Source organism: Triturus cristatus, chromosome 7 (assembly GCF_964204655.1).
Source record: "Triturus cristatus chromosome 7, aTriCri1.1, whole genome shotgun sequence".
In the NCBI taxonomy this organism is placed as follows: domain Eukaryota; kingdom Metazoa; phylum Chordata; class Amphibia; order Caudata; family Salamandridae; genus Triturus; species Triturus cristatus.
This window is the reverse complement of record NC_140590.1, coordinates 631,629,893-631,701,981: the sequence shown is the minus strand read 5'-3', so window position 1 is coordinate 631,701,981 and position 72,089 is coordinate 631,629,893. Positions and strand designations below refer to the sequence as shown.

The 72,089-nt window shown below is 49.8% G+C and overlaps 1 long non-coding RNA gene across 2 annotated transcripts; it reads right to left on the bottom strand.

Annotated features, from left to right (window-relative positions):
• Positions 1-25,163: 25,163 nt before the first annotated feature.
• LOC146810261 (uncharacterized) lies at positions 25,164-68,990 on the bottom strand. Of its 2 annotated transcripts, none has more exons than XR_014965652.1 (3): positions 68,887-68,990; positions 30,086-30,145; positions 25,164-25,776 (listed from the first exon to the last, which is right to left on the bottom strand). It is a non-coding gene; the product is annotated as an uncharacterized LOC146810261 (long non-coding RNA). The 2 variants fall into 2 exon arrangements; XR_014965653.1 differs by lacking the exon at positions 68,887-68,990 and adding an exon at positions 68,498-68,564.
• Positions 68,991-72,089: the final 3,099 nt, after the last annotated feature.

Below are 72,089 nucleotides of genomic sequence, written 5' to 3'. Positions count from 1 at the left end.
CAATGGATCATATGGACCCTGCTATTGATTGTCTGTCAGTAAGGTGCTCATTCTTGCTAATAAAGTGCTGGCACTCTAGCAGCCCAGTTTAACTCACCACTTGATTGCTTCCAATCTGATTTATGGGGGATTGCTGCCAATAAAGTGCTTATGCTCTAGCAGCACAGTCTGGTTTGCCACCCAGCTATTAATGGCAGTCGTACTTGCTTAAAACTACTCCTGTCATCTGGCTTATAATAAATGGCTAATAAAGTACTAGGGCTCTTACAGCCTGGCCATTCTTCACACTGAATTTAAAATTGCAGTGCGAGTTATCTCTAATATTCCCCTATTTCAATACAATGCTAAATGTACATTCCCCCAAGTAGGCAAACGCTGACTGTTAGGGCATTTTATTTCTTTTGTAGCTTCTTCATGTTCCTTGCTTAAAGCCCTTTTTTCAAACCCATGGAGAAATTTCACCATTGCACAATACAATCTGGAATCCGATGGATCAAATCAGGCTACCACCACTTCCCTGCAAGTCTTTTTGCCTCTCTCCTTCAGATTCCTGTGCAAAAGTGCACGGTGATCATCCAGAACAGATGTGCATCGGCACAGAACCTGGAGAATGTCTTCAAACTCTTGGCCACAAAGCCGACAACTTCCTTGGTCTACAGTTCATTGCCATGCGGGGTAGTGTTTTAGGACAGGTAATACCCCCAGCCCATATTTCGGGAACTTTTCCTTGCTATAAAGTTCTCCCAATTAGCTTTGCGGTTTAAGCTTGGTGTAACCGTGGTGTGCCATCCAACCATGGCCATGTTTGGCCAGACTGGCTTGATCCTCTAAGATTGACAATACTTGTGTGATAGATTTTGTCAGTTTCTTTTAGTTCTTTTCGACTTAGAGATAAAGCCCAAATGGCAGAAAGACCAAGGTTGTTTAGGGCCAGATGTAAATAAACTCTTGAAGGAGAGCGGATCCTCTCTTGTATTTCAGACCACTGGTGATGCCCCAAGGATCCCTCCGGAGCATGTTTTTAGCCCATGACATCAGTTCATGTGCCTGTTTTCGAGCCAGGATTTGCTTTGCTAAGCCAAGCTTCAGTGTAATTTGAGCCGGTGCTGTATATGCTAGCAGTTGGAAGATGATACTCAGTGAAAATTATATTAACAGTGTGTGGTAACAGTACAACAGAGATTATTCTTCATCTTTGAGGATTAGTGCTCTATGGCACTGCATCCATCTGCCACCCTTCCATAACCCCAATAAAGGTTTTACTAAAGTTCCTAATCAGCAACATAGTAATGTGGGACCACAAAAAGCTGTGATCCACATTATGCACTATACAAAAGAAAAATAACAAAAATAATATTCCCTGAATAGATGTGATCTTCGACACCCATCACCACCAAAAATGTAATTAGTAAATAAAAAAAAAATGCTCTCGGTTTGCTTTTCAAAGCCAACTTGACAGCAATGGGCTCCTGAAAAGAACAAATATCCTTTACCAAAAAGATGACTAAATAAGCTCCCCAAACAGCTAGAGAGGCAACAGTGACCACCATCATCTGATGAGGCGACTGCTCCAAAGGGAACTCTTTCCTGATATCTCCCAAATCTATCCACCGTGACTGGAATTGCAGTACATGTAGGTTCTGCCCTCTCAATGATCCATTGCACCCGATCATACTTCAGGAGAGGCACATGTGCAAACAGTTTGAAAATGAACACTCATCAATGAGGAACGAGGATGACTTCTCCTGGTTGATGGCAAATCTCTAGTGAGTACAAAAACCAAATCATTGTCAGAGGAGCATGACGGCTTCAACATTAGCCAGTCATCCAGAAAGGGCAGACCTCACTGTGAGAAGTTGGCCTGATGTATGATGTCACTAGTTCTAGTGTACACCCTATATCAGTCCAGACAACCCTTATGGTGATTGGTTGTAAAGTCAACCTTATAGACCAGCTATCCTAGTGATAGCATGGACAAGAGCAGTCTTAGGCTAAACTCTGAATGGCATGTGAAGCCAGCTGTGATACCATATATAATCCCTTGAATACCAAATGAAAGGACACCACAACAGATATATATATATAAAATAAAGTGTATTTATTCTAGTCAAACCCTCAGCACTCTTTATGAGATTCGAGGTAAGTACAACACAGTCTTATTTAAGCATCCATTAAGTCACACAGGTAAGTAATACAGTTAGGCCCTAGGGCCCACGCAAACCATATACTAAAGAAGTGGTATAAGGACCACTGTCACGGAAATAGAATAGGCCTAGGCCTAGGGAATCGCTGGGGCTACACTACGCTACCAACAGTTAGGAAGTGGGAGGCCCACGGGATTCAGGTGCAGAGTGGAAACACTCACGCGTAATGCGTATAATCGATAGAAATAGTACAGTTCTGAAATAAGCAGTTTTAGGACACTTCTGGTATAGCTAGAAAGTCGAGACTCGGAAACTAGACCCTAGGATAGTCAATACCCTTGTGAGCATCGGAGTACCCAAGTTACCTAGCCCACGGGCTGCGGGTGCATAGGTATGAACTTGCGTCAGGTTTCGTCGTGGACTTCTATGGATGCCTGAAGGAAAGTTGCTGACAGGCAGTCAGTGAAGAGTGTCCGGTGGATCCCAAGGCCGGGATCAAGAAGGAAGGATACCTGCAAGCAGAAGGGACAGAGTCTGGGTCACTAGCCAGTGACCACGTGGAACCAGGAAGGAACCAGGCGATGTCGTGAAGATTGCAGGTGAAGAGGTGAAGCTTGTCGCAGCAGCCACGGGTACCAGGAGACGTCGAGGACGACCAGGACCAGGAGGCGAGCTGTCCCACGAAGGCTCTTGCTGTCGGCGGCGTCGAAGTCGAACTAGGACTCACCAAGTCTTGGCAAGCGGAACCCACGCAGAATGGAGGACTTGCTTCTGGTGCAGACCAGGAAGGTCTGGGGTGCTTCTCTTTTGCAGAGGAGCAGGAGCCAGTCTGGAGGAGCCAAACCAGCAGTGGAAGTTCAAAGGTGTGTCGTCGCAAAGGCCGCTAGCCAACGGGCAAGCAACCGGACAGACGCGGCAAGCAGGAAAATGCAGAAGGGCCCCATGCAGGACTCGTGGAGTGTGGGGGGCTGATCTTCGGTGCAGATGGTGATTGGGGTTGGGGCTTCTCAATCCCCGGTGCACAACTTCGAGGGTGCCTCAGAAGCTGCGCTGGAAGATACTCGCCACTTTTCCCAGGTAGCCGGTCCCACGTCTCTCGTCGCCTCCACGGATCTCGGATCGGCTGTGGATGTGGATCAGGGTCGGAGAAGTCTGGAAGTCAAGGCTCTGGTCGGGCTCTGCAGTCGGTCCCTCGTAGAACTTCAGCAAAGCAAAGGGTAAGTCTCTTGATGGTGCCTGTTGCACAGGGTAGCCACTCCTTGGCCACAAGGGAGATTCTTCAGTCTTCTTCTTTCGTCGAATGTCGAAGGTCCAGAGTTTCTGTTCAAGTTGCAGGTTCAGGATAATCTAATCTTGCAGGACCCAACTAGCTACTAATATACTGGGCTAGTGGGCTGGGCTACCTGCAAGGTCCCTCCTATGGGTGGGACCAGGAAGGGGAGTGGCTACACCCCCTTTCCTTTGTCCAGTTTCGCGCCAGAGCTGGGGCTGGAGTGCCCCAGCACCGGTTTGAACTGGACTATGCATGGAGCACCTAGTGTGCCCCAGGCATGTCTCATTCCTTTCAGCCCTCCCTGCCCCAATACACTAAAGTCTGGCTGGGGAGGTGCTAGCACCTCCCCAAGCAGGTAACCTATTGTCCAGGCCTCCCTGGGTGGGAGGGCTCCCAGCAGCAGGAGGTCAGACTCGTGTCTGTGGCAGCAGCATCCATTTTGTGATGCTGAGGCTTTGGTGAGAGTTAAACAGCAAAGTAGGATTTTAACATGTCTCTCCCTCTAGAAGGGAGGAATAATATCCTCATCACCAGAAATGGTATGGGGGTATTATTCCAAAGTGTTAGACACCTTACACAACATGTTTTGATAAAGCCAAACCATAGTTACCATAACCGTTTAAGATTATAAGGTACTTTAAGAGTATATGGTAGGCTATATCATAGAACAGCTATAAGGACATGGTTCCGAAAGCTGCAGACAGGCTCAGCTCATGCTAGAGCACCATCTCACATGTTACCAAGCACTCTGCCTCCAGGATTGTTAAGGCCTGCCATAGGAGTGGCTGATAGGTACACATGTGTCTATTTTAAGGGCAGATATAGGTATACTATATCTAAGCAAGGGGTGATTACACGACCTTGCCCCAGCTGAGTGATCAGCCAGTTGTGTCTGATTGGAAGGCCAGACCAGGGGTGGCATAATACATGCTGCAGCCCCTGGGAGGCCTAGGGTACACCTATGCCCTGGGTACCTAGGGTACACTGTACAGTGTCCAATAAGATGATCCTTACCAATTGGTTATGTACCTAGGGTACATGGAGTCCATTTTAAAGAGAGAGCAGACAGCCTGAGACCCTGAATGGCAGGATCTCAGGCCAACTAAGTCGAAAAACCAGCTAGACACTAGGCAAAAAGTTGGGGGTAACCATAGTCAGATATCCACCTTCCTACACAACCCCCCCCCCCCCAAACGAAGGGAGATAAGGCTGTCCTTGACCAGGTAAGCCTATATTGCCGAAGTGGCCATATAAGGAAGAACCAGCACTGGCATGGTTACCCCCTGTCTCATGGTCCACTAAGCAATCCCTCACCCTAAAGGTATCATAGGGTCTCCACCATAGGGAATCTCTACCTTTGGTGTGTCTTTGCAAAGTAAAAGGCTGGTGTTGAGATGGAGTACTGAAGTGAGTGTCCTTAAAGTGAGGCCTCAGCTTCCTCCAATCATCCTCCACCATGGATGCCTTTCTTTCTTTAACTGAGTTGCACTGTGCTCTCAGGATCAGCCTCTGGCTACCTAAAGCTGGAGGCTGGGTCCCTTTTGTGGGCTTACTGGAGGGACAGGTCAGGTTTGGGGCCCTAAGGTCCCATGTTTGCCTGTGCCCAACAGAATCCCTCTGGGGGAGGTCCTAAACTACCTGTAAAGGGGATCCCTCAGGAATGTTTTTAACCATCACCTGGCTAGGGCTGCTAGCCAGGCAATCCTCATTCTTTTGATGGGGGGGTTCTCGTGGACAGGGGCCCTCTTGGGGTCCACTGGCCTCCCTGACCTTTGCAGCCCTGGGCTGACTGAGGCAGGGTAGAGAGAGGCAGGCTACCTGCACCAGACTGGGTCCCACCTTGGAAGGGGCCACTGACATCAGAGGCTCTGCCAGACCAGGCCTGGCGACCTCTGGGGCAGTTCCTTCACAAGGGGTGAGGTCAGATCCCTGAGGAGGCTGATCTTTTCCTAATGTCTGGGGAGAGGGAGACTTTTCTTCCTCCCCACTACTCTCTGTTTGTGTGGAGTGATCCATAGTTTCAGGCTTCACTACACCTATGTCAGTCTGAGGATGGACTGGGACCATTACAGTCCTGCCAACCTTTTCAGGGAGGCACTCAGTTTGGGTTTGAGCTGTGACTGTCACAGCTCTGCCAATCTCTACAGGGAAGTCTGTCTCTGCCTGGGCTGTGGCTACCACTGCCCTTCCAACCTTTTCAGGGAGGAAATCTACTTGTACAGGGGTTGTGGCTGGCACAACCCCACTACCCTTTTGTGAAAGGCCTACCATTTTAGAATGGGTGTCTTGTTCAACTCCAGCCCAAGCTGAGAGTTCTAAGTCATGCCCCAGTAAACAGTCTACAGGCAAGGTTGGGGACACTGCCACCCTTTTAGGGCCAGTGACACCTCCCCAGCTGAGACATACCTCTGCCATGGGATGACTGTTCTGTTTGCCATCAATGTTAGGTACCTGGTATGAGAAACCAGGCAAAAGCTGCTCAGAGGGAACTAGCCTATGGGCCACCATAGTGATGCTCGGTCCAGTGTCTCTGTAGGCCTCAGCTTTTCTACCATTGATGTAGGGCTCCTGTCTGTACCTACCCAAAGTGTTGGGACAGGCAGTGAAGTTAGCAAACTCCATGCCACCATCACAGACAAGAGTAGCTGCTGTAGGGGAATTGGCTAAGCCAGGGCCCCCCTGTGTTCCCCAAGAAAACCCAACCAAATTTTTGGGGGCACTCCCACCACCTGGGGGATTACTGCTGACAGTAATAGGTGGTGTTACAGGAGTAATTGGAGGAACAGTTTTGTTTTTAGCCTTTGGGCAACTGCTGTCAGTTTTCCAATGCCCAGGAGTTTTACACTCATGGCAGTAAGGCTTTTTAACTGTGGTAGAGGAGGGAGCTTGGGACCCACCACCCTGTGTGGAGTTTTGGGGCCCTGGGGAAGATTTCTCTTTTGTTTTATCCCCACCCTTCTCTTGAGGCTTGGTGGTATCTTTCTTTTGGTCACCACCCTGATTTTTAGGCCTAATCCTGGTCCTGACCCATTTATCTGCCCTCTTTCCCAATTCTTGGGGAGAGGTCAAATCTGAGTCTACCAGGTGTTGATGGAGAAGCTGGTTTTGACAATTATTAAGGATCTGCTCCCTCATAATCAAGTTGTACAATCCTGTATAGTCCTGCACCTTGCTGCCAGTCAACCAACCTTCCAAAGCCTTAGTGGCACAATCCACAAAATCAGACCAGTCCTGTGTCTGTGTCTTCTGGGTGTCTCTGAACAACAACCTATATAGCTCAGTGGTTAAGCCAAACCCATCTATCAGAGCACTCTTCAGGACTTTGTAGTTGTAAGCATCCTCATCACTAACTGTGAGGAGCTTGTCTCTACCTTTGTCAGAAAAGGAGAGCCACAAGATAGCTGTCCACTGACTCTGGGGTACCTGCTGAACTTTGCAGGCCCTCTCCAAAGCAGTCATCCACTTGTGGATGTCATCCCCATTCTTGTATGGGGGGACTATCTTGCTTAGGTTTCTATGGTCATGAGACCTATCCCTATCTCTAGGAATGTTGCTGCCACAAGTGGGTTCTGACCCACACAATTTTTGCTCTCTGGCCAGAGCAAGCTTCTCTTTGGCAAGGGCAAGTTCTTCCCTTTCAATCCTCAGATTGGCTTCCCTCATTCTGGCCTGATACTCTCTCCTCTGGGGGGAAGTCATCCCCCTGTGGGATGAAGCATTGGAGCTTCTTGAGTGATAGGAGTGGAGAGAGTCCCCTGAGGGAGATCTACCTCTTCTATCTCTCTTTTTAAGATTACTTGGGGGCCTGTAAGGAAAGCTCTCATGCAAGCTTAAGTTAGCCTGACTAAGTCTTCTGACTGGGGTCTTGCTACCTCCCTCTTCCTCTGAGGTCTCTTCTAACTCATCTGTATCAGTTAAGTCAGGGGTCTCTTCTGTGAAGGGGAGGCCCTTATCTACAGCTATGGCACCATACTTGCAGCTCTTTCAGCATCATAGGCCTTAAGAAGCTCCACTAGCTGTCTAAGGGTAGGGTTGGAACCCTGTTTTAATCTCCTGGAGGTACACAGTTGTCTCATCTCCTGGAAAGTGAATGCATCATATCTAGAGGGAATCTGTCTAGGATTATCCTCTCCTGAGGGAGTATCAGTGTGATCTCCATTCAGGGACATGATTCTAGTGAGGGTGTGGTGTGTGCACCTACCTACACTAGTTGTATCTACTAAACCTCTCTAGTAGTTGTAGTCAGGGTGTGCTAGGCCCTTCAACCTACAACAACTAAGTCCAGTAGGACTTAAGTATTTATAATCTATGTTATATGTACCTAAACAATATCTTATGTGATCTTTCAATTTAGTATCTCAAGATTACAATGGTATTACAACTGCAAGCTCAGATCCCAACCGCTGCTCACCAATGTGAGAAGTTGGCCTGATGTATGATGTCACTAGTTCTAGTGTACACCCTATATCAGTCCAGACAACCCTTATGGTGATTGGTTGTAAAGTCAACCTTATAGACCAGCTATCCTAGTGGTAGCATGGCCAAGAGCAGTCTTAGGCTAAACTCTGAATGGCATGTAAAGCCAGCTGTGATACCATATATAATCCCTTGAATACCAAATGAAAGGACACCACAACAGATATATATATAAAATAAAGTGTATTTATTCTAAGCAACCCTCAGCACTCTTTATGAGATTAGAGGTAAGTACAACACAGTCTTATTTAAGCATACATTAAGTCACACAGGTAAGTAATACAGTTAGGCCCTAGGGGCCAGGAAAACCTTATACTAAAGAAGTGGTATAAGGACCACTGTCACGGAAATAGAATAGGCCTAGGAAATACAGGCTTTTCCTCCATGGCAAAGGCCTTTTTCCCTGCCATGTGACACTGTGCATTTAAACTGCAGCTTAGCCAGAGGTCAGTGGTGCTCCTGCCAAAAATGTATTTCTGTTATATATGTATGTCGTGTAAGTACACACCCGCATCCCACATATGACATTTAGCTTTCCATGTCATAGGTGCGCTTAATGTAAAATTTATAGTTGGCTTATAGGAAAGTTAAATAGGGAGTCCAAGGCACACTCTTTACAACTGTTTAGCATTGGTAAAGCTCACAGAGTTCTAATGTTAGCATATCAGGACATACAAAAATTGGGGGCACCGCAACCAAAATGAGATTGTTTCTTAGAAGAAGCAATTGTTCTGCAAGCAGTAGCCTCCTTGCTTCTGAAAAATCTGGTAGAAGAGGTTCCTCTTTCCAAGTGGGGAAGAGAGGTGTATTGCAAGTATTTCTTGGTATGCAAAAAAAGCAGAGAGGAGAAGAAGAGACACTTTCTGGTTTTACAGTAGCTCAACAAATTTCTATCCTGGGGAAAATAAAAAATGGAGACTCTACAGTCCATCGTTACTGATGTCATGGTGGTACAGTTGTATTTCCAGTTCAGGGTGCTTCTCTGGTGAGTGTAGGAAGGTGGATATCTGACTATGGTTACCCCCAACTTTTTGCCTAGTGTCTAGCTGGTTTTCTTAGTTGGCCTGAGATCCTGCCATTCAGGGTCTCAGGCTGTCTGCTCTCTCTTTAAAATGGACTCCATGTACCCCAGGTACATAACCAATTGGTAAGGATCGTCTTAATGGACCCTGTACAGTGTACCCTAGGTACCCAGGGCATAGGTGTACCCTAGGCCTCCCAGGGGCTGCAGCATGTATAATGCCATCCCTGGTCTGGCCTTCCAATCAGACACAACTGGCTGATCACTCAGCTGGGGCAAGGTTGTGTAATCACCCCTTGCTTAGATATAGTATACCTATATCTGCCCTTAAAATAGACACATGTGTACCTATCAGCCACTCCTATGGCAGGCCTTAACAATCCTGGAGGCAGAGTGCTTGGTAACATGTGAGATGGTGCTCTAGCATGAGCTGAGCCTGTCTGCAGCTTTCGGAACCATGTCCTTATAGCTGTTCTATGATATAGCCTACCATATACTCTTAAAGTACCTTATAATCTTAAACGGTTATGGTAACTATGGTTTGGCTTTATCAAAACATGTCGTGTAAGGTGTCTAACACTTTGGAATAATACCCCCAATACCATTTCTGGTGATGAGGATATTATTCCTCCCTTCTAGAGGGAGAGACATGTTAAAATCCTACTTTGCTGTTTAACTCTCACCAAAGCCTCAGCATCACAAAATGGATGCTGCTGCCACAGACACGAGTCTGACCTCCTGCTGCTGGGAGCCCTCCCAGCCAGGGAGGCCTGGACAATAGGTTTCCTGCTTGGGGAGGTGCTAGCACCTCCCCAGCCAGACTTTAGTGTATTGGGGCAGGGAGGGCTGAAAGGAATGAGACATGCCTGGGGCACACAAGGTGCTCCATGCATAGTCCAGTTCAAACCGGTGCTGGGGCACTCCAGCCCCAGCTCTGGCGCGAAACTGGACAAAGGAAAGGGGGGTGTAGCCACTCCCCTTCCTGGTCCCACCCATAGGAGGGACCTTGCAGGTAGCCCAGCCCACTAGCCCAGTATATTAGTAGCTAGTTGGGCCCTGCAAGATTAGATTATCCTGAACCTGCAACTTGAACAGAAACTCTGGACCTTCGACATTCGACGAAAGAAGAAGACTGAAGAATCTCCCTTGTGGCCAAGGAGTGGCTACCCTGTGCAAACAGGCACCATCAAGAGACTTACCCTTTGCTTTGCTGAAGTTCTACGAGGGACCGACTGCAGAGCCCGACCAGAGCCTTGACTTCCAGACTTCTCCGACCCTGATCCACATCCACAGCCGAGCTGAGATCCGTGGAGGCGACGAGAGACGTGGGACCGGCTACCTGGGAAAAGTGGCGAGTATCTTCCAGCGCAGCTTCTGAGGCACCCTCGAAGTTGTGCACCGGGGATTGAGAAGCCCCAACCCCAAGCACCATCTGCACTGAAGATCAGCCCCCCACACTCCACGAGTCCTGCGTGGGGCCCTTCTGCATTTTCCTGCTTGCCGCGTCTGTCCGGTTGCTTGCCCGTTGGCTAGCGGCCTTTGCGACGACACACCTTTGAACTTCTACTGCTGGTTTGGCTCCTCCAGACTGGCTCCTGCTCCTCTGCAAAAGAGAAGCACCCCAGACCTTCCTGGTCTGCACCAGAAGCAAGTCCTCCATTCTGCGTGGGTTCCGCTTGCCAAGGCTTGGTGAGTCCTAGTTCGACTTCGACGCCACCGACAGTAAGAGCCTTCGTGGGACAGCTCGCCTCCTGGTCCTGGTTGTCCTCGATGTATCCTGGTACCCGTGGCTGCTGTGACAAGCTTCACCTCTTCACCTGCAATCTTCACGACATCGCCTGGTTCCTTCCTGGTTCCACGTGGTCACTGGCTAGTGACCCAGACTCTGTCCCTTCTGCTTGCAGGTATCCTTCCTTCTTGATTCCGGCCTTGGGATCCACCGAACACTCTTCACTGACTGCCTGTCAACAACTTTCCTTCAGGCATCCAAAGAAGTCCACGACGAAACCCGACGCAAGTTCACACCTATGCACCCGCAGCCTGTGGGCTAGGTAACTTGGGTACTCCGGTGCTCACAAGGGTATTGACTATCCTAGGGTCTAGTTTCCGAGTCTCGACTTTCTAGCTATACCAGAAGTGACCTAAAACTGCTTATTTCAGAACTGTACTATTTCTATCGAGTATACGCATTACGCGTGAGTGTTTCCACTCTGCACCTGAATCCCGTGGGCCTCCCACTTCCTAACTGTTGGTAGCGTAGTGTAGCCCCAGCGATTCCCAAACACCACCAAGGTGTGGCTTGCAAATTCAAAGGGGAGTGTGATAATATATACATGCTTTGTATAATTTAGAATATAAAAATAGGTCACATTAAATATTGGGGTTAGTTTGGCCGCACAGTCAAATAAAACCCAAAAGCTTTTTCAAGATTTAGGCTGGGCTACACTTTTCCCTAATAGGCTTAGGCCAGATTAAAATATTTATTCAGCGCTTCCTCTTAGGAAAGTGCTAGAAAAATGCTTCAAAATTATTTCCTGCTTTCTTTTTAAAATTGGGTTCAATGGTTACATTTGATCTTTGCTCACTTGAGCAGAAAAAATAGCTTTGTAAATAAAATACTTTCCGATGCCCCAGCCATAACTCACCTAAAACCAGTTTTGGCACTCATCACACCTCTGGGTGAGACAGTGGCTTGCACCTGGACCCAGGAAAGGGCAACATGTGTTAACTGCTGACCATTTAGCAGGATTTAGATATCTGGGATTGGACAGGAACAGTTGGCAGAGCAAAGGGCAGCTTTAGCAGTATCTCTTTTGGCTTGAAGATACCAATGGGGACTTCTGCTATTCTTCCCCAAGAACCACCTAGAGAGGCTCCAGCCACAAAGGGCGGGGAAAAAAACAGTTCTGAACCAGTTCTGGTGGCCAAGAAGTTGAAGACAGGCTTGCCATCTTGAAACAGTGGCTCCTGGGTAATTCTAGAGTAAGGAAAAGAGGAAGTACCGCCAAAGGATGTGGTGGGCTGTAAGAAAAGTGTTAGGAATTGGTAGTCGAAATTTTGCTAGTGCGCAGGATAAATCTAGCACCTCCACCACCTTCTTGTCAGAACATTATTTCTGGACATGTGAAGACTCCATCTGAAGAAGGCTCTGCAGCAAGAAAAATCCTGACTTCTGACTCCTGCTGGCACACACACAAGGGAACAGCTCTCCAGAAGTCAAATGGTTGTCCTCCAGTTTACCTGCTTCAGGGACACAATAAGCAGAAGGATTCCAGACTACAAGAGGGCCCAGCTTACACAAGAGGACTAGATCCTGCAGGAGACCTGGTGAGCGAGATGCCTGGTGCTCAGAAGCCTGCCATAAGGAGCTACGGCCTGCAGGACTGACCAGAAGTAGCTTTCCGAGTAGTTGCACTCTGAAGGTTTACCTTTGACAACCCGCTTTGTGCATCTGACCTCTGCTCCACCGTGGATGAAATTGCGCCTAGACCCAGTCTACTGTGAAATGTTGTATTTCCATTGTGCTTGACCCTTTCCAGGCACCTTTCTCCCTTAAAACATTAATATATTTGGTTCCCCATCATCTATTTTGATGATCTTGGTATCGTTTGCTCATGAAATCGTTCTTGATTTTGATAATTGGTTTGAAAATGTCAGAATTTTATTGTGATGTGTCCTTTTTTTTAAATTGTTGGTACTGCTTGAACTGAGCATACGCTCCTCTAGGGATTTCCTGCTGCTTGTGCCATAGCACCAGGGGCTGAGCAAACATCCTATCAGAACTGAGCTTTGATCTAACCATCAGGTTTATTGAATAGCTACGGGTTCCATCCTCCCAAATTAATACTCCATTTCAGACACTACATCATTATTCTGAGTGATGGTCTCCCTTGGAAATGGGAGGGACTGAGGGGGCTTCCCTATACCTTTCTGACATAAGGCTGAATAATAGAACTGCTACTTATCGAGGGCTTGAACCCAATGGAAGGGATGTCTGGAAAGAGAGCCACCACTTTTCTTCAAGGTTGTAATTCTCGTCCTTCACTCCAATCCTACAGATCTCATTGTTTCATATTTAGTTTTCATTCACGGGATTTCTTCATCAGCGTAAGGGTCTCTGGATTTCTTTTTCAGTGTAAGAGCCAAATGCAACAAACCATAAAAGGGAGGGTCTTAATATGTAACTGGACAATGCCGTATTGCCACTGGTTGAGCAGATAAGTCTGCTGTGTCCACCAATGAGCAAACCAGCTGCCTGACCTTCAAACAGGATAGCTTTATCCCCGCCCTAGTCTTCAGGGAGGTAGCGTAAGAAGGACTCCATTTTGTTTCATCTGCTCCTGTTCAGCCTTCCCAAAATGCACATGGCAATGATCTCTTGAAGAAAAAACCCTCCTGAGTTGCAAGCTATCGTGACCAAGACATCCAAGGGTCTAATCTAACTATAGAGCCGTGCTGTTGGCAAGTTCCATAAAAACATCCTGGTAACCTCGGAGAAAACCAAAGAATCTGCTGGTGAACAGGTTGGCAGAAAAACAAGGTCTGATCCTGGAGGCTTATATTTTCGCTGCATTAAAAAGGAGAGTGACTTAATAGAAGCGGGCCTGGGAAAATGTGTTGCTTGGGCTGAAAACCTGTGGACCGTAGGCACGCGAGCCTTTCAGTTTAGAAGTAACCTCCAGGGTTTTGAAAACTCCCTTGTCACTATAATTCTCATATCTCCAAAAGAAAACAGAACATTCTTTAGAAGGAAGGGGGCGTCCTTTGCAGCACCCTGAAAGTCCTGCCAATCATCCGCATTCTTGTCTTCTTCGTACACATTTGTTATGCTCTTTCTGCTTATCATACACATTCTTCTGTATAACCGAGTGGGACAAGAACCTCTTTTATCCACATCTCTGCGCCCCCTCAGTAGAGGTTGTGGGGGCTGCTTCTGAAGTGTCAGGAAGGAGCATGTTCCCTCCGAGACACTTTCTTAGAAAGAAGAGTCCCTACTAGCCCCCTGTCGGTCCTTGAGGTCCTACTGGCAGTTGTAGGCTTGGAAGCCGAAGGGCATTTTGAATTTTTGAGTGAGAGAAAAGCTTCAACTGTCTTTCACTAATGCTGTAAGGTTTCAGTTTAAGGCAGCGGCTGACAGCCTGGTCAGGTGGTAAACTGAAAGGCAGGCAGTAGAGGCGCCTGGGGTGCCCATCCTCACTTCTTTCCATCACCCTGGCTACAGTACTTAAAATAAGCCATTTCATGGATTTACAAAAAACGTTACTCACCATAGAAAAGATTAGGGAAAAGCCAAAAAAACAAAAACGAATACACGTCAAAAAAGGCAAATATTACAACTTTAAATGGCAAAAAAACATATCTTGGCCAAAAACACAAGGGCATTCCAAGGTCCTACTCTGTCAGTCAGAAAAGAGACCTGCAGTAAAATTGCTGACTGAGGGCTGTCTTTTTCTGTCGTGAAGAAACCCCAACTCAATGCGGCTAAAGCATTAAAGTGATATGCACTATCTGCTACATTGAGTTACTGTTTTTTTCTGTACAGCTCATTTTTATGCAATTGTGCTAAGAATTGGAAGGTACAACAAATATGTTTTTTCTGAATTCCAGCATGGCGGCTGGGAAATAATCCGAAGCCTGGGAGTTGGAGGTGGATTCTCTGCTAGACACTGGGCATAACTCACCCAACCATAGTATTCATTATTCCGCTATCAGGGCTGGTGCGGGTGAAGGAGGAGTTGAGTGGCTCTTCCCGAAGGCATGTGGCCTGCAGGGCCGCTGGGTATGTGACACTCGGAGCCAGACCGCAGATTACCACTTGCATTCGGACCTGCGGTGCTGTTTACCCATGCACAGCTAATTTAGAGGTGTAGTTCAATTCAGGCAAGTCTTGACAGCTCAACTTTGGGAATAGTAGCTGTGGCAGCAGTTTTACGCCACCACCCCTGTAGTTTTGTACCCTCAATCATGGGCAGATCAACAATCCGTTTTATCGCCAGTGGTTCTTGGAGCATCCATCCTGGTGTGACACAGAGCAACCTATAGTAATGGCACTATTTGGCTGGTTATGGAATAGGTTAACCCGGAGTGCTAGGTGGCAGAGTGCGGTCCTGCTCAAGGTAGCCCATAGGTGCCAATGTCAAGATCTAATATTAGTGTTAGGGCTGCCATGGGTGCTTTTCACTCATTCCAATTCATGTGAGGTTCAAAGAAATTGATGTACAACCAGCAGCACAAAATACACTTCATTCTGGTGACGCTGTTTATGGAAACATGTGACGACAGATTCGGTAGTGCAACACACCAGCAGAAGAGTCAGCTGGTTCACCCCGGAACTCCTCGACTCAAATTCACCTGCCGGAAACTGGAAAACATATGGCACAGCAACAAGACACCAGACAGCCGCACTGCCCACAAAGACGCCATCCGCAACCACCACCACCTCATCAGGACCACCAAAAGAACCTCCTTCACAGACCGCCTTGACAACAACACGCACAACAGCAAGGAGCTTTTCACCATCGTGAAGGAACTCTCCAACCCCAGCTCCAACGCCAACGACATCCCACCATTGCAAGCCCTGTGCGACTCTCTCGCCACCTTCTTCCACCGGAAAATCACCGACATCCATGACAGCTTCAGACCCAGGACGACCCCTGCCGACCACACCGCACCGAACCCACCGCACCCCACCGCCCACGACACCCTGACAACCTGGGCCAACGTGAGCATCGAGGACACAATCAAGACCATGGGAACAATCCACTCCGGTTCCCCGTCTGACCCTCTCCCGCACCACATCTTCAACAAAGCCAGCAAGTCCATCGCACCCCACCTGCACAAAATCATCAACCTCTCCTTCGAGACCGCCACCTTCCCTGAGAACTGGAAGCACGCAGAGATCAACGCCCTACTGAAGAAACCCAAGGCGGACCCGAGCGACCTCAAGAACATCTGGCCCATCTCCTTGCTTCCGTTCCCAGCAAAGGTCATCGAGAATATAGTAAACACCCAGCTCACCCGGCACTTCGAAGACAACAACATTCTAGACCCGTCCCAATCAGGATTCCGCAGCAACCACAGCACCGAGACCGCCCTCATCGCCGCCACAGATAACATCAGGATCCTGCTAGACAACGGCGAGACGGCGGCCCTCATCCTCCTGGACCTCTCCGCCGCCTTCGCCACCGTCTGCCACTGCACACTACGCACGCACCTCCACGACGCAGGCATCCGAAACAAAGCCCTGGACTGGACCACCTCCTTCCTCTCCGGCAGAACTCAGAGAGTCCGCCTCCCCCCGTTCCGATCCGAGGCCTCCGAGATCATCTGTGGCGTCCCTCAAGGATCCTCCCTCAGCCCGACGCTGTTCAACGTCTACATGGCACCACTAGCACGCATCGCCCAACAGCACGACCTCAACATAATCTCCTACGCTGACGACACTCAGCTGATCCTCTCCCTCACCAAGGGCCCCCTCACCGCCAAATCTAACCTTCACCAGGGAATGAAGGCCGTCGCTGACTGGATGGAGGACAGCCGCCTCAAACTGAACACAGACAAGATGGAAATCCTCATCCTCGGGTCCAACCCCTCCGCATGGGACGACTCTTGGTGGCCCACATCACTGGGGTCCCCCCGGCCCCCACCGACCATGCACGCAACCTGGGAGTCATCCTCGACTCAAAACTTTCCATGACCAAACAAGTCAACGCAGTCTCCTCCACCTGTTTCAACACCCTCCGCATGCTCCGCAAGATCTACAGATGGATCCCGACAAACACGAGGAAAACAGTCACCCAGGCCCAAGTCAGCAGCAGACTCGACTTCGGAAACGCCCTCTACGCCAGAGCCTCGTCCAAGCTCATCAGCAGACTACAGAGAATCCAGAATGCCTCTGCACGCCTGATCCTCGACGTCCCGCGCCGCGACCACATCACCCCCCACCTGAGGAACCTGCACTGGCTCCCCGTCGACATAAGAATCTCCTTCAAGCTCCTGATCCACGCACACAAGACACTCCACAAAACCGGCCCAGCCTATCTCAACAGTCGACTCTCCTTCTACGTACCCAACAGGAAACTCTGCTCCGCTGACCATGCCCTGGCCATGGTCCCACGCATCCAGAGAACTACTTCCGGAGGCAGATCCTTCTCCCATCGTGCCGCCAAGACCTGGAACACCCTCCCCCTCTACCTGAGACAACCCGAAGACCTGCTGACCTTCAGGAGACAACTCAAGACCTGGCTCTTCGACCAGTAACAGCAACTCCTCCCCCCCCCCCCCCCCCCCCAGCGCCTTGAAACCCTCCCGGATATGTAGTGCGCTTTACAAATTATGTGATTGATTGATTGATTGAATAACAGTAGTTCACCAATTACATTTTACACCACTCTAGCGCTTTACACAAGAGAATGCATATCCCTTTTATGCAAATAAGACAGGTTCAATCTAAACACAGGCTCAAAATACATTCAGTTTACATGTGGAGGAACTAGTGAGCTTTAAACGAGCTACACATACATTCAGTCATAGAAATACTTCAATCACGGATAAGATTAGTAATGTAGTACTGCCAGTTAAATTTGTTGTCAATGGTGCTGCTTAACTAGATGTGTGCAGATGACATTGTTTTGTTTAGGCGGGTTTTAAACAGAATAGGCAATCCAATAGCAGGTGTGTAAGGAAATGCCTCTTTTTGTATGGTAACTCCCAGGGTGTATATCAGCAAAAGATTGCGATAATTATCGCAAAGCGCTCTTAGCGTTAATTTTTTTATCGCCGGCGAAGTCCTGTTTTTATCGCCGCAGTAGCGACATATTAACAACGCGCCGCTACCCGGCGATAGCTAGCATTACCGGCGCAAATGGATAGCGATAAATCCTTAGCGCCGGCAATACAAAAAAACACGCTAACACGAGAAAAGTCGCTATGGGCCAATTATCACCAAAAGCGGCCCGATAATTGCTATCAGCCGTGCATTTTGCAAGTGGGAACATGCACTATAAAAGGCCTCCAAGCATGGAAAAAAAAACGGAGAACACGGGAAAAAAAACGGAGAACACAGCAGAAAGCAGGAGAGACATGGAGGAAGCCGGGACCAGCGCTGAGCCAACAACCAACCCCCCAGCCAGCCAGGAGGAGCAGAGAGAGACACAGGAGAAGGCCAAGAGGAACCTAAGTTTCAGCCACCAAGAAAATCAGGTCCTGTATACCCTGGTGGCTGAACATCAGCAGGAGCTGTTCATAAAACGCACAGTGCCATTGTCCAGAAAAAAAGATATATGGGAGGACATCACGGTATCTCTCTCCCTACATCTACATCTACCTCCCATTTTCAATTAAGTATGTTCAAAGGGGGCAGCTTCTCAAGGGTCATGCGCTTGTACAGGCATGTGACTGCCTTAAACTTCCCCCGCTGCAGTCAATATGTTTTGGTACCCTAAAGAAACCTCAGGTTCTGCTTGTTCCTCTTTCCAATGCGCACGGATAGCCGCAGTGATTGCTGCATGGAGTAGGAAGTCCCCCCTCTTAAATCAAATCGCTTCTTCAGAGTACAGAAGGTCACCGCCTGGCATGATGCACAAAACGGTCTGCCACTGCCACACACACTCCACATGTGGGCCCAAAGTTGCGGCTAATGGGTGTGGACACTGTCTGCTCAGACAGCAACAACAATTGCAATACATGCTGCACCATACTCAGAAAGGGTAATCCAACAGAAGTGCAGTAAGCAATACATGCAAGATTAAACATGACAGACGCAATGCACGCAACACAAATCCCAAGGAGCCAAAGCGACATAGAGGCACATGTGTCCTACACAGTGCAGCTCCGTAGAAAAAGCAAGTAGGCCCTCATTGCCAATGTGGCAAAAGTGGGCCCTCCTCAAACATAACTAATCGCACATAAAACACATGTGCAAGACTCTGCAAAGCTGCAGCTCTGTGAGCCACACTGACAAGGCAAGTGACAGGGCATGATGAATAGCATGCCTGCAGGACAAACATATTAACATGGTGCAGGACACCTCACTGATGTTGCGGAGTGTGGAACACATCCTCAAAGGAGCATGTCACACCCTGACACAACCTTCTGTGCACACAACCCCCGATGTGAACAAGACACTTGATGACCTACTATGCACAAGTGTCACAACTCTGACCAAGACACATAATACCCACAGCTTTCCACATGTCTGCATTGTACATCCACAGAAGTCAAAGGCCCATTTCATGAAAGGGACAAGGGGCAGCTAAACAAAAGCAGCAGGTGCCACTATCACACAATGCAATGCACACACATACAAATCTGAGTACATCAACATTGCCTACCAGGTGTTACGGACTGCATTAGTCACACAACACAACACAGGGCACAACAGGTAGCGTTTGTGTGTAGACACTGTCAAGACACATTTCTCACATAGGTAACTTGTGATATCACAATGTACAAGTACACCCTCACATCCATGAGGTCTCTGAAATAATCACCATCCAGAAAATACTATGCATCTTGTACAAAAATATCCATAATGTACAGTCTCCCACAGTCTGCTTGTTAAGTCAAATAATGCATGCCCATACATGTTAAACTGTATCTCCCATGAACATTGCAGAGGGAGAGACAACACCTCCTGGACAGCAGAACGACCCACTCCGCAACGATGACTTTTATGAAAGCTCCACCATCAATGAGGACGAATTTCAACGGATCCTGGAATCCCTTGCCACACCAACTCCAGGAGAAGGTCCACCCAGCAGCATTGCGCCAAGCTCACCCCCTGCACAAACCCCCCAGCAGCAAGCACCTTCCACCACAGCTGCCTCACAGGACCCTGGTGACCCATATGTGGCCTTTCAACGCTGTGTGCTTGAGGTCCAGAGGAAGACACGTGACAATGTGCGGGTGGGGTTGGAGAGCCTGGCAGCCAGATTTGACGACTTACGTGGGTGTCTGAGTCACATCCAGGACCACATGCAGAGGATGACAGACATCCACATCACCCTCAATGCTATCCAACGCTCCCTGGATTATATTGCTGGAGTCATGATCCAGAGAGCTGACACACTGTCTCAGCAGGGTGGCTCCAGTAGTGTCTGTGCAGAACTGTCACGACTTGCACATATAATGGAGAGCAGGGAGCGGAGGGAAGAACAACAGATGGCTGCCACGGCTGAACACCAGCACAATCTTGCAGGGATATACCAGGCCCTGCTACGTCACGTCACATCAGTGCCTCCCCATAGTCTTGCGCCAACAGTTGCTGCTGCTGGCGCATCCACATCCTCAGCTCCGCACCCTGATGTGTCTGTGCATCACAGTGCTGCTCCCACCATACCACCACCCAAATGTGAGACACATGACACATCAGAGGACGAACCTGAGGATGAAACTGCCACACTGGTAAGGTGCAAGTACAGCAAAAAGTGACGTCTAAAGGCCTGTCTCACCATTGTATTTTTCTTGCCATCATACCACTGATCTTCCTCTTCCACTGTCTTCCAACGTCCACCAACACTCACCTTGGACCCACACATGGACTTGCACAATTCTTCTTTTCCTTGACAATGGCACTGCAAACTCCGCCTCTTCCCTTGGCTATGTCACTCCTAATGGACTCTGTCTGCCACTCTAACGGGCATCCATCCAATCATGCGCTGTATGGGCTAGTACTGGTCCAGTCTCCCCCTTGTACTGTAAATAAATTCTTATAATTCACACAGATGCGTGTTTACATGACCAATCAAGTATTTAACTAAGCCAATAAGTAAGGGGCTGTGAATCCACAAGAAGGCCCACCAAGGGAAATAGAATCAATGTACATGAGGTACCTGACAGGGATAGGCAGTGAGATGACCGCATATGTGCAAAATCTATCAATCAAGTAATCAAGCAGCACATCTGTAAAGCACACTACTCAGCTGTGAGCGTCTCAAGGCTCTGGGGGTGGGGGGATGCTGCCACTGCTTGAAAAGCCAGGTCTTGCTGAGTCACCTGAAGGTAAGCAGGTCCTGGGTCTGCTGTAGGAGGATGGGGGGAGTGTTCCAGGTCTGGGCGGTGATGTGGGAGAACGATCTGCCACCGGAGGACGCTCTTTGGATGCGGGGACTGTGGCGAGGGGAGGTTGGCAGAGCAGAGCTGGCAGATTCGGGTGTAGAAGCTGAGTAGTCGGTTGAGGCATGCTGGGCCGGTGTTGTGGAGTGCCTTGTGTGTGTGGGTGAGGAGCTTGAAGGTGATCCTCTTGTTGACGGGGATCCAGTGCAGGTCTCACAGGTGGGGTGTGATGTGGCTTCGGCAAGGGATGTCGAGGATCAGGCATGCAGAGGCGTTTTAAATGAGTTGAAATCGGTTCAGGAGTTTGGCTGAGGCCCCTGCGGAGAGGGCGTTTTCGTTGTCCAACCTGCTGCGGCTGAGGACCTGGGAGACCTTTCTCCTTGTTTCGGTGGGGATCCACCTGTAGATCTGGCGGAGCATGCGGAGGGTGTTGAAGCTGGAGGACCAGATGGCCTTGACCTGCATTGTCATGGAGAGAGTACATTCGAGGAGGAATCACAGGTTATGTGCGTGGTTGTTGGGTGTTGGAGCTGTTCCCAGTGCGGTCGTTCAAGAGGAGTTGTCCCAGGCTGAGGTGGCGGAGTCGAGGAAGAGGACTTCCATCTTGTCCAAGTTTAGCTTCAGTTGGCTGTTCTCTCATTCCTTCATGGAGATTGGTTGTGGCGGTGAGGGGGTCCTTGGTGAGGGAGAGGATCAGCTGGGTATCGTTGGCGTAGGAGATGATGTAGAGGTCGTGCAGTCAGGCAACGTGGGCAAGCGGTAACATGTAGATGTTGAACAATGTTGGGATGAGCCCTGGGGTACGCCACACATGATTGTGGTGGATTCGGAGCTGGAAGGGGGAGGCGGATGTTCTGGGTTCTGCTGGAGAGGAAGGAGGTGGTCCACTCCAGAGTCTTGTCTTGGATCTCTGAGTCGTGGAGGCGTGTGCGTAGTGTGCGGTGGCAGACAGTGTCGAAGGTGGCTGACAGGTCCAGGAGGATCAGGGACGCTGTTTCTCTGTTGACCAGCAGGGCCCTGATGTCACCAGTGACGGCGATGAGGGCAGTTTCGGTGCTGTAGATGCCTAGGCGGTCTTTGAAGGAGGCCCTTTTGCGGATCAGATGAGGTGATGGTGTCTGCGGTGGCGTCATTGTGGGCTGCATAGCTGTCCGGTGTCTGTATACGGTGACATACCTCCTCTGGCTTTTGGCACGTTTGCTTGGAGTCCCGGAGGTCCTCAGTGAATCTGATGGCTTTCCTGCTGGTGTGTCTGTTTGAGGGTTTTGTGGTCGGGGAGAGTGTGTTGGCACAGTCATCGAGCCATTGTCTGAGGTTGCGGGCGGTAGGGTGGGGATGGTAGGTGGGTGGGCTACGGGCGAGGGTGGTGGTTAGCTGGTCTTCGGCAACCAAGCCCCAGCAGTGGTGGGGGATCGGTTGTGTGCGGTGGTGCGTGGTGGGGTTCTGGAAGGTGAAGTGGATGCGTAGATGGGCGGTCCAGTGGAGTTCGGTGGTGTGGGTGAAGGAGACGTGGGAGCTTGTGGAGAAGTTGTGGTCAAGCGTTTTGCCGGCAGAGTGGGTGGGTGTTGTGACGATTAGTCTGGATCCGAGTCTGGCGAGGTTGTCAATCAGGGCGGTGGAGTGGGTGTTGTTGTTGTTCCCGAGGTGGAAATCCAGGTCCCCAAGAAGGATGTAGTCTGTGGAGGCGAGGGCGTGTTTGACGAAGTAGGCAATGGAGTTGCTGAACTGTGATCGGGGTCTGGGGGGGGTCTGTAGACAATTGTTCCTGTGAGGTTGATGTTGGGCTCGGTGTGGATCATGAAGTGCAGGTGTTTGGCGTTGCTGAGGATGTCGTTGGTGTTGGTCGAGACTCTGAGAGTGTTCCTGTGGAGGATGGCAATTCCTCCTCCTACTCCATTGGTGCGGTCCCTGCGGGTGATCTTGTAGCCGTCCATGATGGCTATGGCGATGTTGTGTGCCGAGGAGGGGTTCAGCCAGGTCTCCGTCAGGAAGGCAACATCTGGGGATGTTGTGACGAGTAGGTCCCAGAGTTCAACGGCGCGTTTGCGGGCGGAGTGTGTGTTGAGAAGAATGCATCTGAGGTAGTTGGGTTCTTACCCGGTTGGTGGATTTGTGGTTCGGAAGTTGGTGGAGCTGCAGATCCAGCATGAGAAGGGTCCTTGTGTGTGTTCTGTTGTGGGTCGGAAGCAGGTGTTTGATCGTCCGATGTTGAGTGCGTGGAGGCTGCTGGCATCGTAGTGGCGTTGGGTTTTGTGGCATTTGTGTGGCCCAGGCGTTCTGGCGTTGTGCGTGGTCCAGGCGTGGACGGGCACAGACGGGCCTGCCTTATGTGCGCCTTTGGCGTGCCAACGATGCGGACACGCAGTGGCTGCCATAAGAAGGGGAGGTGGGAGGGAGGAGCAGCTGTGAGGGGTAGCGGGACAAATTGCCGTGTGTGGAGGCGTGGCCGCAGAGGATGCTGCTGCGGGAAGTGAGGGCGGAGATGTGCGGAGAAAAGCTGGACACAATACATGGGTAAATATTGAAAAGGAGCAATACTACCAAATCAAGCAGAAGGGGCACAGTGGTCAAAATAAAATTACATTGGCAACACGGGTACCAAAGAAATTACAGAAGGCAGACAGTGAAGAAGGGGCACAGGGGTTAAAACAAGAGTACACGGGCTAAGATGCTGTGCCCACATTTATCAGATAGCAAAATCTAGCAATGTACTAACTTTGACCCACATCCATTGATGAAAAATGCATTTGTGACAACATGTACAAGTCAGTTGCAGGACACAAGTAGTGTCACCCAGAAGGATAGCAAACCATAATCTCCTGGCATATTTACTTACACTGGACGTAGTGGACGAAGATTGTTGTGACGTTGCGCATTGCATATCACATCCCTAGATGTTGCACAGCAGATTCACATTGATGAGGTGACCTAAGGGCACATGTGTAACATACATATATGGAACTACAAAGTCAGCCACACTGTATTTGAGTCCACAATAGTGACTGTAGCCAAAGTATAAAGCGTCAGTCAGCCCCTACATGTGCAAAAACAATGCCAAACAAATTCTGAGCCCTCTTTTGCTGTGCACACTGTGAGCATATTGGCCAAAGTGTCCATGGATGTCTGTAGAACTGCAATTAGCATATAGTCTGATTCAGTGGCAACATTTCAAGTGTGTCATCACTATGAGCCAATGCCAAAAGTAACAGCTGGGATGAGTGGCTATGACACTGTCGGTACAGGTAGCAATGCAACATGTCACCACCTGGGTGCTGCAGAACAGTGTGCCTGCAACAAAACGTCATCAGTGACTAAAGCATTACTTAACTTATTAAGGGTGTCACAAAAGGAAGATAGTAGAAGTTAAGTCAGTCTACCTAACAGTGCAAATCATAAATGACATCTGTAACTTACCTCAATTCCAAAGTCATAACTCAGTACCACATTACTCATGTGAATCACAAACACTGTTGTGCCCTGTGACGTTACCAATGGACACACATTTGACCTACATCATGCATGTAAAGGAGATTGGTCGTCCATGCACAGGAACATGTAAGGCAAAGTAATCTGATGCACTGGCACCACGCATCAAGTGTGCCAAGGTCTTTGCAATGGAGATGGACTCAGATCCTGGAGCATCTGATATGCATTTCTTTGACGCAATATGTGGTAGCCGGGGCATACATACATCTCCATGATGGATAACTGTAGCAACTCTGACAGACTCACAGTGCTATGTGCCTACGTTGAGTTGTAAATGTGCAACAATGTGCAGTACAACTCTGTGCATCATACCTAAGATGTTGGACGTCACAAAACACTGTCACTAGACTAGGCCGTGAACGATCCTTGCAAATCTGTCAGCCATGCAAGTTCACTGTGCTCACTTCTAAGGTATCTGGACACAATCCATCCTGCTAAGTAACAGGTCACGACCATAGTTACACATACAAGGATTATTCCAATGATGGTATGAGTTGCATACAATGGAGCAAGCCCCACACACAGCATCGTCCCTGACATCAGTGCAAGCAGAAATCAAAGATAACAAGATTTATTATACAACTGAAATGTTATAATTCCCTACACTAACACTAATCCCTAATGCTAACACTAAATCTAAACTAACTACAAATATCTTAAAATTTACTAAACTTGCTAACCTAACTAATCACTAACACACCTAAATAAAATGAACATCAACTCCCCACCCAAAGCAAAATGAAACTTACCCCCAAATACTATCACAATCTAGAACAAAAAAGTCAGAATCTAAAACTAACTATACCTATGCTAAAACTACTCTACCTAAAACAGACTAAACATCACTAACAACACATCTAATGTAAACATTAACATTGTGGGAAGGGAGAAGAGGGGGATGGGGGACAACATGGGGAGGAATTACGGAAGTCCAAGATGGCCACGATTTTCGTGGATCTGCCGGTTAAGGTAGAGGAGTTCACTGCAAATGTCAGTCAGCAATGAGTTGTTCCTAGTGACCCTACACAGTAGCTCTGCATTTAAAGCTGCCACCTGAGCCACAGGTGCGGGGGGCACTGGCACCTGGGCGGTTGTGGTTGGAGGGGGATTCACTGACAGATGGCCCACACTGGCCCCAGAGGTTGAGGGGATGGGCTGCCAGCTGGTCAGGTCATACTCAGGAAGCGCCTTCCAGGTTCCAGCTTTCTTTTCACCGCGGTGCCTCCTAGCCATTTGTCGAAAGCCTTTGTTGACCTTTCTCACATGGAGGTAGCGGTCCTTGCCCACCTGGAATGCATGCTGCTCACTAGGTGTCATGTTGTCTGTAAAACATGCTCAAAGTCAATTTTCAGGCACTCACAATATGTCATGGTCCAACATGAAATCTATGTTCCAAGTTCAAAACAACATGGGAGGCAACACACCAGCGTACCTCTGTTAAGTCACAAAGTGACCTGTTCAAACAAATTTCAAGGCATGAATCGTTCACTAAAGGCTGTGGAGACTGACATGACAGTGCATGGCATGGGACATGTACTGATATGAAAAAATGCTAATGACACGGTCAAAACATGGCACCATTCTACACCCTGAGTGTGGGTGACATGTACAATTGACTTGAGTAGGGAGGCATTAGCCCTCCGTGCACAGCACCACCCTCATCCGCTCCTGTGACACAATGCTGCTACTTATGTACAATGCACAAGTGCAGCCCATGTGATTCCACAGCAAAAAGAACTATTGATGGACAAAATGCAGAACAATGTCATACATTCACCCCAGTAGAGAGATCTGGGCCTAAATCCATCGTTTTTTTGCTCGCCATTCCAGTTTGGACCCAGCCATATGCAAATCAGTCTTGACCCTGTGCCCATTGGGAACAGTCCAGCCCGAACTGCCAGGCCAGGCCTGGACTGGAAACAAGCATCCTAGGACTGGTTTTGGGGTTTCACCCCTCTTCAGCCAGGATAGCTTGATTCCAGTGGCATGGAGCGCACGGGACTCACGTCTGAGCATGTATGACATTGTTCTGCATTCTGTCCATCAACTACTTTTTTGCATTTGTCACCCCGAGTGAGAAGGGTATGCCCAGACGTGGGTCCCTTGCTCTCCATGCCACTGGAATCAAGCTATCCTGGCTGAAGCGGGCTGAAACCCCGAAACCGGTCCTAGGATGCTTGTTTCCAGTCCAGGGAGCACCTGGCTTGGCAGTTCGGGCTGGACTGTTCCCATGAGGCACAGGGTCAAGACTGATTTGCATATGGCTGGGTTCAAACCGGAAGGGTATGCCCAGAGGTGGGTCCCTTGCTCTCCATGCCACTGGAATCAATCTATACTGGCTGAAGAGGGGTGAAACCTCGAAACCGGTCCTAGGATGCTTGTTTCAAGTCCAGGGAGGACCTGGCTTGGCAGTTCGGGCTGGACTATTCCCATGAGGCACAAGGTCAAGACTAATTTGCTTATGGCTGGGTTCAAACTGGAACGGCATGGTGAGCAAAAAAACAATAGATTTAGGCCCAGATCTCTGTACTGGGGTGAATGTATGACATTGTTCTGCATTCTGTCCATCAACTACTTTTTTGCATTTGTCACCCCAAGTGAGAAGGGTATGCCCAGACGTGGGTCCCTTGCTCTCCATGCCACTAGAATAAAGCTATCCTGGCTGAAGAGGGGTGAAACCCTGAAACCGGTCCTAGGATGCCTGTTTCCAGTCCAGGGAGGACCTGGCTTGGCAGTTCGGGCTGGACTGTTCCCATGAGGCACAGGGTCAAGACTGATTTGCATATGGCTGGGTTCAAACTGGAACAGCATGGTGAGCAAAAAAACGATGGATTTAGGCCCAGATCTCTGTACTAGGGTGAATGTATGAGATTGTTCTGCATTCTGTCCTTCAACTACTTTTTTGCATCTGTGTGTCCACCAGCAACTGTGTGCAGTACATCGAGTCAGTGCCAAGACTGGCACTCTTGCACAAGAGTGCAAGGGTGGCTGTGTGCAGGTGTGAATGTCAACCTATTGTAAGCTCACCTTACATGCACAGGAACAAAACTGGGACAGCCCTACTCACACTTACAATCATGCTGCATCATGCAGCACACATGGAAACATGTTTGTTGTTTGAACGCTGGCTATTACTCACTCCACCATTACTACACAATATCTGACATTTTGACACTGCAAGGGGCAGACATCATTTAACCAAATATGCCACTCATGCATGTCTTGTTACCACTAATCTTACTCTGTAGTAGATGAGAACTCGCATGCATTCACAACGCAAACTGTTACAATGGATTCCACATTGTAATGGCACCCTGGGGTCATGAGGGTTGTGTAATTCTGATGGCTAATGCCTACTCACAGATAGTGTCGGTGAGCCCTGCATTGTCAAAACAATGTGACATCAGATAATGCTGAGAGAAAGCATGCGTAGAAAATGCTTGTTGAGTAATGTCACCAATTGTAACAAAGGAGTTTGTACACATGATCCAGAGTCAAGCATGGAATGTCCCCACGGACACAGCCTGACAACACCATTGCAGTGCACAAAGATGCAATTGCAATTGACATACACATCTTTTGCATGTGTCTGTGTAACATGCCATTGATAAGTTTGGCTCTAAGCTACACACTGCCACTTCTGTGATTGTGATGCTGCAATGCAGCATACCTTAGAATTCACTGTGCCAACATGTCTGAACTTGCACGGCCTGAAGAGCACTGCTTCCATGTGCACAACGCAACACCCACTGCACGCACCTTGGACGATATACACAGCATGAAAGTGTGCCTTATGAGTGCAGTAGTGACTCCCCTGCTCAAGAAATCCTCTCTGGACCCTACAATCCCAGCAAACTTTAGACCTATTTCCCTCCTGCCATAGCCGATTCAAATCTTAGAAAAAGCAGTTAGCAAAATCTTGTCATGCTATCTTGAGGATAATCATCTGCTGGATAGGGACCAATTTGGCTTTCGTCCAGGCCACGGTACTGAGACAGCCTTGGAACCGTAATGGACAATCTACGAATGCGTGCCGACAATGGGAATCCTACTGTTCTAGTGTTACTGGACATGTCGGCCGCATTCGATACGGTGAGCCACACAGTACTGGTGGAAAGACTGAAAAATATAGGGGTGAAAGGACAAGCCTTGCAGTGGTTACAATCCTATCTGTCAGGGAGACAACAGGTTGTGACCATGATGGCGTTCACTTCCAGTAAGTCTCCAGTACACCACGGGGTGCCGCAGGGCTCTGCGATTAGCCCTATTCTTTTCAATATCTCTCTGCACCCTCTGTTCCCCATTATTAAATCCTTCGGAATTGACCTGGTCAACTATGCTGACAACACCCAATTGGTGTTCTCCATGGAAGGGAAACAAGCGGTGTCCATGGATACGTTCCAGGAATGTATGCGCCAGACTGCTAGCTGGCTCAGGAAAAATTCCTTGCAATTCAATGGGGGAAAGACAGAGGTGGTATACTGCTCCACTACCAGAATGTCTCAACATCTACCGTTGGAGTTCAAGCTTACCCCCGAGGATGAACCCCTGGCTCCAGTCAAAACGGTGCGTAATTTGGGGGTCCTGGTGGATGATAATCTCCTAATGGTGTCACAGGTCAACAAAACTGCTACCGTCTGCTTTTCCCTGCTGCGCATGCTACGGCAGATCCTTCCGTTACTGCCTAAGGACACTCGATCTCTTGCAGTAAGGAGTATAAGTTTGAGCAGACTGGACTACTGCAACTCCCTGTATTTGGGAGCACCACAATATATCTTGCAGGGGTTGCAGAGAGTCCAGTCCATGGCAGCAAAGCTGGCATTAAATAGGCAGCGCAGGTCTTCTACGACATTGGCTTTGAGAGATCTTAATTGGTTGCCTATTAAGGAAAGAGTCTGCTTTAAATCTCTCTGTATTCTGTACACAGCAGTACATGACTTGGGCCCAGTTCCACTGCAGGAGAAGTTTACCTGGTATAATCCCAAGAGGCAGCTTCGCTCCTCTAGTGAAAATCTGATAATGATTACCAAATTGAAGAGATCCAGGATGGGGGGCAGAGCTTTTGGTGTGGCTGCCGCACGCCTATGGAACGAGTTGCCACAGAATATTAGACAGGCCAATTCCCTGACCTGCTTTAGGAAGAGTCTGAAAACCTGGCTGTTCCCAAGGGTTGAACATTAGGCCTTCCCACTGATGATCTGGTCTGCTCCTGTGGTGGCTGTCTTCAAGTCTAAGCGCCAGGATACCCGTAGGGTGACAGTTCGCACTATATAAGCTTTCAATACAACACAATACAATTGACTAGGCAGCGCAACTCAACAGGTTCTAAAATCAAGGAGCCTATTGCCAACACAACTCCAGTGAAAATGACTAGTTTGCGTGATTAGGAGCTAGAAATTATGCACATGAATTGAAAGGTGTGTCACGGACTGTTGATGGGCAAAGTCACAACTGTGAATAAGATGCATTGCCCCACCTTCACTTACCAATTTGTACACAAATCTGAAAAAACAAATACACCTTCACATTGTGACATGCGATTCACACCCATACTGCTAATCGACAACGTGTAGCATTTGGCACAGACATTCATGACACCACACCATGCCAATATATCTTGTCCATACTCACCGGTGGCGTTTGGGTTCCGGAATCTGTCAATGTCCCCCTGTGTGATAGGTGGACGTCTATCTGTGAGTGATCAAATGTATTATGTGTTGTTACAAGACATAAACAAACGTGACATATTCATAATGAAATCCACTACAGTCACTGAAAATGCAACATCACTGTGTCTACTTTGACTGCCATTCACACACGACCTGTGAATGCAGTGGCGGGCCACACAAAACATCAGTGCTTAAAGACTTGCACATATGAGTTGTGTCAAGCAATCTCAAGGCACCATTTCTACACAGGCATGAGATAAAAATTGTTCCGTGTATGATGGCATCTCTGCAGTTTGAAAGAGGCAGTTACACAGAGGTTTGTGGTGTATGACACTCTGGAGGGGTCATATTTCCTTAGTGTCTTTTGACCTCCCAAGTACATTACCACACATTAACTATGTACAGGGGCAGCATAGGTACGGTTCACGCACATAGCTCACACACACAATGGCTTGGATTGGACATGTACAGTCACACTTACTGGACACACACATATGGCAACCTGCACACAGTATTTGCACAATTGTTCCAGCTTTGGCACCACATTGCCAAGTGTTGATCCTGCACAGCGGGTCACCCACAACAGCCCCCTATGCTTGTCAGCATAATGCAGCATTGTGTGTCTGATGCGACCACATCATGCGTAGACACATTGCACCTCACACCTCACTCTGCAAATCTTTAGCAATTGGAACACTACTTAATGACGTCCGCTGCGGGGACAGACGAGCAAGACCACTGACTATTTGTCAGTGAAATTGCTCTCACCCCTCGCAGATCCACCATTGCATGTGGGCTCCCACAAGCCCCTGCACTCTCTAGTGTGAGTGTCTGAAGGCCTCCTCCATCCGCAGGTTCACCTGTGCCTCATCTCTGGTGTTCCAGTGGACCTCTGTATCCCGCTTACCGCTCCATATTGAAATCATTGAAAATTGTAACATCAACTCTTTTCACCCTCATCCATTAACTATTGCCCCCGCGGGCCTCTTGCCATCTCCATCACTGACATCATCTTCCCGCATGCCATTGCATCCACCAACTACAACCCGCTTGGGAACCGCAACTTCCACGTCGATAAACAACTGTATCCCAGCACAAAATATCTCCTGGACAACCTACACAACATTGTACTCTGCCAGATCGTGACTGACCCCACGCACTCATCAGGACCCACACTTGCGCCACTCTACAGAACAGGAGACTCAATGAGCTTCAGCCACGCCCCCAAAATTGCATTGACTGACCATCGATGTGTCCACTTCACCTTCAAGCCAGTCACCATCCACAGGAACCTGCACCTACTCCCACAAACAGACTGCACCAGAATCAGTGCTCAACATCCAAACTCATCACTCAGCAACTCCACCCCAAACATTGTTGAAGACTAGACCAACAACAACGCATCACAAAACATGCACAGATGCATCTCCAACAGTGACAACACCATGGCCCCCCAGAAGAAACTGGACAACCACCCCACCCGGAAGCAAGATAGTTTTTAAACAAACTTTGCAAGTCCAGACACACTTGCCGCCGCATTAAAAAGGCATGGAGGAACAACATGCAACAGAACACCACTACAACTTCCGATCCGCCACCAACGGCCAACACCAACTCGTCAGGACAAACATTAGAAACATTAAATGTTGACAGGATCCCCACTCATGCGCACAACATCAAAGGAATATTCCACATTATCCATGGAGTTGGCCTGACACACCAGCGAGTTCACCAACATCCCTCCCTCACAAGACATCTGCGACCAACTCAGCATTTTTTAGAATCAATCGTGTTTAAAACACTAAACCATGAGCATGTACGACAACTCTGATGAAGACAACAAACACACGGAACCCTCAGCAACCACCACCAACAACCGGAAACCAGCGATCAACAACTGGACACCTATCACCAACGAAGACACACTGAAGGCAATAAAGTCAATCCACTCCGGGTGCCGCACAGATCCCTGCCGCACCCACATTTTTAACTTGTCTGCAAAATACATTGCACCCATACTCTGCCACACCATCAAACGCTCTCTGGCAAATGCATTGTTGCCCAACGACAAGAAACACGCCGAGATCAAGCCACTCATGATGGAACCCGAGGCAGATCCCACAAACATCCAAAACTACAGAGCCATCTCTCTGCTACCTATCCCTGCAAAACTCTTTGAGAAAGCCATCAACAGCCAACTTGCAACCTTCATCAGACAGGACAACATCCTCGACTCCTCACAATACAGCATCATGTAAAACCACAGTCTATGAACCACCATCCTCGCCGCAAGGGATGACATCCGCACCCTACTGGACAAAGGAAACACTGCTGCCCTCATCATACTTGACCTCTCTGCGGCGTTCAACACTGTCTCCCAACACACACCAATATGCAGACTCCACAACGCAGGGATCCAAGACAGGGCCCTCAACTGGATCTGCTCCTTCCTCTACGGATGAACGCTGTGGGTCAGACTCCCCCCTTTCCTCTCAGACCCTACAACAGCCACCTGTGGAGTCCACCAGGGAACCGCCCTGAGCCCTACGCTCTTCAACATCTACATGGCTCCACCTGCCACAATTGTCATAACCTATGGACTCAACATTGTACCATACGCAGAGGACAAACAACTCCTCCTCTACACATCCAAATGACACAACTCCGCAATACACAACTATTGCGAAGGCATGGAAGCCCTCGCCATATGGATGGCAGACAACTGCCTACAACTAAACAACAACAAAACGTCCGGTCCCGTCATGCTCCAAAACAGTGACGCATGGATGTACACCTTGTGATCCCATGCACTTGAAAACTCACACACACCCACGGACAACGCACGCAACCTGTGAATCATCATGGACTCGAATATCAAAATGAACCGCAAGATCTACCCCATCTCCTCCTCCTGCTTCCACATCCTCTGCCTCCTATGGTAGTCCATCAAATGTATCCCACTCAAACACACATGAACAGTCACTCATGCCCTGGGCAGCAGCTCACCCAACTACAGCACCAATCTCCATGCCGGAATTAACACAAACCACATCCGCAAGCTATAGGACATCCCAAATGCCACCGCAGGACTGATCCTCACACTGCCAGGACACTGACACATCTCCCACCACCTGTGCACACTCCACTGTCTCCACATTGGAGCTAGAGTCCCCTTCAAGATGTTCACCCACGCTCACACAGCCCTCCTCAACACTGGGCCAGCATACCTTAACGTCCGACTCACTTTCCACACACACCAAAGGACCCTACAATCAGACCATCTATCCTATGACGTGTTCACCCGCACCAGAGAGACCAGATCGTGAGTCTGCTCCTTTTCCTGCCTCGCAGCCCTAGCCTGTAACGACATTCAGGTCCACCTCCGACAGACAACACTGCTCACCATCAAGAATGATAAACTCTGGACATATCTCTTCGACAGACACCCTCCTTGATGTACTTCAGCATGCAAAGCCCCCCCCCGCACCTTGCGACCCTTACTGCTGAGTAGCCGCTCACAATAAGCATAAGAATTTTTGGATGGGTCACACGTGAGACCTGTTTCAATGTGGTCTTTACAGCGCAAAACCTTTTCAACGCTGTCATTACAATGCAACTCGTCACTACAACTTGCACTGGATGGCGCTCTACAATAAGGGATATTAGGATTGACTATTCAAACACCTTCTTTACTGTTGCACACACTGTTGTGGGAAGACTAAGTCATACAAATCAAACGTCCCGTGCATCATGCGCAAGTGTATTTGGTGAATTGCATTGTCTTGACCACGTTGTTACAGTGTCACGGTGTTGAGACAGCATTATGACATCATACCTTTTTGTCACACACGTCACTTATTTATATACGTAACATTAATCATGGACAAAAATAGGCTTTGTACTTACCACCCTCTAGGTCAGGCATCACTCCAGTGAAACCGAGGAGGTCGGCCTCAAGTGCCAGCATGTCCTGCCAGCGGTGCTTCCACTGGTGCACGGTCCGGTCCACTCCAAAGCACCGGAGCATCTGGGCACGCACTCGCTCCCACCGCAGCTTCCGCACTGACACATTGTACCCTTGCAGGATACGTCCTCCCCACTCCAACATTAATGGCAGGTAAAAGCGTATCATCCAGAGGAAGCTCCCCCAATGCCCCCTCAGTCATCCTCCCAGACCTGCCCACAGCCGGCATCTCCCTGCCCCCCAGTAATCACTCAAGCCTAACAAATAATAACCCTCTAAACAAACTGTAATTGAATACCCCTACACAAACACAACAAGACTGAGGACAGTAGACAGACAATTTAAAACAAATTTTACAGACACTTTTGACAGGACACAGCAACACTCTCTAACTCTCAGCCCAACACCACAAACCACCAGACACCTCCTTCACTTAGACAAATCACCAGCAATGTGCTCAAAAGTGAAAGTGAAGACCACTCCCCTGTGAGACAGGAAGCATGCATACATCACTTCCTGTGTGTTTGCGGGCCTTTTTTTGGAATGCGATAAAATTCCGCACGCAAATAGGCCGCAAATGTTCTTAGTCTGATACTGTGCTGTGTATGCGGCCCATTTTGTTGAATGCGATTAAAATCTGCACTGAAAGAGGCCACAGATGTCCTTAGTCTGATACTGTGATGTGTATGCGGCACGTTTTGTTGAATGAGAATAAAATCTGCACGAAAAGAGGCCGCAAATGTCCCAATGCTGATACAGTATTGTACAGCGATGTTTTTTCCATATCAAGGATGATAGAAACATCGCGTGGGGCGTGAATATTTAACGCCAAGACAAATTCCATACACAGATGGACAGTCAGAGCAAATTCCAAATCAAAGCACAATAATACACTGAAAGTTTTGATTTCCACAATGAAGACAGCCTACATTTTATATTTCATGTAAGTTGACAGCCTAAATTGCATGCGACATTAATCACCACCATCTCAATAGCAATTTGCACAAGCATTTATTCCAAAAAATGATGCGAATTGTAAGGGCACTACTCACCTGAGGTGGTCTGTAGGTGATGAGTATGTGCGCAGATCAATCAGACAATAAGTGTGGCCATGATGTGCGCTACTCACCCGTGAGGCTCACAAGTCGCTGTGGGGGAGTGAGAGTGCAGCTCCGTCTCAGTCAAATAGCCATGCCTTGTCGTACCGCATGTAAGCGTGCATGGTGGTGGAGCGTGTGATGTTGACTCATCTTGTTCATGGCTTTGCCGGCGACGTAGGTGAGAGCTCTTCCTCCCGCTCTGGCATTACGGATCCAGGGAGTGTGTGAGGGCAAGGTTGGCGGAGTAGCAGTTCCTCTTGAGGATGTTGGGGTGACTCTCTAGTGGATGTCTTTGTGTCCGATGATGTGGAGTGATTTGTAGGTGTGTGAGAGTATTTTGACGGTAACTTTATTCTTGACGGTGAACCAGTGGAGGTTGTGTGTGTTTTGGCTAATGTGTTAGTGATGTGGGGTTCTGAGGACGGGTCTGTCATCAGCCTTCTGTATGTTTTCGAGCTTGTGTAGTGGCGTTTTGTTCATCCCTGCAATGAGGGAGTTGCCGTTCTCCAGTCTGCTGGTGAGGAGTGTGTTGATGACATTTGTGATGTATTATGGGGTTACCCATTGGAATTTATTGCGCTGGATCAGTATGCAGTTGTAGCTGTTGCAGGCAATGGAGTTGATCTGGCAGGTCATGATGATGGAGGAGTAGAAGATGATGCAGAGGTTGCGTGCGTGGTCTGTCACTGGGGGCAGGCTCACAAGGCCAGAGATCCACCAGGGGTTGTCCCATGCGGATGTGGATGGACCAAGGATGAGGAGGTAATTCGTCTCTGAGTTAAGGTTTAGGCAGATGTTTTTCATCCAATCAGCAAGTTCAGACATTCATTGCTGGGCGCAGGGTTTTATGTCTTCGTCTTTCTTCGTGAGGGAGAGGATGAGCTGTGTGTCCTCTGTGTGGGATGATATGCTAAGCCCATGCTGGCTGACAATAGCGGTGAGGGTGCCATGTAGATATTGAGAAGCGTGGGACTTAGTGACGGTCCCTGGGGTACTTCGCAGTTGGTCTCTGTGGGTTCGGAGATGGGGGGGGAGGGGTCTGATCCTTTGGCTTATTGCGGAGAGGAAGGAGTGGATCCATGAGAGGGCGGTTCCTCGTATCCCCGGGTCGTGGAGTGTGGCGTATGTGGTGCGGTGTGAGAGGGTGTTGAGAGCTGCGTAGAGGTATAGTAGGATGTGTTGGCCACAAGGTGACCCAGGTCAAGTGGCATGCGTATGTAATTATTGGCAGCAAGGTGTGCGTTCTTGGTGCTGTGCTTGCTGCCAAACCCAGACTGGGAGTGGTCCATGATGGAGTTCTCTTCAATGAAGGCAGTCAGCTGGGTGTTTATGAGTCTCTGGGTGGCGTTGTCCGCCACAGGGTGTAGGGAGATGGTCAGATAGTTTGTCTTGTCTTTTGGGTCATACTGCTGATGAGCAGATTTGTTCGACGTAGAGACAAGTCTTGACGGTCTTCATGAAGGTGTTCAGGGATGGTGTGCATGTGAGCTCTGCTGGTGGCTCATTCAAAGTATTGGATGCATGCAGAGATATATTTTCAGAATTGACCCCCATTTCACACCCACTTTTCAGAATTGACCCCCATTTCACACCCACTTTTCATATTTGCCCCCCATTCAACACACAATTTTCATATTTGCCCATAATTTCTAACCTATTTTTCCAATTTGACCCCCAATTTCACACCCATTTTTCAGCTTAGACCCACAGTTCACACCCACTTTTCATTTTTGTCCAAAATTTCGGTCCCACTTTTCAGATTTGACCCCCATTCCACACCCACTTTTCAGATTGTACCCACATTTCTGACCCACTTTTCTGGTTTGACCCACATTCCACACCCACTTCTCAGATTTGGACCCCTTTTCACAACCTTAACAGTGAAATTTAACACCGACTAAACATTCAAATTCATTATTTACCACTTACAAACCCCTACATTTCAAGTTTTCATACCAAGTACACCCTGTGAATCATGATTTACATACAATTTGACACATCAATTGATGAATTGGGTAGCCAGATTTTACTCCTTGTAAAGTCAAGTTGTGCACAATTGACACACTATGGCATCTCTGTAATGAGGAGACATACACACCATGATTTAACTTTTGGGTTCTTACTTGCAATTATTGTACAATGGTAACATTTCATAGTGATCTACTTATGCAGGAGAGTAAATTGCAGACAGGGTATGTGTGTTGAGTTTGTTTATTGTCTCAAACAGTTATTGTGGTAATTTTCCAAAGATCTATCTTTATTTTTGACATTCACAATGTGATGTTCTCACGGAAAGTAATTGTTTATTATACTGTCCCTTCGGGCAATTCCTGCTGCAGTGCCCGTGTGGTGAGGTCCACCTCGCAGATCTTCCTCATCATCGTCCGGTGCTGCAGGCACTTGGATCCAGGGGGCATTTGTGCGCACACAAATGTTGTGCAATACACAACATGCTAGTATGATTTTGTTTACCATTTCTAGGCTGTACAGCAGTTTGCCACCTGTGATATCCAAGCAACGGAAACGTGACTTCAGCACACCAAATGTGCTCTCCACGATACACCGTGTGCGTCGATGTGCAGCATTGTACTGCCTATGTGCCTGGGTGGTAGGGTTTCGTATGGGTGTCATCACCCACGGGCAGAGAGCATATCCTTGATCACCTGTGACATGTAAGAGGGAGATGGGTCCATGATTCATTAGGCATACTATGTTGGCAGTGTTGTAAATTTTGTCTATAGTGACTTTTGCTATTTTCAGACTTGTGTTAGACATGTGTTGCTTCTGGCTATTTAGCGGCATCAATGCTGATTGCATTGCCTCAGTGGTGATCCTCCAAGCAGCCATTTTGCTAGTGTTTGCTGCACGGTTGCATCAGCGTCAATACAACTGTACAAAATGAGAATGAGACCTGCACCAAAAACACAGACACCAACAGGCACCCTGGCTCTCCTACCATCTAGCGATGGCACTGATCCACACTCCTCGCAGTCACCGCCATGTGAATGTTCAAATGACATAGGCCACGCCTGACACAGCTCACATTCAGACATGCATCTCATGCTGATGGCAGATCTGTGACACCACACAAGCCATGCAATTGTATGTCCAGAGCTAAAACCAAGCAACAGACAGCAGCCACCTCACCTGCAGGGCCCACTGAGGACAGTGACGGTTTGCACACACCATCAACATCACATGACACGACGTAGACTTCCTGGACTGCGTCATCTCTCACGAGCAGAGCATCAAACTCACATAACACAACTTCGACCCTTAAACAGGTCTCTCCCCACGCTGCACAGCACCACCTGTGCACCCGTGCCCTCAGCCCGGCTGCCGCTGCTGCTGACAAGGGTTCGAGACCCTCCCTTGCTCCGGCTCTCAGTATTTTTCACTGTATTTTTATTTTTATGGCATTTCACTGTAATTGTTGGTGTCTTTGTTCCCCACCTGTTCCATCACTGTGCCCTTTGCCCATCTTTTTTCTTCTGGATCCGGCGCTGTTCCACACCCCCGTTACACGCCACTGCGTCCCCACCCCCCGCGCTCCCATTCGTCCGCTCCCCCCTCCCAGCTGCTCCTCCCTCCCATGTCCCCTTCTTATGGCAGCCGCATCGCGGCCACGCAGCGGCTGCGCACAGCGGGTGCGCCGCTGGCGCGCCTTAGGCAAGCCAGTCTGTGGCTGTCCGCGCCTGGACCACGGCCAGCGCAAGAACACCTGGCCCCCCGCATCCGCCACAACAACCGTCACCGCTACGACTCCAGCACCCTCCACGCACTCAATGCCAGATGATCACGAACCTGCTGCCTGCCCGCCCCGAAGTGCACCCAAGGACCCTTCTCCTGCCAGGACTGCAGCTTCACCAGCATCCGGCCCACCAACTCAACCACCAGAAAAGAACCCAACTACCCCAGATGCATTCTTCTCAACACCCGCTCCCCCTGCAAACACGCCGAACTCTGGGACCTACTCGACTCAAACTCCCCAGACGTCGCCGCCGAACTTCTGCACTTCCAGATCCACACCGACCCCAACACCACCCTCAGAGGAACCCTCGTCTGCAGATCCCCCGGAACCTGGCCACAGTTCAGCGACACCATCGCCGACATCGTCAGCACACACGCCCTCGCCTCCACGGACATCATCCTCCTCGGGGACCTGAACTTCCACCTCGAGAACAACAACAACACCAACTCCACCACCCTGATCAACAACCTAGCCAACCCCGGACTCAGACAGCTCGTTTCAACACCCACCCACTCTGCCAGACATACGCTTGACCCCATCTTCTCTGCAAGACCCCACATCTCCTTCAACCACACCACCGGACTCCACTGGACTGTCCACTGCTGCATTCACTTCACCTTCCGGAAACCCACCACGCACCGCCGCACCAAACAGATGCCTCGCCACTGCTGGAGCAAAGTTACCGCAGACCAGCTAACCACCAACCTCGCCCAGAGCCCACCCTCCAACCCCACCGCCCACAACCTCAGACAGTGGATCGATGACTGCACCAACACCCTCGCCCCGCTCAAGAAACCCTCCAACAGTCACACCAACAAGAAAACCAGCTGTTTCACTGATGACCTCCAAGCAAAGCTGGAGAAGAACTGGCTCCGTGAACGAACACCGGACAGCTACGCAGCCCACAAGAACACCACTCGCAAACACCATCACCTCATCAGATCCGCCAAAAGGGCCTCCTTCAAAGACCGCCTAGACAACAACGCACACAACAGCAAAGAGCTCTTCAACATCGCAAGGGAACTCTCCAACCCAAGCTCCAACACCAACGACATCCCACCTTCTCAAGACCTGTGCGAATCGCTGGCCACCTTCTTCCATCATAAGATCACAGACATCCACGACAGCTTCGACGCCACAACCGCCCGACAACCACTGAGACCTCTGCCCCCACGACCACCATCCGCACCAACCACCTGCTCTCCTGGACCAACATCAACGACAACGACACCATCAAGATCATGTACACCATCCACTCCGGCTCTCCGTCAGACCCATGCCCACACCACATCTTCAACAAAGCCAGCACCACCATCACACCCCATCTCCGGAAAGCCATCAACATCTCCTTCAAGACAGCAACCTTCACGGAGAGCTGGAAGCACGCCGAGATCAACGCCTTACTCAAGAAACCCAAGGCGGACCCCAAGGACCTCAAGAGCTTCCGGCCCTTCTCCCTGCTCCCGTTCCCGGCGAAGGTCATCGGAAAGACCGTGAACAAACAATTGACCGGCTACCTCGAGGAGAACAGCATCCTGGACCCGTCCCAGTCCGGGTTCCCGCTGCAACCGCAGCACCGAAACTGCCCTCGTCGGCGCCACCGATGACATCAGAACCCTGCTAGACAACAGAGAAACTGCAGCCTTCATCCTCCTGGACCTGTCAGCCGCCTTCGACACGGTCTGCCACCGCAAACTACGAACACGCCTCCACGACGCCGGAATCCAAGAGAAGGCCCTGGACTGGACCATCTCCTTCCTCTCCGGCAGAACACAGAGCATCTGCCTCCCCCTTTCCGCTCCGATAGCCACCAAGATCATCTGCGGCGTACCCCAGGGCTCATCCCTCAGCCCAACGTTGTTTAACATCTACATGGCACCGCTCGCCCACGTTGCCCGACTGCACAACCTCAACATCCTCTCCTACGCCGATGACACCCAGCTGATCCTCACCCTCACCAAGGACCCCCACACCGCCAAAACCAACCTCCACGAAGTAATGAAGGCCATCGCCGAATGGATGAGGAACAGCCGACTGAAGCTGAACTCAGACAAGACGGAGGTCCTCATCCTCAGATCCACCCCTTCGGCCTGGGATGACTCCTGGTGGCCGACTGCACTGGGAACAGCTCCAACACCCACCAACCACGAACGCAACCTAGGGGTCATCCTCGACTCCACCCTCTCCATGACTAAGCAGGTCAACTCTGTATCTTCCTCCTGCTTCAACACCCTCTGCATGCTCCACAAGATCTACAAGTGGATCTCCACCGAAACGAGAAGAACGGTCACCCAGGCCCTCCTCAGCAGCAGGCTGGACTACGGAAATGCCCTCTACGCAGGAGCCTCGGCCGAAACTCCTGAAACGTCTTCAACGTATCCAGAACGCCTCTGCACGCCTGATCCTCGACATCCCTCGCCGCAGCCACATCACCCCCCACCTAAGAGACCTGCACTGGCTCCCCGTCGACAAGAGAATAACCTTCAAGCTCCTCACCCACGCACACAAGGCACTCCACAACACCGGACCAGCATACCTCAACAGACGACTCCGCTTCTACACCCCCACCCGCCAGCTCCACTCCGCCGACCTCACCCTTGCCACTGTCCCCCGCATCCGGAAAGCGACCGCCGGCGGCAGATGGTTCTCCCACCTCGCCGCCAAGACCTGGAACACCCTCCCCATCCACCTACGGCAGACCCAAGACTTGCTGACCTTCAGAAGACTCCTCAAGACCTGGCTTTTTGAGCAGTAGCTGCATTCCCAACCCCCAGCGTCTTGAGACCCTCACGGGTAAGTAGTGCGCTTTACAAATGCTATGATTGATTGACTTCTCAAAATCATTCACACTATGTTGATTATTTGACAAGATCAGACTGCCCACACACTTCACCACACTGTTACACATGGCATGACTCACCTTTGCACACTTCTTGGCATTTGTAATAGATTAGCATTTGACACATCAATCTCACCACACAAGTAGTGACCAAATACACATCCACTTACTCCTCGGGCAAACACAAAACACACCTTATCACAGATGGGACAATGAGAAATATGTGTAGCTGAGTCAGAGAGGAGATGCTACACAACACCATCAACAGCAGCACCCTCTACACTGCAGTCAACACCAATGGCGCTAGATGGTGGCTTCATGACAGATTTTTCGGCCTACGCATGCACATTTGCCCCACAATGCAACTCCTACATTCAACGTGCATTGTTACAACCTTGGTCACAACAAGACACTGACTTAACACACTGATTTTACATGTGTGAGTGTGAGACCGGCCTCGTGGCGTGGGCCCTCCCGACCAGAAAGCCATCCTGCAACCGCACCGATCCCCGATGTCACAGCCTTACGGCCACCATGGCCCAACATACCGATGGCCGGCCAGACCCCAACACGCATGCCCGGCCGAGGGAGAGAGAAAACCCCCCAAGCCAGACCGGGAGGCGCCGTCCCTGTCACACCTCTAGTCTCTTCCCCAAGGAAGGTTTCGATCGGCCACCAGGCCCCTGCTGAGCGGGCGCCTCGCCTGCTGGGTGTCTGGAGTCCCTCCCGGACCCACCTGAACAGATCAAAGGGCCGAGCGACAGGACGTCCCGACACACCGCCCCCAGGCACCAAGACCCCTCTCGGCGAGGACTCCGGACTTCAAAGAGGAGGGGGAGTATAACAAGGGGTGCTGAAGGGACGGGAGGAAGAGAAGACCTGACTGACGAGAGCCTGCTGACCTGGTCGCGGCTCGATCGCTCCCCGAACCGAAGAACGCTACCCGGACTCTGAACCACCTGAGCCCTGCTGACGCTGTCGCGGCTCCCCGAACTCTGAACCATCTGAGCCCTGCTGACGCTTTCGCAGCTCCCTGAACTCTGAACCATCTGAGCCCTGCTGACGCTGTCGCGGCTCCCCGAACTCTGAACCATCTGAGCCCTGCTGTCGCGGCTCCCCAAACTCTGAACCATCCGAGCCCTGCTGACGCTGTCGCGGCTCCCCGAACTCTGAACCATCTGAGCCCTGCTGACGCTGTCGCGGCTCCCCGAACTCCGAACCACCTGTGCCTGCTGAGTGACTCGCGGCACTCTCCTCCAAGGGAATCGGCAGAGATTGCCGAGAGAAGCAACATCCCCCCCAGCTCCAGGATTGAGAGCTGTGCGCAGGATACTCCGCAGAGACACTGACTCAAAGACTGTCCCGCTACCCCCATACCCCCATCACGAGATCGCCGCTGATTGTGGCACTGTTTCCATGCCTGCAGTTCGGATCATAAAGATCCCTTACATCTACGATAAAATATACTGTCTTACGAAGAACTACTGTGTGGTGTCCCTCTGTCAGAGAGTGCAAGCGCAGTGTGTGCGATCCTAGGTACGAGACCCTTCCAGGAAGGGCCTCCCCGCCCTTGCTCGGCCTAACTCTGGGAGAGGTGGGTCAACGGGTGGTCAGGAACGTATTCCGAAGCCCCCCGGAGAACGCCTTCCAACATTTGGTGGCAGACGACGGGATCCGAGCCGACACCTAGAGATCGTGCAGTAAACGACTGACGCACTACCGGAAAGAAATGGAAGGAGAAACCTCCCTAGGTACCGCAGGTACCAACACAAGCACGACATTCCGAGAGGACCAGTTGGAATATTATACGCACCGAGAACTAAAACAATTCTGCAAAGACCTTGAGTACTGGAACGGAGGTGGCGCAGGAACAATGAGGTCACTGCCCGCGATGCCTATAAATGGGCTAGAAGAAAATACCATGCAGCTATAAAGTCAGCTAAGAAAGCTCACTATTCACATGCCATCTTCATGGCAGGTCAAGGGCAAAAAGAAATTTTTAAGATAGTAAAGGATTTTATGAATCCATCAGTTCTTTTGCAGGAGATCCCTCCATCTCAAAATCTCTGCAATGAGATATCAGATTATTTTGAAAATAAAATCCTTGATATCGTGAGGACTTTCCCTCCAGTGCCCTCTATTTCAGGATATGTTGAAAGAATAGAGGGGGAGAAGTTCCCTACTTGTATGGAAACGTTTGTCCCTGTTTCCTTTGACGATACCTCTAAGGCTATTCTTGCCAGTAAATCTGGATCCCCCTTTGATCCATGCCCTCCTTTGGTCTTACAGACCCTAGTAGTAGCAATTAATCCTATCATCAATGGTATCATCAATTCATCTTTAACCACGGGTGATATTCCCAACGACTGGAAGCTGGCTGCTGTCAAGCCTCTCCAGAAAAAGGCTCTAGCCGACTCAACCACCCTATCTAACTTACGCCCGATCTCCTTGCTTCCAGTGATGTCCAAACTGACAGAGAAGTTCGTTAATAACCAACTTACGAGCTTCCTGGAAGAAAACAATATTTTACATCCAAACCAGTCAGGGTTCCGGTCAAAACATTCTACCGAGTCTGCCCTGCTGTTTACAGCAGAGACCCTTCGTATGGCCATCGACCAGGGAAAGAAGGCTGTTTTAATCCTACTTGACCTGTCGGCAGCCTTCGATACGGTCTCACATAACATCTTAATAGACCGGTTGGCTGCCGCAGGAGTAGGTGGGGTGGTTTTGGCTTGGCTTAGAAATTTCCTTAGCGACAGACGCCAAATCACAGTGCTGGGTCATTATCAATCTGAAGCTAAGGTCCTCAGCTCTGGAGTCCCCCAGGGATCGAGTCTAAGCCCTATACTTTTTAATTTGTATATGGTTCCCCTGGTAAAACTGATCGCATCTTTTCAGATCAGTACAATCTCATATGCTGACGACACTCAGCTCATCCTAGTACTGGACAGTGAGCGGTCTGGCGCGAAGGAAAATCTTAAGGAGTGCTTGGCAGCAACATTTAATTGGATGACTAATAATCACCTTAAATGTAATGCCGTAAAAACTGCAATCCTCCCATTTGGAAAGCAAAATGTGTTTTCCCTGAAAATCTGTTGGCCTGATGATGCAGAAGCCCCTCCTAACACCATTACATCTGCCCGAAATTTGGGCATTAAGTTTGATAACCAACTATCCTTTAAACAACAAGCGGTAGCCGTAGCTGGCACATGCTTCCATATAATAAAAGCTTTAAGGAAGTTTTTTGATCTTCTTCCGTTGCCAGCTAGGAAAACGGTTGCAGTGGCCCTAATCACTTCCAGGTTAGACTACTGTAATAGCTTATATGCTGGAGCTAATAAATCTGTACTTTACAGATTACAAATGGTCCAACATGCAGCGGTCCGCTTAGTACTACGTTGGCCCCGCAAGTCATCAGCCTCAGCAGCACTTAATGCGCTCCATTGGCTACCAATTGGTAAAAGGATTCTTTTTAAGATCCTGTTAATTACCTTCAGGGCTTCCCAACATCAAGGACCAAAATATCTATGTAATGGTTTTAGACGATATTACCCGACACGTTGCCTAAGGTCTGTGGGTCAGAATCTGCTCATAATCCCCAGATTTAAGTTCGCAACTAAAGGCGGCAAATCCCTCTTTGTGTTGGGTGCCAAGGCCTGGAATAAGCTCCCCCTTTCTTTACGATCCCTGTCTCATGAAACTCAGTTTAGGAAGGCAGTAAAAATCTGGGTGTTCTCTCTGACCGATGCAGCTTGTACAGCACTGGTGTAAATATGTAGTGTTTAGCGTGAATTGTCTCCTTTCCTTCCAACCCCTCCATCTGGGTTGGGTGAGCGCCAAGATACTCCCTGGAGTGATAGAAGCGCTATAAAAGTACTCCTTACATTACATTGGAATCGCTACCACCGGATTAAGCACGAAAGAGGATTTCCAGGGAGCATTGAAGACCTGGGTCGAGGCCGGAGCTTCACGGGCACAAACAGAAGGAGAGCCGCCAAACGAACCACGAAGCATCCCGGGGAGGAGCAGCGCCCCAGAGGGGGGCCTATCCCAGGAGGAGCTAGCGGACCGAGAAAGGGGCCGCAACCACGAACTAGAGCTAGCAAAACTAAAAATCGAGGGAGAACTAAAACTGGCAGAGAAGAAACTGGCAGTAGAACAATTACGCCTACAAGGAGAACTCGAGGAAAAGAAGCGACAGAGAGAGCACGAAGAAAGAAAACTCCAACTAGAACACGAACGCAGCCTGAAAGAGATCGAGCTCAAGGCTAAAAGTGAGGAGGCCAGACCCTCGGGAACTCAACCCCTCTCCTCCGTCGTGGAACCAAAGGTCTACATCCCCAAGGATGTGGTGAAAGAATATTACAAGAACGACCTCATCCAGCAATGGTTCAAGGCCTACGAAGTTGCCATGACCTCCCACCGAGTCCCGCAGAAAGACTGGGGGGCTGGGTTGTGGGGCCGGTTCCTGAGCGAGGGGAGAGATACCCTGCTAGACCTGCCCTTCACGGTGCTGAACTCCTACAGTCACATGAAAGAGGCCCTAGTAGCCAGATATGGGCTCACCCCCGAAATGTACCGGCAACGGTTTCGAGACTGCAAAAAGATACCCGGTACCACATGGGTGGAGTACGTGAACTTTTACAGCCGGGCCTTGGAAGGGTGGATCAAGGGCAGCAAAGTCTCCACCTTTGAGGAGCTGTTCGACCTAATCGCGTGGGAACACTTGTCCGCCAATTGCTTTGTGGAGTTACGCCAGCACCTCCTGGACAGCAAGCTCACTGACCCTCGAAAGCTGGCCGTCGAGGCTGACCGATGGGTGAACACCCGGGCCTCACGGGGTCCCGTGGGAGACTACGGTCGCCACAGTCAGGGACCCCCCCGCCAGAGGGGCGGAGGGAATCAAGGCCGACCAAGAGAATTTCCGGGGGGCTCCCAGCACAGTCCCCCCAGAGGACAACCTCCGCACTTTCCAGCCCCACCTCCGGCCAGCACCGGGCCACCGGGGAGGTCGGGACCCCGAGTGAGGATCACCTGTTTCCGCTGCCAACAGACCGGGCACTATGCCAGTGACCCTCAGTGTCCCATGTACCAACGACCCGCCACGACAACCCCTCCGGCTCGACAAATGGCCTCCGTAGCCCTGGGAGAAGAGATGGAAGACTCCGAAGAATGGGAGCCAGCCGCCATGGCCCTGGTCTCCCTAGGGGACCGAGAGATGGTCCCTGGAACACCCCTGCCCGCCAACACGAAGAAGTACCGACAGCAGGTGACGGTCAACGGTCACCGCGTCGAGGACCTCCGCGACACTGAGGCGAGTGTCACAGCGGTCCACTGCCACCTGGTCTCCGAAGACCAGATCCTGTCTGTCTGTGAAGAGGAGGCCACAACTCATTTTACCTGCCTAATCTCCTGGGGGCTGTCCCGTGTCCACCGTCTGTCTCCCTCCCGCCGCCGCCTTCCCAACGCGGCCGCTGTGTAGGAGGGGGACTACCTTACCCAGAATTCCCAGCAGCGGACGGGAAGCGGATCTGGGACCCGCCTCCTGTACTCTCGCGCCTGGAGGCGCTTAAGACCAAAGGGAGCCACCGCCTCGCGGGACCGCGCGCGGGCGGCGCCGGGCGAAGCCCGGGCAAAGGGCGGGCCGTCATCGGCCATCCAAGGCCGGTAAAGGCCGGGCTGGGCCCCCTCTCTTTCATCCCCGATACGGTCACCTCAAGTAAGTGACCCTGAAAGTACCGTGTTTGTTCCCACATAATGTTTTGTCCCAGTCCTATTGTTTTATCCTGTTATATCTCCTCTAAGGCATTTTGAGTCACTTTTTACATTTCCCATCCCGGTCTGTTAGTCATTTTCCTAAACACCACGATTCATGCCTGCAACGGGTAAAACCCCCTTGGTAAAAAAAGACCATCAATGGAACTTTGGATCATTTTGTTATCAGGACAATTCCGGACCCAGATTGGGAGGACTCTCTTGCCGTGCGGCGAGCTGACAGACGCCGCTCGATTGAGCATATTAAGAACATGCGTATGTCTCCACAACCAAGCACGTCGGTCCATGATGGGTCACATATAATTCCAACTGCTTGTGAACTGTCTAGCAGCGAAAGCACTCCATTGCTTCTCCGGGACGGCTCCAATCTGATAGATTCTATTACTGACCATATTGCTGACTCTATTAACGAATTAAGTGACATTATCTCTACCTCTCCCCGTGACCTCGTTTCGCCCGTTAAGTCCCGGGCGTCCACCTCGTCACCTGTGGTAGAGATTCCCCAAAAAACGAAACATACCCAGAAGCACAACCCTGATCCTCCCCAAGGTCCCCCGCCAACAAAAAGAAGGAGAAAGTTGGGAGGTAGAATGCCAAGGGGTAAATCAAGTAGGCTTATGCAAATCCCAAACCAAAATCCCGACCCTGTTAACATTCCCGTACTATCTACCCCGCAATTGCACATGACATCTCCCTCGCTTATCCCTCAAACCATTTCATCTAAGGACATCCCCTTTACTAATATCACTGGGTCCATCGAGCAAATAGTACGATCTTTTATTCTCCCAGTAATAGAGAGATTGAATACTATCACTCTCCAATTAGGGTCCCTAGAAGAGCTAGTTAGGGAGAACATAGTAGCAAATAAGACCCAACTTAACAGTGTTCCATCATCTGTACCCCTGGTAACGGCAATACCGACCCCTCCACCTGTCATCTTGAAGAAAGGGTCATTACCATCTCTGACATCTGTTCCATCAAAGCTTCCCGTTCCCTCCGTGGAAAAAAGCTTTGTCACAAATAATAATCGATTCCTCCCTCCTCAAAAGGGAGAGGTAAAAAACACCAAGCCTTCTAACCCAAAATCTTCCCAGTTAAATGTGTCTTGTATATCACATCCACCTTTTGAATCCAGGGTAAACAACACACAGGTGGGTGGGAATTCTATAAACTTAAGACCGGCCCTTGTTCAAGGTAACCATTCAAAACTTGATGTAAGGAGAGAGTCTAGGACTAGGTTAGTTGACCTCCCCCCGGAAGTGGCTCCGTATGTAGTCATTCTGACAGGTGTTCCTCCCTTAGAGGAAGGCAAGATGGAACATTTTTACCAACTAAAAAACAAAGTCCTTTTTTGGCTCTGTCAAAATCGGCCGCTCCCTCTGTATTTGAATGGTGAAATCATACATGTCAGGCGACTGCCTTGGCTGGGCTGTCGAACGAAAAACCTATCCGGAGATATTATTATTATCAATTTCTCAGACCGTAGAACTGTAAGACACATCCTAGATGAATTTCAGGAAATTGGGTCAGGGGGTATCATGACACGTGATTTGCTATTTTTCTACCCGAGATCTGCAGTAGAATTTACACCTAATCTGGGACCTTCAACTAGTTACCCTAATGAGCGTTCTATGTCTCGCCGTAATAACTGTTTGTTTAACAGCAATCTCTTTAACGGCTATAATCCATTCTATGGCCCTAAACCTTTCCAAGTTCCCTATAGATCCGACTATTCATCAGGTCTGGACACAAACGACTGACTGGTCCAATGTTCGCAGTCCTCACTTTGTCCGACCTGTCCACTTCCCGAAAAAGAAAACCAAGTACCCCAACTTTCTCCTTTCAGTAGGCCTATGGAGGACCATCAACCCACACCACAGGGTATATTGAACATTCAATTAGATCTAGGCTTTCCAAGGGATATGACTAAACCCTCAGGCGGCGATACTTTATTCGGGGGGGGTTCGGTTAATCCTGCCCTTTCCCACAAAACCAAACTTCTAGGCGACGAAACCCTATCTGGGGGGGGTTCGGTTAATCCTGACCTTTCTCTCAAATTTATATTCTGGAACGTCGCAGGTTTGCGCTCTAAGGCAGGACATCTATCATGGCTCTCTATTATTAGGGAGCATAACATAATTTGTTTGCAAGAAACGTGGTTAACAGCTCCCATTCATCTGCAAGGATATAAAACCTTTAACTCATTTGCCCAACCTTCATCATGTGGGAGAGCGAAAGGTGGCCTGGCAATTTATCTCTCATATGAACTCTTAAACATAGATTCCAAAATCATTAATAGCAACCCCTACTCCCAGATCCTTAAGATAACATCTAGTAAAACACAGCTGTTCTACATAGTTAACTTTTATAACAATTTGACTCCAAAGGATATACTCCCAGTCCTGGAAATTATTTACCGACTCTTATCAGAAGAACGACTCAAACATTCTAATACTAGTATTACCATAGTCTGGGGTGGAGACTTCAATCTCAATCTCTGTGTTTTAAACATCTGTGGTATTGTGGACAACCTGGGTTATAACGTAACGCATTTCCCTCATACCAAACTTGGGAATTTTCTGACCGAGATAATATTTAATTTAGATCTCGGTTTTGCTAACGATCTTGTTTCTCCCCCAGTTTCTTTCACTCCCACGTTCAATGGCAGGTGATTATCTAGTCTGATTGACTATGTTTTGGTTTCACAAATTTCCAAAGATCAGCTTCGTAGCTTTCGAAAAGTTACCGATCCTAGTAGCGATCACTTTCCTAATACTCTCGTGATCACTATTCCGGATATGCCAGAATCGTCCAGCAAGCAAACTCTTTTAACACAAGAAACCTTAGGGGTAAATAAACTGAACGGGTATGCAGTTAAATGGAATAAAGTTGATGCTGAAAAGATTACCTCAGCAGTGCTGAGTCGTATACTCCCACATATCGAAACGTGCTTAAACTCACAATCTCTCCCTGATCAGGTACTGGCTAGCTTTTCTGTTATTACATCTGAAATAAAGAGCAAGCTGTTCCGTAAAACCACGGGCGTTAACCAAACAAAAAAGGGATGGTTTAATCCCGCAACAAGGCGCGCCTACCTCACATTAAAGAAAGCTTTGACTAATACCGTAAGGGATAAAGTGGAAGTGATAAGATTAAGAAAATGCTATAAGCAAGCACTTAAATCTTGTAAGGTGGATATTAAGAAGGAACTATGGGCCAAATTACATCAGAGTTGTTCTTTTAAGGATTCGGCCACCTTCTGGAAAATAGTAAGAACACCTTTTCTAAACGACCAACAAGAGATTCCAAGGATCGAGGTAGCAGTGGGTGAGGCAGCTTGGGTTGGTCATTTCTCAAGGATTTTTGGTATTTCGGAGGATTCTTTGTCAGAGCCCCCCTCAGATAGTTTAGGGATGTTGACTACCCAAAACCATAGTAGACCATCCCTCTCCCCTAATTTTAACCTTTATTTTGACCACAACGAGGTACTTATGGCATTGCAGGCTTCTAAATGTGGTAAAGCCCCAGGCCCTGATGGGGTTCCCGTGGACCTATTCAAAAACAACTTAGAATTATGGTCACCTATTCTTACTAAGGTCTTCGAAGCAGCCACCAAAATCGGCCCACTAGAGTCCTGGACAACTTCCATTCTTCTTCCTATTTTTAAGAAGGGCGACCGTAATAGCCCTGCCTGTTACCGTCCCATCGCCCTCTTGGACTCTACTGGCAAGGTTATGGGTCGGCTACTTCTTAAGAGACTCCAGGATTGGGCTGAAAGCAATCAGGTGATTTCTGACCTCCAGTATGGCTTTCGAGAGGGACTTGGGACGGTGGAGCAGGCATTAAACCTTTCTTTATTGATAGGTAAATACGTATGGGCGAAAAAGGGGAGGTTGCATTTAGCCTACGTCGATCTTTCGGCGGCCTTTGATTGTGTTTCCCATAGTAAACTATGGAAACTCCTTCTGGCTATGGGGGTCGATCCCCCCTTGGTGAGCTTTATTCGGAATCTCTATACAGGGGCCTCAGCGAAAGTACGGTATGGTCTGGGGGGGGGAAGTTACAACATCATTCCCAGTACTTAAGGGTGTCAGACAGGGATGTGTACTGGCACCCTTTCTTTTTAATCTATACACAAATGGTTTAGAGGCTGCGATGTTGATAGGAAGCCAGGACCTGCCCATGATTGATCGTCGTCCAATACCCGCGTTGCTCTACGCGGACGACGCGGTGATCATGGCCAGGACCCCACGCCAACTCCAACTTCTCCTTGATAGATACTGTGAGTTCATGGCAGGCCTAGATCTAAAAGTAAACATAAAGAAAACGTTTGCCATGCACCTGGGGAAACGCCTTAAACATTCCGGCGGTATCCAGATAAATAATACCATTCTGGAGACCGCAACTTCATACCCCTACTTAGGTATTCTGATAGACAATACCTCTAGTTGGGGTCCTACCCTCTTGGCCAGAAAGATGGGGCTCCTTAGAACTACAACAGCTTTGGTCACATTTGCGCAAAAACTAGGCCAGCGCCCCTCCCGGGAGTTGATTCAGATCTATAGGGCTAAGTGCCGTCCAGTGGCAATGTACGGGGCTGGGGTCTGGGGCTATGTCAACACGGAAAGTATCCAAAAAGCAGAAAATGCTTTCTTTCGGTACCTTTTGGCCGCTCCCAATAGTTCGCCAACTTACGGTTGCCATATGGAGTTGGGGGAGGATTATATCTCTGATCTTATTGCAATCCAACCAATTCTTCTATGGCATCGACTCTGGGTTACTATAGAATGTAAAATGACTCGTCTGCTTATTTCTGACTGTCTTACTCTGGAAGGTTGGAAAAATATCCCGTGGCTGTTATATGTCCATAAATTCCTGAGAGATGTAAACCTGGAATCTCTTTTCATGCTCCCTGAGACCACAGTTGATATTCCACGCAAAAAGTTGAAAACCGCGTGCTTATCTCACTTACGTGAGCTCCGTCTAACAACTGAGATTTTAAAGCCTACAAATCTCCATCTTGCCGCGGTACAAGTCTCTTTTGGGATCCAGCCGTATTTACTATCCAGTGCTAATCATTATGAAAAATATCTTTTAACACGATTCCGGTTTAACACTTTCCATCGGTTGATAACTTTCCTGAAGACAAAAGATTGGTCTAGTAAACTAACTCCTTCTCCTTGTGATGGGCAATCAGAACAATCGCTATTGCACGTAGTCTTTTTTTGTAGTCACTATGAATTCCCACGCCAAAAGTGGATTTTACCTTTATTAAAATTCATAGGCTTACGCCAGTGTCGCCCGGCCCTTCTTGCCTTACAATGTTTGGACACTGAGTACAGCATTTTTCCAACAGCCTATTTTTTAAAAGCTTGTGTTAAATATCGTGCAAACTATGACCTATCATAAATCGCCAGATTGTAATTGTGATTTAAACTGAAAGAAATAATGTCTTATATACTTGTTGTATTTACATTCTATACATAAGAACCTTTTTATGATCTATATTAATTCTTAAGATTTTAAAGACTTGTTTTTAACCTTTGTATACTTTTATGGACACAAAATTTGTATCCGAATAAAGTTTTAATTGATTGACCAGATCCTGCCCGACGCCTTTTGTCCAGTCATATCGTCGGACAATTCCGAGAGCCTATGCCGGATGGCCCTAGTCCCCTTCGAATGGGGGGGGAGTCACCGGCAAGTTGAGGATGGCAGTCTGAACCTCCCAGCCCGTAGACAGCCTCCTGGGCAACGACCTGGAGAGTTCCCCGTGGGGACAAGTGGAACGAAGAGCCCATCTAGAAATGATGGGCCTACCCGAATGGGTATGCGCCACCACGCGCTCTATGACTCTCAGATTGCCTTCCTCCGAGGGAGGTGAGGCCATCCCGCTGAACACAGTCGCCGTCCCCGAGGTCCGGGACGCACTACCCGAGCCCGACGACCCTCTTCCGGAAGAAGCAACCATTCCTGATGACGGGTCGGTGCATCCAGATCCCGAACCACTGACCGAGCTCGGGGACCTGCCCGAGATGGCCCAGTGGCACGGCGAGGGAGGTCCCTCCCGAGAAGAATTCTGCCAGGAACAAGCCACCTGCCCTTCCCTCTTTGGACCCCGACAGCAGGCCGAGGCCCAAGCAGCAGGCGACCAGTCCGGAACCCACTGGGTATACTGGGAAAACGGCCTCCTGTACAGCGAACAGAAGTCGGCCGAGTTGGGATCGGCCCGAGTACTGGTAGTACCCCTGCGCTTCCGAAGTCTCCTCCTGGGCCTGGCCCATGATGTACCCCTGGCCGGACACTTAGGTCAAGATAAGACCTACCAGCGACTCGTTACCCACTTCTATTGGCCCAAGATGCGATCGAATGTGGAGGCCCACTGCAAGTCATGCCTCACGTGCCAGGCCAGCGGAAAGAGTGGGGGGAAGCGCAAGGCTCCGCTACAACCCTTCCCCGTTGTTAGTACCCCTTTTGAGCGGGTGGGAATCGACATCGTGGGACCCCTGGATCCCAAGACCGCCCAGGGCCACCGGTTCATCCTCGTCCTGGTGGACCATGCCACCCGCTACCCCGAAGCCATTCCCTTCCGCACCGTGATGGCCCCCGTGGTAGGCCGGGCCTTGATGGGGATCTTCTCCCGCGTTGGGTACCCTCGCGAAGTCGTGAGTGATCGTGGCACGAACTTTATCTCCAAATACATGAGGTCTCTATGGCAGCAGTGGGGGGTATCATACAAGTTCACCACCCCATACCACCCCCAAGGGAATGGCCTAGTCGAGCGATTTAACAGGACCCTGAAAGGGATGATCATGGGCCTCAAAGAACCCCTACGCCGGAGATGGGACGTCCTCCTCCCTTGCCTCCTGTTCGCCTACCGAGAGGTTCCCCAAAAATCTCTGGGGTTCAGCCCGTTCGAACTACTCTACGGACACCCCGTCCAGGGACCCCTGAGCCTGGTCAAGGAGGGTTGGGAAATGACACTCCGGGGGACCCCTCCTGATGTGTTCCGATACATCTTGGCGCTCCGCAACCAGACCCGGAAATTCCGAGAACTCGCAGAGACAAACCTCGAGGCTAGCCAGGAAGAGATGAAGCGCTGGTATGACCAGAATGCCACGCTGGTCGAGTTTCAGCCGGGCCAACAAGTCTGGGTCATGGCCCCGGTGAAACCCTGCGCCCTCCAAGACAAATGGACTGGTCCCTTCAAGGTGGTTGAGCGGAAGAGCCAAGCCACCTATCTAGTCGATGTGCAGTCCCCGCGGAACCCCCTCCGGGTCCTCCACGTGAACCGCCTCAAACCCCACTTTGTGAGGACGGAGTTGTTTGCTCCTGGCCACCGACGATGGGACTGAAGAAGACACCGAGCCCCTTCCAGACCCCCTGGGTGCTAAAGAGACCGATGGCTCCGTGGAGGGGGTGAGACTGTCAACCACCCTCACCTCCTAACAGTCCGACGACTGCCGCCGGCTACTAAGGCAGTTCACGGACCTCTTCTCCCTAACCCCTGGGGTCACCGACTGGTGTGTCCACGACGTAGACACTGGCGACAGCCCGCCAGTGAGACACCGAGCCTACCGGGTCCCTGATCGGGTCTGAACCTGCATCCAGACCGAGGTAGCTAAGATGTTGGCCCTCGGGGTGATTGAACCCTCCGACAACCCCTGGGCCAGCCCGGTAGTCCTGGTCCCGAAAGCGGCTGCCCCTGTTGTCGCCCCTGAGCTGAGATTCTGTGTGAACTACCGAGGACTCAATGCGGTCACCCGAGCGGACGCTCACCCTATCCCCCGCGCCGACGAGCTCATCGACCGCCTCGGGGCCGCTCGCTACCTCAGCACCTTCGACCTAACCTGCGGATACTGGCAGATTGCACTCACTGAGGGAGCCAAGGAGCGCTCCGCCTTCTCCACCCCGGATGGGCACTACCGCTTTAGGGTGATGCCGTTTGGAATGAAGAATGCCCCGGCCACCTTCCAGCGACTGGTGAACAGGGTCCTGTCCGGACTAGAGGGGTTCAGCGCAGCGTACCTCGACGATATAGCAGTATTCAGCTCCCAATGGACCGAGCACCTCCAGCACCTCCGACAAGTCCTGCTGGCTCTGCGCCAGGCCGGCCTCACCATCAAAGCCAGCAAATGTCAAATTGGACAAGGCTCCGTAATCTATCTGGGGCACCAGGTGGGAAGCGGGCAGGTTGCCCCCCTCCAGCCGAAGATAGATGCCATCCTGTCCTGGGAACCCCCAACGACCCAAACGGAAGTCCGGGCCTTCCTGGGCTTCACCGGTTACTACCGGAGGTTTATTAAGAACTACGGCAGCATCGCAGGCCCCCTCACAGAGCTAACCTCCAAGAAACACCCGAAGAAAATACAATGGACTCCCCCGTGCCAAAAAGCGTTCGACGCCTTGAAAGCCGCTATATGTACTGCTCCGGTACTCAAGGCCCCCCGACTACTCTCAGGAGTTTGTGGTCCAGACGGACGCCTCGGAACACGGCATCGGGGCAGTCCTCTCACAGTTCAACGACAAAGGCGTAGATCAGCCCATAGCCTTCATCAGCCGAAGGTTGCTACCTCGAGAACAGCGGTGGAGCACCATTGAAAGAGAGACCTTCGCAGTAGTCTGGGCCCTCAAAAAGCTACGGCCCTACTTGTTCGGAACACACTTCCGAGTTCAAACAGATCACCGACCCTTGCGGTGGTTGATGCAGATGCGAGGAGAAAACCCCAAGCTGCTACGCTGGTCAATCTCCCTCCAGGGGATGGATTTCACTGTGGAGCATCGCCCCGGGACGGACCATGCCAACGCGGACGGCCTGTCCCGATTCTTCCGCTTCAGCGAGGAGAACCCCCAAGTGGATGGGTAGTTCTCCCTGCCTTTCAGCTGGGGGGGCACGTGTGAGACCAGCCTCGTGGCGTGGGCCCTCCCGACCAGCAAGCCACCCTGCAACCGCACCGATCCCCAATGTCACAGCCTTCCGGCCACCATGGCCCAACATCCCGATGGCTGGCCAGACCCCCAACACGCATGCCCGGCCGAGGGAGAGAGAAACCCCCCCAAGCCAGACCGGGAGGCGCCGTCCCTGTCACACCTCTGGTCTCTTCCCCAAAGAACGCTACCCGGACTCTGAACCACCTGAGCCCTGCTGACGCTGTTGCGGCTCCCCGAACTCTGAACCATCTGAGCCCTGCTGTCGCGGCTCCCCGAACGAACTCTGAACCATCTGAGCCCTGCTGACGCGGCTCCCCGAACTCTGAACCATCCAAGCCCTGCTGACGCTGTCGCGGCTCCCCGAACTCTGAACCATCCGAGCCCTGCTGACGCTGTCGCGGCTCCCCGAACTCTGAACCATCTGAGCCCTGCTGACGCTGTCGCGGCTCCCCGAACTCCGAACCACCTGTGCCTGCTGATTGACTCGCGGCACTCTCCTCCAAGGGAATCGGCAGAGATTGCCGAGAGAAGCAACATCCCCCCAGCTCGAGGATTGAGAGCTGTGCGCAGGATACTCCGCAGAGACACCGACTCAAAGACTGTCCCGCTACCCCCATACCCCCATCACGAGATCGCCGCTGATTGTGGCACTGTTTCCATACCTGCAGTTCGGATCATAAAGATCCCTTACGTCTACGATAAAATATACTGTCTTACGAAGAACTACTGTGTGGTGTCCCTCTGTCAGAGAGTGCAAGCGCAGTGTGTGCGATCCTAGGTACGAGACCCTTCCAGGAAGGGCCTCCCTGCCCTTGCTCGGCCTAACTCTGGGAGAGGTGGGTCAACGGGTGGTCAGGAACGTATTCCAAAGCCCCCCGGAGAACGCCTTCCAACAGTGAGTACTTATGCGACATTGGGTCAAGCCTAATAGGTCACCGGCAACAAGGACAGCGACATAATCATCTTCCTCAACAATACAACCACACACCGGACTGGGATACCAGTGAGGATGACTTTGATTTGCTACATAGATGTTCAGAAGCTGGGGGTTACTCTACGCAGTGGAGCCTGTAGACCTCATCCTCGTACACAATAAATCAGCATGTGACACAAAGTGATGTGCCCATGCCTTTTTGCGGCCCCCCGCCCCATCGGTACCTAGGCAACGTCTTTACATCCTCCCTCTTGATGGGTCAACATGATTATGTATTTTGGGCATGTGGTGTGTTCAGTTGGTACTTACAGACAAGCAATGAATTTCCGTATGCGCCATTCTGGAAGCGCTGGTTTATGATGCAGTGGTGGAAGATGAATGCATCATGCACACTCCCTGGGAATTTGGCAATGACATTTGTGAACAGTCCGCGGTGGTCCACTAATACCTGCACATTCATTGAATACGTGTGCTTCCTGTTGCGGTATATGTGTGCGCTGTCCGCAGAGGGCACAAATGATACATGTGTGCAGTCAATTGCACCCACCACCTGCGGGAAGCCAGCGATGGCATAGAATCCTTGCTTGATGGCAATCTGCTCCTGCATAGTGTTGGTGAAGTGAAGGTGCTGGGGAATCAAGCTAAGTATGCCTTCCAAGACAGTGGGGAGGAAGGTTGAGAAGGCTGCCTGTGATACTCCACCAACTCTGGCTAGTGTTGGTTGAAATGTCCCAGAGGTCAAAAGAACAAGTTACTTATCTTCGGTAACGCTTTTTCTGGTGGATACAGTATCTGCCTGTGGATTCCTCACCTTGTGAATATCCCCTGCGCCAGCAACATTCGGAAACTTTTGTAGTAGTCCACGCCGATGGGGTCGAAGACGACGTCACAGAGACACGGCTCCGCTCGCGACTCCGCTGACGTCACCGGCTCCATAAGAAGACCTCGTCGGCGTGATGACGTCAGTTCCGCACTTTTTTCCGTGCCTTCGAGGCACACGGACAGACTGACAACAATATATACACCGTACATGATATGCAAAGCAACACACACAGTATGGAGAATAAATAGCAAGGCACAAGAAATAACATAATGCCTTTGACAGTAACAAAACACATTTGAAACACCATCAATAGAATTACAGGCATAGAATTACAGGTATAGAAGGATGGACAATGGGGAGGCGGGTGGGTCAGTGAGGAATCCACAGGCAGATACTGTATCCACCAGAAAAAGCGTTACCGAAGGTAAGTAACTTGTTCTTCTGATGGATACATCTGCCAGTGGATTCCTCACCTTGTGAATAGATTCCACAGCAGTCCCTACTCCCGGAGGAGGGTGTCCACCCTTCTATACCAAAAAGTCCTGAAGGACGGATCGCGCAAATTGACCGTCCCTCCTCACCTCGGTGTCTAAGCAATAATGTTTTGCGAAGGTGTGGAGGGAGGCCCAAGTTGCCGCCCTACAAACGTCCTCCACAGGAACACCCCTAGACAAAGCAGACGTGGAAGACTTTGCTCTAGTGGAATGAGCTCTCAAACCGGAGGTTCCTTACCAGCCAGGGAGTAGCAAATCTTGATCCACAAGACAATCCACCTGGAAAGGGTGCGCTTGTGCACCGTTCGACCCTTCCTGCAGCCAGCAAAGCCCACGAAGAGCTGGTCATCAACCCTGAAGTCCTTTGTCCTGTCCAGGTAGAAGCTCACCGCCCTCTTAGGGTCCAAGCGGTGAAGTCTCTCCTTCTCCTTGGAAGGGTGAGGGGGGAGGATAGAAGGAAGGAAGGGTAATGGACTGCCCCAGATGGAAGGGAGTTACCACCTTAGGCAAAAACGCAGCCCTGGTCCTGAGTACCATTCGTTCAGCATGCACAGTCAAGAATGGGGGTTTTGAACTTAAGAGCTTGAAGCTCACTTACCCTCCTTGCCGAGGTGATTGCAATGAGGAATACCGTGTTAAAGGACAACAGCCTCAAGGGACATTTGTGTAAGGGCTCAAAGGGAGAACCCATAAGATAAGTTAATACAAGGTTTAAGTCCCATTGAGGCATAATAAAAGGAGTTGGAGGAAACTTGTTTGTAAGGCCCTTTATAAAACGAAGAACAATAGGTGATTTGAATAATGACGGCTGATCCGGCAAACAAAGGAAAGCTGACAAAGCCGATAAATATCCTTTCACAGTAGCCACAGTAGCCACAGCAAAGCCTTGCTGAGCCAGAGAAAGGGCAAACTGTAGAATGTTAGACAGACGAGCCTTCAAGGGATCAATGGACCTCTCTCCGCACCAAAGCACAAATTTAGACCACCTATATGAGTATATAGATTTGGTGGAGTGTCGCCTGGCCGATAAAATAACATCCACCACATCTGGCGGGAGAGAGAAAGAATTCAGGTTGCCCCGTTCAATCTCCAGGCATGAAGGTGTAAGCTCTGGAGGTGGGGGTGTAGAACCTGCCCCTCCGACTGCGAGAGGAGGTCTGCCCTCAGAGGGAGACGGAGCGGAGGGCACGAGGAGAGGTGGAGAAGATCTGTATACCACACCCTTCTTGGCCAGTCCAGGGTGACCAAAATAACTTGGGCCCGGTCTTGGCGAATCTTCCTCAGAACCCGAGGAATCAAGGGTATGGGAGGAAACGCGTAAAGGAGTCGTGAGCCCCAACTCAACTGAAACGCGTCCCCCAACGCTCCCTGCATCGGATACTGGAGACTGCAGAATGACGGGCAGTGAGCATTCTCGTGAGTGGCGAACAGGTCCACCCGAGGAGTTCCCCACATCCGGAAGACGTGACGAACCACCTCCGGATGAAGCCTCCACTAATGGTCGGCGGAGAACTGCCAACTGAGACTGTCCGCACGTATGTTCAGAACCCCGGCCAGATGATTTGCCATCAGACAAATCTGATGGTCCTGAGCCCAGGACCATAGACGCAGGGCCTCTCTGCAGAGACAAAGAGACCCCACTCCTCCCTGTTTGTTTATATACCACATCGCGGTCGTGTTGTCCGTCAGGACTTGAACAGACTAACCGCGAAGGGAAGGAAGGAAGGCCTTGAGCGCCAAACGTATCGCCCGTAACTCCAGAAGGTTGATGTGAAGCAACCTTTCCTCTGGAGACCAAAGACCCTTGATCTCCAGATCCCCCAGATGAGCACCCCACCCCTAAAGTGGATGCATCCGTTATCACCGTGGCCACCGATGGAGGTAGATGGAAGGACTTTCCTTGGGACAGATTGCCCTCCACGCTCCACCAAGATAGATCTGCTGCAGCTTCTCTGGAGATCCTCACAGACTCCCTGAGATCCCCTTTGTGCTGATACCACTGCTTGCGGAGGCACCACTGGAGCGCCCTCATGTGCCAGCGTGCATGGTTGACAAACAGGATGCAGGAGGCGAACAGACCGAGCAGGCGAAGGACCTTCAGAACTGGAACGACCGCTCCGTTGTAAAATAAAGGAATCATTTCCTGTATGTCGAGAATCCTTTGAGGAGGAGGGAATGCTCGACACACAGTAGTGTCCAGTACCGCACCTATGAACAGGTTGCGCTGAGAGGGCACCAGGTGAGATTTGGGCACATTTATCGAAAAACCCAATTTGTACAACAGCTGAGTTGTATCCTGCAGATGACATAGCACCTTCTCTGGCGACTCCGCCTTGATCAGCCAGTCGCCCAGATAGGGGAAAATCGAGAACCCCGACCTTCTGAGATGGGCTGCCACCACTGCCATCACCTTCGTGAAGACTCGAGGTGCCGAAGTAAGACCAAACGGAAGGACCGCAAACTGATAATGTTGCAACCCTACCGTAGACCGGAGATACTTCCTGTGTGACTTCAGGATGGGGATGTGGAAATACACATCCTGCAAGTCGATCGACACCATCGAGTCCTCCTGATTCAGCGCTTGAAGAACCTGAGCAAGGGTGAGCATCTTGAACTTCTCTTGTTTTAGAAAAAGATTCAAGATTCTGAGGTCCAATATCGGACGTAACCTGCCGTCCTTTTTCGGAATCAGAAAATACCGGGAGTAGCACCCCTGACCCCTCTCCTGCTCTGGAACCACCTCTATCGCACCTTTCTGAAACAACTTCAGGACTTCCTCCTGCAGGAGAAGACGGTGGTCCTCCGAGCAAGCTCCTTGGCAAGGAGGGTAATTTGGAGGAAATTCCCGAAAGGGAAGGGCGTACCCATTCTCTACAAGATCCAGAACCCAGAGATCTGTAGTTACAGATTCCCAATCTTGTAGAAAATGGGTAAGCCGGCCTCCCACAGGACCAGCATGATCCGGAATGTCGAATCTAGGGCTGCTTTGCGGTGGTGGGAGCGGCTGAGGAAGAGGAAGAGGAGGAGGAGAGTTGACGGCCACGTGAGCGACCCCTGATTCTTCCTCCGTATCCCTTGGACAAAGAACCTTGCTGTTGTTGCTGCTGCTGTTGCTGGGTCGGTCTATAAGAGCGAAAAGTCGCCCTTCCAAAGCCCCTATATCTTTTGAAAGATCCTCTCGGCTGGGATTGAAGACCCAACGACCTAGCCGTAGCCTTACTCTCCTTGAAGCGTTCGAGAGCAGCATGCGCCTTCTTACCAAACAAACCAGACCCATCAAAAGGCAAGTCCAATAAAGTTGACTGCACATCCGAAGAGAATTCTGAGGACTTTAGCCATGCACCCCTCCTGGTGGCGACAGAAGACCCCATGACTCTGGCAACTGAGTCTGCTGTGTCCAGTCCACTTTGAATGACTTGGCGTGCAGCCGCCTGGGCATCAGTCAGAACTTCATTGAAGCCGGCCCTATCCTCCTCCGATAGCTTTGGTGCCAACTTCTTCGCTGAGTCCATGAGCGCGTGGATATAGCGCCCCAACAAACACGTCGCGTTTGTCGACTTAAGAGCCATACTGGCTGATGAAAAGACCTTTTTGGCCGATTGGTCTACCTTTTTGGCCTCTCTGTCCCCTGGAACCTGAGGAAAGGCCCCCTTGGACCTTCCCGAACAAGCCGCCTGAACTACCAAGCTCTCAGGCGATGGGTGCGAAGTTAAAAACTCAGGGTCCCCTGGAGCCGCTCTATATCTCCTTGCGACTGTCCTGGAGACCGCAGGAGCTGAAAAAGGCTTGCGCCATACCTCTAGTACAGGGTCCATAATGGCCTCATTAAAGGGCAACAAAGGCCCCGAGACTGCAGTAGGCGAATGCAGTACCTCAGTAAGAATGTTAGACCTGAACTCCGTGGTTGGTAACTGATGGTCTAACAACTCCGCAGCTTTCCTGATGACCGCATGATACGGCGCTGCATCTTTAGAGGGCTCATCTGATGGTGGAGTGATTTCCCACTCTGGAGACAAATCCAGTCCACTTGCCTCCTTTAGCTCTTCAAACACTTAATCAGATTCAACTAACTCTCCCTCTTCAGCCTCTTCCAAAAGAAATCTTCTCTCATCCACCACTCTCTGTGCTTCCCTTCTGGAACGAATCCGCACCAGCGGCGTCTGCGGCGCCGTGTTCGAATCCGACGGCGCTGCCGTCGAACGCGGATCCGCAGGAGCAGCCGGCGTCGAACGAAGTCGAGTCGGCGCCGGTGAAGAGGGAAGCGGCGTTGATGTTCGCGGCGCCGGTAGCTGCCAAGACGGCGTCGCCGGAAAGAATGGCATGAATGGAGCTTGAGGATAGACCTGCGGCACTGCCAGATTAAAAGCCATCGGACCCACAGGTGCACCAGAGGTATACATGGCCCTTGAAAACACCCCGTACATGGCATTTAGATAATGCGTGGGGTCCTGACCTGGACCAGGGAATGCAGGATACTGGTCAGGTATCACCCGACTCGGGCCTGCCGGCGCCGACGGTGGAACAAGTGGCGTCACAGTCTCACCCGGGGCTTAAAGATCTTCAACCGGAGCTGGAGAATAAGCTGGAGCCAGAGATGGAACCGGCGTCGGGGATGACACCGGCACCGGAGATGTAGCCGGAGCCGGCGAAGTCATCGGAGAAGAAGGAGCTGGAGGTGAAGTCGGGACTGGAGAAGGAGACACGGACTCTCTCCGACGTCGAGTAGGCGACTTCGACTTCGGAGCCGAAACTTTATCGGAGTGATGATGTGAAGAATGACTCCTCTTCTTCTTATGCTTCTTACTTCTCGAAGCATGCCCCGAAGTCGATTTGGACGCCGACCTCGACCTGGATCTAGACTTCCTTCTTCCTCTTTTTTCCTTCTTCTTCATCCGAGCGATGAAGAGCTTCGCCTCTCTTTCTTTAAGAGCCTTCGAGCTCATCTTGCGGCAGCTGGAACAACCATCCACATCGTGGTCGGATGAAAGACACCAAACACAATCTTCGTGTGGGTCGGTAATAGACATGTGCTTGCCACATTCTCGACCGGGCTTGAAAGCCAACTTCCTTGTCGACATCTTCCGGAAGAAAGACAGATAAATCCAGAAAATACACAAAGTAAGAAGTGAAGCTACTAATAACGATTCCCGAAATCCGTTGGCGTCGTCGGAACGGAAAAAAGGGAACTGACGTCATCACGCCGACGAGGTCTTCTTATGGAGCCGGTGACGTCAGCGGAGTCGCGAGCGGAGCCGTGCCTCTGTGACGTCGTCTTTGACCCCATCGACATGGACTGCTACAAAAGTTTCCGAATGTTGCTGGCGCAGGGGATATTCACTAGGTGAGGAATCCACTGGCAGATGTATCCATCAGAAAGTGCAGCACAGCAAGCAGTTTTGTCTGCAGAGGGATGTTGGTTCTCCGCTGTGTTGGTGGCGTCAGCCTGTGTGCCATCAGGGTCAGGATATGCTGGATGGATGTCCTTTTGAGCCTGTAGTGGGCTATGACTTCCTCTGGCCTTAAGTCTGCGAGGCAGACACGTCTGCGCAGTGCCCGCTGTCTTCTTCGTCGCTGCATTGGTGGTGGTGGTGGTCCTGGGGGTGGTAGCATTAGTTGTTGTTGCCTTGGTGGTACTCCAATCTGCATGATGACTACCTCCATGGCTTCTGTGGCTGTTCTGGGGAGCTCGGGCCTAATCTCCCTTATATACACCCACTTATCTCCAGTGTAAGTCAGGTTTTTATCAGGTGTTAATAACTGGAGATAACGGGAGTTAGCGTGACTTTTTTTGTAGCTAAGCAGGTAAGCCATATCATTTATAATTGTGCGAAGCTGTGTTAGCAACTTTTTTCGTGAAATTTCAGTCAGGAACGCCTACTTTGCATGTCATTAGCGTTGAATATCGCTGCCGTGCAAGGCGATACATTTCCGGTCGCTATCGCTGGAAAACTAACGCTAAAGGGGGTTAGCGACGCCTTATTGATAGGGCGATAAAATTATCGGCGCTTTATCACCAAAAACTGACGCTAATGCGGCAATAAATCCCTTGATGATATGCCCCCAGGTTTTTTGACTGATTCTGCTGGTTTTTCCACTGACAGTGCACTGATGCCTGCTAACCAGACCTCAGTGCCAGCACTAGGACCCAAAAGAGAATGTCAAATTAATTGTACCCAATTGGAAATGTTTAATTTACCTCCAAGTACTCAGTAAAGGGTACCCTGGTATCCAGGGCATGTGAGTTACAGGGCTACCCCAGGGCTTGCAGCACTGATTATGTCACCCTGGAGGTCCCCCAAGTAAAACAAGCACCCCCCCCCCCCCCAGTCCACCACTGCAAACTGGTAGAGGAGTCATGCACTGCTAGCCTGACCATGCCATTGAAAGCAAAGGTAAAGCCACCACTTAATCTGTGCATATGTGTGTGGGTCTCCTCTCGGACAGGCTACTGGGTGCAACATATCACACAAGCAGGACATGTACTTTACACGTTCTGGCAGTAAAACATGCTAAACTACAGTTTTACTGTGGAAAGACTTGGTCGCCCAATTGAAGTCAAGAACCTACCTGTCTGGGACTCACTTCAAAATTGAAACCAACCACAGACCCCTCAAATGGATAATGCAGATAAGAGAACACCAAGTTGTTAAGGTGGCCCATTTCCCTACATAGGATGGAATTCACAGAGGAACAGACCGGAGACTGACCATGCCAATGCAGAATACCTTTCCAGGTTTTTCCACTTAGATGATGAGAATCGCCCGGAAAATGGTTAGTTGCTCATCACCTTTCATCTGGGAGGGGGCCATGTAAGGAAATGCCGCTTTTGTATGGTCACCCCCAAGTTTTACGACTGATCATGCTGGTTTTTCGACTCAAGTGCGCTGAGGCCTGCTAACCAGACGTCAGTGCCACTGCCCTGACCCCTAAAGTGCATGTGGAATTGACTACCCAATTGGAAATGGGTAACTTACCTGTAAGTCCCTAATAAATGATACCTTGGTACCCACGGCAAGTAAGTTAGAGGGGTACCTCAGGGCTTGCATCACTGATTTTGCCACCCTGGTGGTCCCCCAAGGAAAACAAGTCCCCCAGTTTACCACTGCAGACTGGTAGAGCAGTTGTGAACTGCTAGCCTGACTTTGCCACTGAAAGCAATAGTAAAGCCACTACTTCCCCTGGACATATGTGTAATCCACTCCTCTAGTAGGCCTGCCGAGTCCCGAAGGCAGGGTGCAACATATGACACAGGCAGGACATGTACTTTACAGGTCCTGGCAGTAAAATATGCAAAACATTCGTTTTCCTGTGGAAAGACTTGGTCGCCCAATTGGCAAGTAACGTGTTACATGCTGATAGAGAGGTCTTGCCATCTTGGGAACGGGCAGAATAGTGCATCCTTGGATAGCCAGATGTCGCAAGCCTTCGGAAGTGGTCACTAGGTGGGAGGGAACCTGGTAGCCCATTGGCTACCGACCGTATCCTACCAGGAGGGCACTTTCCGAGCTAAAGGGGGGCACCCCTGGTACCCAGACTCCAGATCTTGACGGATTGGGAAGAAGGACAGAAGAAGGACTATCCTACTGCACAGAGGGACAAACAAAGAGTCTGCCCTGATGAGGACTGGATCTGCGGCATCTTAAGGCTAGTGAAGAGAGGGACTGTGTCTGCCATGTCCTGCTCAAGGAGAAGTAATCTCCAGACCTCATCCAAGTCAAGAGAACACCAATGGCCAGCTGACTGACCTACTGTTATTTTAAAAAAAAAACATACTTTATTGAGTTATATTTTCAGTACATCAAGTCTATATATGCCTTGGTAAGGCCTGTATATGTATTACCAAGTCACAGTAACAGGAGTTGATGTGTATCTTAACTTACATTACACAAACAAAACAACATTCCACTCTTCCTTCTGTCTCTCCGCCCCCCTCGAGTCTAAGCCATAATACATGAAACACATCGCCGTCTAATTTGGGTCGTCCAGTGATGCTATTTCTTGGTTTATCCCATCTGACTACAGTTTTGGGGGAATCACCCTGGTAAGAGCTAACTGGGGTAGCTTGGTACAGAGTGTGCACAGTTAGTGTCAATACATTTAATCATGGTTTAGAAGGGGCCAGGGCAGTAGAGTGTGCTTGTGATGGTGCAGGAGAGCTCGGCTCGGGATTTTGTAAGCAGTCCATTATTGTTCCCCAGGCTTGCGCAAACTCCATTGAGTGCAGGACTCACTTTGTCCTCCTAAGGAGCACTTCCTCTTCATATCCCGCCCATCTTTCTAGTTCCTTGAACGAGACAAGGAGGCCTTCCAGTCTTAGAAGCAGCTCATAGCCTTTTGTTTTTCGAGTTTTATATAGTACAAACTAGACCCAAAGGCATCAAAGTGCTTTACATGAGCACCGGTTGCATTACAGACAGACACATTCATTTTTTGTCAGGCAGAGGGAGATTAAGTGATTTTTCCAGAATCACAGGATGTTGAGCATCCCTTCCGAAACCCAAACTAGGTTCCCCAGCTTCGAGGTCGACCGCTCTAGCCATTAGGCCCCATCCCCTCCTTATTTTTGGTGGTGTGTGGAAACCAGCTCAATAAACAATTGTCGGGCATGCAGGGGAACCTCCCTAGAGGTGGCTGTCGCCACAACCTCCGTCACGTCTCTCCAGTAGTCTATCAGATGGGGGCATGTTTGAGCTGGGTGCCTACCATCTCACATCGTGGGCAAGCCATGTCCACTATATTGAAATACTTTTCTATATGTCCGGGGTAAAATATGCCCTGTAGAGTAATTAATCACTTTAAACCAGGTGCTTCTCGAAACGTTTGGTATTCTTTCAAGGATGTAGGCCCAATCTGCTTCTGGTATTGGGAACCTCAGGTTCTCCTCCCATCATTCTGAAAATACAAAGGTATGCTGTTCCTAAGAAGGCTATTAATGATTTAAGAGATGTATGAGTCTGCAAGGTCAGGAGGAGATTCCTCCTTAAGGAAAAAGACCCTCACACATCCGGCAGACTAGCTGTCATATTTCGTCAGCGTGTGGCCCAGATGTCATGTTTCATCATTAGGTCTGCTCCGAATCGGGGCGGCGCTGCAATCCCTGATCGGCGACCTTAGTGGCGCCTTTTAGTGGAGATCTTTATTCCTTTAACTGCCGGTAGGTGAAGTGCAGGTGAGGGCCCTAAGGTGAAGTGTGTGTTGGGCAGAGTGTGTTAAAAATAAGTAGTGGAGATCCTAAATAACAAAGTTTAATGAGGGAGGTCCCACTCTTAATTAAAAGCAATAACGTGCGTAATCTTACAGTAAAGGTGTCTGTATTACGCTATAGTGAATAGTGGTCAACATGTTTCTTGCAAAGGTAAAACTAACTGCAATTCTTCAGGACCAGAAAGTTCACACACTTATTGGTAGTGGTAGCAACTGATAAAGCACTTACCACTGATACAGCACCCTAATAAGTGGTTACTTATAAGGATAAGGTAAAAACGCCTGTAAAAAGAAATACAAGGGGACAAACATACAAGTCAAAAAACATCTTACTAAAAACAATCTTTAGTAAAATCGCCTTATTTACTGCAACAAACTGGTGTCATGCAGTATTCGTGACATGATAGTATTTAATTGTGTAACAAACGTATTAGTGGCTAAAGGAAATAGTTCCCTTCATCTGACAAACGCTGATGCAGAAATCATAAGTGTCTTAGTATTAGAGGAACACCGTGACTGTAGAAATTGTTAAAAAACCTTTTCAGTAGGTTCAACTCACCCTGAGGTGCAAGGCTTCAGGTTCCAACGAGTAGGCGCTGGATACTGACACTGAATAGTGCAGTGTCCTGTTAGCAAAAAGGAAGGAGAAAGAATGCACTCGCGTAGGTCTCGTGTATGTTTCTAAGAACTCATAAAGTGTCATTCTAAAGTAGCGGTTTAACAAAGATTAGGTTGTCAATGTTTTAATCCTGTTAACTGCACAAGATTATTGATGTGTGGAAAAAGCGAGAGCATAGGTCTTGTGCATGTCTCTACGAACTCGTAAAGTATCGTTCTAAAGTAGCGATTACCAAAGATAAGTAGTCAGGGTTATAATCCTGTTAAATGCACAAGATTGTCGATGTTCAGAAAGAGCGAGAGCTCGCCAAAGAGTATGGGGTTACTTACAACGGTCCGCAATGTGGGATGCCTTGAATCCTACCCTGTGTCCGCGCCAGCTCGGGGGACAAAACCAATCACTGGCGGGTAGAATACAAAGGGATCGGGAGCCAATCAGCGGCGCGAACCAATCTACTCGTGGAATAGAGGAGTGGTGCGCGAAGTATCCTTCCGGTGGTGCAGGCTCAAGTGTTTACGTGGTAACGTTGTTGAGTCATAGAGCGTGCCACGTCATATCCTGTCAACGATCAAAAATACGGGAGTAAGCTAGAGTGTAGACCAAATTGTTGGGTCGTGGTAGTTCACTCGGGCTCATCTCCTAGCATCAGTCACCTAACAGAGTAACGTGACAGGTAGTGTAACCATTCAAACATAAAGTTATAGTAGCCACAGAGGGGTGGCGCTCGTGCCCTACTGGGTCAAAAATACAATTAAAGCTATTCCACGAACAGTTCAGGTACACAAAAAGAGGAAAAAGCCAATATCTTGCTGTATAATTTACCAAAGGAGGTAGACAGAGCCCTTACCCCGATCATTCATTAAAGGTGGATTCCTATTATGTGTAACCCAGTGATTGGTCCATCCTCTGGTTCAGATATTAAACAGGCCACCCCAAGGAATGTCTTCATTCAACCCTTCCAGGTGGGAGTATAATCTCATTACCCGCCTCTGTTCTAATGTAAACAATTTAGCCTTGCTAATGTTTTTAAAGGATTGGAGAACTATCCAATGTAAAGAATCGGGGGAATTTTGCTTCTCAAAGAAATGTGTTGTCATTTTCGTGTTCACTCTATTGCACCGAAAATTGCTCCGATGTTCAATAATTGTAGTTTTTACTGGTCTCGTAGTCATCCGTATGTAAGAGAGATTGCATGGGCACGAGATTAAATAAATGCAATTTGGGGTGTTGCAATTGGTGTGTGTTCTGCATTGCCAGGTGAACCCATTAGAAAATTCGATGTTCTTAGTAACTTTGGTTAATGGGCAGGCTACACACGAGCCACAGGGGTAATGGCCCATTACAGGAGGAAGGTTCCATAATGCCTTCTGACTGACCTCCTGTTCGCAGCACAGGGACACAACAGTTGACGCCTGCTGGGGCAAGTTGGTAGCCTAAAGTCTTCAAGCTGCTACCACCACAACCGTACAGCACCGAGGACTGACACCCGATGAATAGAGTTGCACTTGAGTTTACTGAACCCGTGAGAACTGTTGGAGAGTTGCTGGGACCCTTCGAAGTAGAGTTCTCAACTCAGGGAGGATTGGCCTGTAACCACGACAACAGAAAGTCCACAGATGGCTAGACTTTGATCAGACTGGAGAGGACTTTGTGGGACGTCGACCCTGCAACCAGGACCACCTCACCATATTCGTGGACCGATGAATCCCTGCAGGAGGACACCCGTCGACCGCGTTACATCCACAGCATCTTTCATTCCTTGCATCAGGACCACACCATAGGAATCCATTGCAATGCCAATAAAGTACCTGGAACTGCTGAAGGACTGCGTTCACTATGAAGGTAACTGTTCTAGAGGACCTTGCTGGTCCTCCAGACTAGATCCCCATCAGAGTTGGTCACCACAAGTACTTCTAACCAACTGCATTGACACTTGACAAGTTCTCCTTGAAAAGGTTTTTGAATGTCTAATTTGTTAACTTTGCCAAGGCTTGTTTGTGGTTGAGTGAAATTGCTTTGATATATTATTGCTTGTAAAATCTATATCTCCAAAGCCCTTAGGTGGATCCTTTTCATTCTAGTGTCTAAATTCATATAAAAGTACAGTCTATTATTATAAATTGACTCCGGGGTAGCTTTCAGCATGGCAAAAAAGGAAATATAAAATGATAATAATGAGATGTTATTATAATTTTATTTTTCTGTGCTGGGGCAGTTTTGTTGGGTGGGGCTAGGCTGTGCAGGGGGGAGGAGTGGTGGCACCCCCAAAAGTGTGCATAAATGTTCTCCACCCACGCTGCAGTACAGCCTGGGTGGAGAACATGCCCAGGCTTCCATTCCCCATCTGAGTGCTGAACCACGGCGCTCAGATGAATCACAACGCTGCATTGCAGCATCGTGATTGGCTCAGCAGAGCCTGGGTGCTTACCAATCACAACGCTGCATTGCAGCATCATGATTGGCTTAGGGGAGCCTTTCGTGCTTCATGTTCCAACAAAAGCCAGGAAGAGGACAGAAGAGAGGTGGCGGCACCCTTCCCCATTCCTCTACTGATTCGCAGGAGCAGCTTCTACCGGTTGGACATCTCGAGTTTTGTGTCAATTTCTTCTACAGTTGTTTTGGTGCTGTTTAAATGCTTTAAACGTGTTCCTCTGTGTAAGCCTTGCTCCTCAGTGCCACAGCTACCCAGTATTGAGCTGAAGGTTTGACAGACAAAGCGACCCCGGGCTTGAGCTGAGGGTTTGAGAAGCAAAGCCCAAGAGTCCTTAAGGGGTTGGTAAGTGTATTACTGAGGTTGCCCAACCACACCATATAATGCACCCCATTTCCTCACAAGATTCAACTCCATATTAGGTGGATATCACTGTTTCCATAAAGCATGTCAATTTCAAGTTCAATTTATTTTAGGTAAGCCAATGTGGGTTGAGTATTTTCCACCGCCCTCCCAGCACAACGCGGGAGATATTGGATAGAGACTTCTAGCTGCTGCTTCCTTAGCGTCCCTGGGCATCAGCGTGGATCCAGAGAATCTTGAACAGAACCTCTGCATGCCGATAGGTGGCACGGAACAGCTCAGCATCCATGCCGGATGTGACGTGCCCTGTGCCTATAAAGGCTCCTCCCCAGTGCGTTGACCTTGATTCCTTTCTTTCTGAGTCATCGGTGTGGATACATAAGAGCTCCGTCAATAGTTTTTTCAATGTTTTGTCGACCTTTATGTTCCTGGCGTAGAGGTGTACCTTAAGAAACCTGTAAGTTTTAAGCACTGTGTAGCCAGTCACAGGAACATGTCTGTGACAGACCTGCACCTGGTTTGCTTGTCACCCCAAAGGGATCATGGAGCAGGAGATGAAGCTCCTGGCCGCTCAACACTGGAAGTCTCCGCACCGCTCCAGGGTCCCCTCTTGGAGTAGATACCACTAGTCGTTGTTGCGACAGGAGTCATCATCAGGTAAGTCCCACAAAAAAAAGGAGACCAAGAAGTTGAAGGGCTCTTCAACTTCGCTGTGCCAGTCCAAGTCATCAGATAAGG